We start from the raw sequence: 72,089 nt of genomic DNA, 5'->3' as shown, positions 1-72,089 counted from the left end.
TGATGATATATATATACAAATTGGTGACAGATATTGAGAATGCTGATGGATATACAGAGTGGTGATAGATATACAGAGTGTTGATGGATATTCAGATGGGTGATAGATATACAGAGTGGTGATAGATATACAGAGTGGTGATGGATAAACACCATTGTGATAGATATTCAGAGGGGTGATAGATTTTCAGAGTGGTGATAGATATTCAGAGGGATGATAGATATTCAGAGGGGGTGATAGATATACAGAGTGATGATTTATATACAAAGTGGTGACAGATATTAAGAATGCTGATGGATATACAGAGTGGTGATAGATATACAGAGTGTTGATGGATATTCAGATTGGTGATAGATATACAGAGTGGTGATAGATATTCAGAGGGGTGATAGATATACAGAGTGATGATATATATACAAAGTGGTGACAGATGTAGAGAAAGCTGATGGATATACAGAGTGGTGATGGATATTCAGATGGGTGATATATATATATATATATAGAGTGGTGATAGATGTACAGAGTGGTGATAGATATTCAAATTGGTGATAGATATACAGAGAAATGTTAGATATTCAGCGGGGTGATAGATATTCAGAGGGGTGATAGATATATACAGTGGTGATAGACATACAGAGTGGTGATATATATACAGAGTGGTGATAGATGTACAGAGTGGTGATAGATATTCAGATTGGTGATAGATATACAGAGAAGTGTTAGATATTCAGAGGGGGGATAGATACTCAGAGTGTCGATAGATATACAGAGTCGTGATAGATGTACAGAGAAGTGATAGATATACAGAGTGGTTATATTTATACAGAGTGATGATATATATACAAAGTGGTGATAGATGTAGTGAAAGCTGATGGATATACAGAGTGGTGATAGATATACAGAGTGGTGATGGATATTCAGATGGGTGATATATATACAGAGGGTGGTGATAGATGTACAGAGTGGTGATAGATATTCAGATTGGTGATAGATATACAGAGAAGTGTTAGATATTCAGATGGGTGATAGATATTCAGAGGGGTGATAGATATATACAGTGGTGATATACATACAGAGTGTTGATATATATACAGAGTGGTGATAGAGTTACAGAGTGGTGATAGATATTCAGATTGGTGATAGATATTCAGATTGGTGATAGATATACAGAGAAGTGTTAGATATTCAGAGGGGGGATACATGTAGATACTCAGAGTGTCGATAGATATAAAGAGTCGTGATAGATGTACAGAGAAGTGATAGATATACAGAGTGGTTATATTTTTACAGAGTGATGATATATATACAAAGTGGTGACAGATGTAGAGAAAGCTGATGGATATACAGAGTGGTGATAGATATACAGAGTGGTGATGGATATTCAGATGGGTGATATATATACAGAGGGTGGTGATAGATATACAGAGTGGTGATAGATATTCAGATTGGTGATAGATATACAGAGAAGTGTTAGATATTCAGATGGGTGATAGATATTCAGAGGGGTGATAGATATATACAGTGGTGATATACATACAGAGTGTTGATATATATACAGAGTGGTGATAGAGTTACAGAGTGGTGATAGATATTCAGATTGGTGATAGATATACAGAGAAGTGTTAGATATTCAGAGGGGGGATAGATACTCAGAGTGTCGATAGATATACAGAGCCGTGATAGATGTACAGAGATTCATAAGTATCTGAGTCAGTGACAACTCTAGAACAGATGTATCCATCGGATCGCCATCAATGATGGTGATACATGACTATGTTCATAATGTATATACAATTTTATCATTTAAAGCGCGAGGCTTGCCGAGCCCTTTAAATAATAAAATTTAACTGTCGAGAGTGGAGAAATATCGTAATACACGAGTTATAGTGTCGGAATCTGTTTCTCTAATGCTTTTATCGTTCTTTTTCACAGATTTTCAGAAAATTGTGCTCTTTATGAGCGACGTCATCAGGCAATGTCGCCTTCTTTTATGACGTCACAATTGGAAAACTGAGAAGAAAACAAAACATTTTGACGTCATAATCAAATTTCGACTAATCATTTGCCGAGAACAGATTTTTCACTAGAGAGGAGAAATATTTTTTTCACACCGGTCAGAAAATGTGAAAATAGCACAAAAATTTATCAAGTTTATGATTTAATGAAGTTTTCAGTTATAGATATGTAACTCAGACAATTTCAATATCGTATATTGACAAAAAGTCACAGGACATAAACTTAATTGTAACAAATTTGATAGGACAAAAATCAAAGGACAAAAAGTCACAATTAATTTGTTGACAATTATTTGGATAATTTTTATATAAGAGTAAGATCTAAATATTTTCTTTTCGTTACATATTTTCGTTTCTAGGCTTTGAATATTTGTTCATAATAGATATAGGTAGATGTTGTGTGAGTGCCAATGAGACAACTCTCCATAAGCCTTGATAAATTAAAATTTATTAAATTTTGATCATGCAAATGATATATTCCTTGGTACATAACAATTATTTTATCATTATTTTATTTATCCAATACATTTAAATAACAAAGTTGTTTATATAGAATACTTCAAATAAAACTAAAAAAAAATGTTTTTAAAATTAGTGTTTTTCTTATTCAAAGACTTTTTTTTCTAAAAAAAAAATGTATTTTGACCTTTTGTCTGCGACATTTTGTCCTGTGACTTTCTACATTCGTTTTAAATACATTCAAACAGAGTCTCAGAGGATTATCAACTTCCTTAATTTACTATTGTCATGTCAATTGACTGTGTCTGGAAAAAATAAATAATTAAAACTTAAAGAATGAAATTTAAAAAAAACATGTTATTTATTTACCTTAACACAAAGTGAAAGTGAGATATTTTCATATAAGAATCTTGACTTTTAATCTTGTAACGAGTTCCTAAGTTGTAATAAATTATCTTGTCTTGTCGGTAAACGGACAGAAAGTCACAGGATACAAAGTCACAAATTTGATAGGACAAAAGGCCACAGAACAAAAAGTCACAAATATTTTTTTGACAATTGTTCAAATATATTTTGAAATTTTTCTTTAAGTTTTTATAACATATAATCCTTTTTAAGTTAAGAAAAAAGCTCATAAACCTTGATAATTGAAGATGTATTAAATTTTAATCATGCAAAGGATATTTATATTGGCAAACTGAAGCCATTTAGGTTCCAAGTCACTTTGACATTTTATTTTCATAACAATTACTTGATCGTTATTGATATTTATTGAGAAGATTTTTATTACGAATTTGCTCGAAACATAAATTTTAAGAAAAATGTGAAAAAAATATTTTCAAAATAAATGTGTTCTTGTTCAAACAAAAGTAATCTCAAAACTGAATTGTGACATTTTGTTCTGTGACTTTGTGTCTGTGACTTTTTGTCCTTTGACTTTTTGTCCTTTGACTTTTTGTCATACATTCGCCTTGTCATACCAGTTTGATGAATTAATCTTGTCTTGCCAATTTTATGAATTTATTTATTTTTACTTATAAATCGACGAAATAATTGAATTCGCTCCTCCATTATTCATGCTTAGGACCAGCATATTACAACTTGGTATAGTTATTTTAATTCTGTACAAAATATGCTGAAACATCTGTGTTTGTTACAACACCGAGACAATATCAATATCATCAAGAAGTTTGTGAAATTCAGATGGATTTTTGGTTGAACTGGATGAAGTTCCCTTCTTTCTTTGAACATGGATTGACGAACACATTTTAGATTTCTTTTCTTTCTTTTCTATATGTTCTTCGTCAATTTTGAAGAGGTCTGAATTAATCATTATAGAAGGATATTTCCTGTGAAAAGGATCTAATTCAAGAAAAAAAAAATCATATCACTGGATTGTGATTTTGTGTCTTAATTTGTGTGTTAAAATGAATGTAGGACAGAAAGTCACAGGACAAAAAGTCACAGACAAAAAGTCACGGACAAAAAGTCACAGGACAAAAAGTCACAATTCATTTTTTCTGATTATTTTCTTTGAATAACAAATGCTTATTTTAAAAAAAAACATTTTTGCATTTTTCTTGAAGTATTGTATATTACCCAATTTTGTAAGCAAAATTTATAAAAAAAATATAAAAGATGATCAAATAATTGTTAAGAAAACAAAATGTCAAAGTAGATTGGCACTTAAATGGCTTCATAGTGCCAAGAAATATGTCTTTTGCATGATTAAAATAAAATAAATCTTCATTTTTCAAGTAAAACTGTTTGTGACTTTTTGTCCTGTGACTTTTTGTCCTATCACATTTGTGACTTTATGTCCTGTGACTTTTTGTCCTGTGACTTTCTGTCCGTTTACCGTTAAAATATAGTAGTTTTCGAGTCAGAAGTGATAATTTAATTTAGAATAAACTTTAAAGATAAAAGAAAAATATAAAACAGAAACCTTAAGAATGTTAATCTTTCAAAATATCTTTTTCGTTCATGAGTTTTTTTTGGTTTTGTTTTGAGCAGTCTAAAAGAAACTTTTATTACCTTTTTCCTGTTATGTCAACATTTATTGGGGGAAGTTGTATATTTATTACCCCGGCATATAACAAGCAGAGGTTTGACAATCATGCATGTCACCCGTAATTACATTTACATGTTAAAATTGCCCTTTTTGGATCCAGATTTAAAAACAGAATAAAGAGGGTTTCTCCTGTTTCTTAGCGAGTAAGCAAACATTTAGTATTTCCGACAATGTACATGTATTGTTTATATCCTACAATTTAAATCTGGCTCTTTAAGGTTTAATGTATTTAAACTCTGAATTATGTTTTTAATTATTTTGAAAGCAAAATGAAAAGTATGTCTTATCAATAACCATGATGAAATTTTTTTTTTCCATAATAGAATCGTGCATTATTTGTGTATTGGATTACCCGAATTTCATCTCTATTTTGTTTACTGACACATGACGAAATAGTTAAATTCAAATATTTTACAAAACCGTTGTCATTATCAGAGACATATATTCACATATGTGTCAGTTAGCGTTAAAACAGCTAACAAATGTGTTTATTAAGTATGTTTAAAGTATATGATGTATATTGTATCTAACCAGCCCTTCTGTATTTCACTGTTGGTTTTTTTTAATTTATTCAACAAATTGCGCTTGTCCAGGTGTCATTAACGGTGATGTCCACACCATGATTAGTTTGTTATTTGCGTGCCGTCTGCAGAATGTCGCCCCTCCTCTAAAAAAGGACGGTATAAAAACTATTTTTTCATATAAAATATTGCAAACGATTGTCGTCCAATTATAACACTCGTTACATTGTTCTTTGATATATTTAGAATCCGTAATAAACCTTAATTATCTGGAAAATGAGATAATGAATTATCTGACGGTATTTTTAAAATATAATCTGGCAAACGATTGCCGTCCAATCAGAACACTCGTTACATTGTTCTTTGGTATATTTAAAACTAAATTATCTGGAAAATGAGATAATGAATTATCTGAAATTCAGATAATCAATTATCTGGAGATAAATTAGGATTATCTGAAAATCGTTCAGATAAACCTAGCTTTTCATAATATTTTCAAATAAACCGGGATTTTCTCCAGATAATGAATTTTCTGTATTATCTGAGATAAACTAGGATTTTTTCGAATTTGAATTAAGCTGAGATAATCTAAGTTTATCTGAGATAAACCGGGATTATCTCAGATAAACCTAATTTATCTGAGATAATCTAAGATTAATTAATAAAAGTGGTTCAGGCGTGCCATATATCTGTGTGACTGTCCATCCCCTATTTCAACACCACTTAATTTTCGACGAAAAAAAAAAAAAAAAAATTTATATGAAATTAAGAAGAAAAGTAGCAAATATAAACTTTAGTAATTACGCATTGAGTAAACATAATTTCAATATTGCATGAACAAATCCGTGAGAAAACGAATACATGTATGAATTAAGATGTGTTTAAAAAGACCCATTGGCTTTATTTCACACTAGGACCTAAGATAACTAGAACTAAGCAATGGTTGATCCAGAAATTTTCATAAGTGGGGACTCATTGACTGCCTTAGAGGGGTCACGTCCAGTCATGCTTCCGTGATTCCGTATATAATCTACCATTTGTTTCCCAAGATTTTTTTTTTGGGGGGGAGGCTGGAAAAAAACGAAATCCGCCTCTGCTAATTGGGAAGTCATTTGGACTGATACACACATATATATAAACATACCTCTGTGGAGGATCCATTCATTTTAAAAAGGGGGGTCCCAACCCAGGACAAAAGAAGGAGGGGTGGTTCCAACCATATGTCCCCACTCAAATGCATTGATTGTTAAAAAAAAAAGGGTGGTTCCAACCCCCGAAACCCTCCCCCTAGATCCGCCACTGATACCTAGTATGCATATAATTAAGAACAACTTTAAATATATGCATATAAAATAATGGTACGTCTAAAAACCGTTCAGGATCTCCTGGTTGCACACAGGACATTAAGCAACTTAGGACATGTATACTTGTAAATAATAGTGAGAGTTCATGTCTCTGATTCGATTGATGACTTATTTTATAATTTTGTAATTTTTGTTTTGATAAAATCATAGACATATAATACATGTATTGAGACATATATAATACATGGACATATAATACATGTGTCTTTGAAAAAATCAAACCATCTTTAAAGAAGTTATTTCAGTTTGAATCGACTGTCTTTTGCATTAGGATTCCAAAACGACTTACGTTGATGTTATATTCGGTGATTTTTACTCTAAACGTTTTCGTAATTTGTTTTAAAAATATTAAAAAGTACATGTACATGTCCGCGTCGAGACCGGGAGATACGAGAACCTAAGATTGCTAGAACGAACTTGCTTTTGCTGTCCTGACTCCATTGAAAACGAAGAACATGTACTTTTATTTTGCCCACTGAATGATGATATTAGGGACAGTTGTTTTAATACTTTAAATATTGATGGTTTTGATAATTTTTCTAGTCAAGATAAGCTATCTGTGATTATAGGTGGTGTTAACAATATACGTTTGTGTGTCAAAACCTGCAGAGACATTTTAGATAGAAGACGTAGATTTTTATATACATGTAGATAGTTTTGTATTTGCTTGTTTTTTAATTTTTTATTTTTTTTTAATTTTTTAAAATTTAAAATTTTTTTTTTTTAGTATATATATATATATTTAATGTTTTAAGCGGTGTGAAATTTGTTTGGAATGTGTAAATAATCGTCTCTCATAATTCTATATGAATGGCTTTTACATATGTGTAATTTGTTTTAATCAATGTGTTATGTATTGCTTTGTAAAAGGTTAGAAGTTAATAAAATATTGTATTGTATTGTACATCGTTTTTTCCAGATTTGTATAGTAACTGGTTTAATTAAGTCCCCTTGATGAAATTTAAATTGCGAGACGCTAATTAATAGAACATGTACTTCTACTATCTATCTATCGGCATGCGCCGTTATTTTGGATACGTCACGGATGACCGACGGTCATATTCAATACGATATACCAATCACCATTTGAATTTGGTCAATTGATCTTTAATAATTAGGACTAATTGGTGATTGCAGAGAATATGTCGCTGGTGATGGTTAAAAACGTATAAAAGTAAACTTTGCAAAAAAAAAGGTATCCTTGGAAAAAATTATGAAAATATATGAATATGCTAAATAATTTTTTCTTTCCGAAATAATAATTAAAGACGTTTAGAAATAACAAATTTTCACAGTTGGGAAATTTTCAATTCAAGTTATTTCCTTTTGAAAACGTTGACAAATATAGATCTTATTCGATGTACAATGTGGGCCGCTTGGAGATCAACTTGTGAAACCCTGCTTAATTAGGGTTTGTCTACTTTCGTCTTTTTATATTGCCAAACATTCTATAATCAAGGATTTGTACAAGGCCTTGTTATAATATAATGAATCTTATCGCCAATATCACCATAATTACATAAAGAACAGATACAATATTCTCCTAAAGAGTTTGCCATCTAACAATTCAAAAAGAAATGTTGCGTCGAAACTGAGGTACCAAATCTATAAAAAGAATCACTATTTTAGTCGAAATTAAACTGTATATATTCTTTTTTTCAAAACTCCTGAAATAATTTAACATTATCTATAGAGAGCTTACATATGCAAATCTTTTTTAGAAGTATGTGAGCGTAAATAAAATTTGTTTATTATCCCCCCTTTTTTTCCTTTTATAAATTTTAATTGTAAACGATTTTCTTTCTAAATTTGTGTTTGCTCATTAACTGGGGTTCATGCTGTCAAAAAAAATGTCTCCTTGTGTATAAGTTATTGATAAAACAAAAAATGAAGCCGCAAGAAGAATAACGGTACGCCTAAATACCGCTTGAAGGACCTCCTGATTGCACTCATGACATATAAACGAAGTGCACTCAGGACCCTTTATAGTCATCGCACACAGGATTGATGCATATATTCGTTATACGCTTCTTATTTTAGAGTTAAATTTGGTAGAATTTGAAATCGAACTTATATAGATATGTTAATTCTTATAAAATAATGAGGGCACGTGTCACTGATTACACAACTACTGAGTCATGAATTATCCAATCAACAAAATTGATTTGATTATCTTTATTGTTGTTTACAGATTGTGTTGTTAGTACAGTGTGACCATGCGGGAAGTAATATTGTGACGTTTTAAATGAATATCACGATGTTTTAAGATTTTCGTATTTTATTAAAATTTCGTTCCATAAATTTTTAAGTTTTATTCTTAATTTTATAATCCTGTCCTGGATCATGCAGTAATTAATTCTTTGTACGATTTTGAAAAGGGAAATAAATGTTCATACTTTAAAAGAATTTATATAAATTAAAGTTTTGTATATGGAATCCGTTCTTGACTGTAAAAGCCGTACTTTTCAAACAATCAAACTCATATACATGTAGTTAGATGTTATTTCTCATTTTTATCGAACTTGTCCAGGAATTTTATTTTTGAGTTATACGAATGTTTTAAGAAATCCGCATTTATTAAGGTTTTTTTCTGTAATTAAAGTCGTTTTGTCCAGTTTCACAAGCCTGAAATGAATTTCAATGTGAAAATAAATTCTGAAAATGAATTTGTCTCCGTTTTCGTCTCCGTTTTTTGAAAATTATGATATTTTGGGTATAATTATTTCTAAACAATATGTTAATTAGATTGTAGTAAGATTCTAAACTTAATTTAAAAAAATGATTTTTGTTACAGCAAGAAAGACTTTTTCGAAAACAGTCTATTGACACGAAATCCGTTCAAACCATAACTAAGTCTTCGTGCACAGATTTCCATTAAGGTTAAACTGAATATTGTACATACTTGTCTTCTCTTGTATAATGGTTTGTTGAGAATAAAGATATACAAATTCAATAAAATTAGATATTCAGTCAACATTGTGTTGATTTAGAGAGAGAGAGAGAAAAGAATCTCACTGAAAAAAAAAATCGAACTTGTTACAGAAAAAAACGCAACTATAAAATAATTTTCTTTATTCGTGAACTGCAAAACACAACAAATTAATTTACCCGTCATCATGAAAAATAAACTGAAAAGGTTCATCGAATGAGATATTTTATTTTTTCTATATACAAATTCATGTTAAAGGTAAAACTGAACTTCCCGCACGGTCACACTGTACTAACAACACAATCTGTAAACAACAATAAAGATAATCAAATCAATTTTGTTGATTGGATAATTCATGGTTCAGTAGTTGTGTAATTAGTGAATCGTGCCCTCATTATTTTATAAGAATTAACATCTATCTAAGTTCGATTCAGGCGGGGATCCAGAGGGGGGGGGGGGGGCGGGGGGTTGGAACACCCTTTTTTTTTGCCGATCAATGAATTTGAATGGGGACATGTAGTTGAACCCCCCCCTTTTGTCCTGGGTTAGCCCCCCTTTTTAAAATGGCTGGATCCGCCCCTACGATTTCAAATTCTACCAAAATTTAACTCTTAAACATGAAGCGTATAACGAATATAAACATCCATCATGTGTGCAGATACGATGTAGGTAATGGGTCCTGAGTGCACTTTGTATGTCCTGAGTGCACTCAGGAGGTCATGAGCGGTTGTTAAGACATAACCGAAGAATAAATCATTTCCTGAACTTAAAATACATTTATCTGTAATTAAAGAAAATTCGCCTTAATTCTCACATATATTTAAACAATTGTAAAATAATCAATTCGACGACTTTCTGTCTGTTTACTTATACTTTTCTTGTTCAGTTTTTGTTTATACCCATTATAGATAAACGGAAATAAGTACTTTTTTAGGAAAATTTACAACTAGATGAACGGAATTAAGTACTTTTTTAGGAAAATTTACAACTCAAATTTTCAAAAACAAAATTCTACACTTTTTACCTGGATTTTTTTCTCTGTCTCGAATCCGCAACCGGTGACCCCGTATCAAACATAGCGACCAACACCTCACATGACGTATTCTCGATGTTGAGGTATTGACAATACACAATCACATTTATCGATATACAGCAAGTAAGGCTAGTAATTTGGTGTTGAATGCTAGTAGATCAGAATTTTTCAATTGAACTTTCCCAGTTTAAGGGGCACTAGCTGCCAAATTCATGTTCTTCATCGATTTTAATAAAATTCAAATAACGTGTATATAGTGTTGAATTGTTTATTAAAATGTTACGCACAATCTTGGCTGATATGCATAAAACCATTATATTTCATGACACTGCATGAAAAAGAAATTGACTTGATAATACCAGAACCAGAGACATATATATTGCATCTAATATCTCTGCCAAAACTAAAAAATAAACTACCGTCAGTCCACATAAGAGGGTATGGGTGTGAATTAACAGAATAGAGAACAAAGGACAAAGAAAAAAAAGGAATAAAGAATAGTGAAAGAAAGAGAATAATGGAAAAAAGTGCAAGTTATTAAAAATATAACTAAAAAAAAGAAGACAGAAAAAAAGACACCCCCCTCCGAGACGAGCCTTACATGCACTGTTATTTGACGCTGCCGAGTTATTTTGAGATTAAGACATGTATTAGTAGTCAGCCCGTAAAGCCTCTTGCACCAATTTGAGGATTACCAAAGGTTAATTTTACGGCTTAGAAATAAACATAATTGACAAGTTTCCTTCCCCTGCACTCTCGATCCCACGTGTAAATAGCACGTACGGAATTTCAAATAAGACATTGATACATTACAACACTTGCCGTCAGTATTTAAATATATTGATTAAGAAGGTATAGAAGATTAATGCACGCACACTATTATCCACCACTGGCCTAAATAGTTAGTCCGCAAACAACGAGGGTAATAAAAACCCAGCACTTTGAACACTGCTTCCCACTATCCATTTCTACCATAGAAAACTTTTGCCTTTCATTTATCAAAAATGTAATATGTTGATATTAAGGGTATATAAGAATTATTGGGCAATTCAAACCATTCCTATTGTAAGTGATAAAACTAAATTTATATCAGGGTGATTGAAATGAGGAAAAAAAGGGGGGGGGGGGGGGGTCAGGAGTTCAGGGCCCCCTTTTTGGGAAAAAAATGGTTGATTATATGGAATGACTGAGGCATTGCAGGAGAAGGCCCCTCTTAGGCAGTCGGTGGGCCCCCACTTATGAAAAATTCTGGATCCAACACTGTGGTCTTCAGTTGTATTATCTTTTTAAAAAAAAAATACACCTGTATAGTGTATATATTCTCAAGTGTAAATCAAGGGAAAATAATGTAAACTATATGTGCATTGGGACCTTTTAAAAGGTATTTTGGAGGAAGAAAGAAGGGAGGGTGAGTCCAGGGGAGCTAATCCACACCCCCTTCAATTTGAGAATATGCTATTATCTTGTAAACGGTCCAGATCCCCACCCCTAAACCATATATATTCTTGAATGGGACTATAAAACAAATGAAATGAAATAAAAAGGAGGTCTTTGGGGTTACCCCACCCTGTTCAATTTGAGAATGTGCTATTATCTTGTGAACGATCCAGATCCCCACCCCTAAACCATATATATTCTTGTGGGGGACAATAAAATTAATAAAATAAAATAAAAGGGAAGTCCACCCCCTCTAGTTTAAAAACTTGTAAACGGTCAAGATCCCCACCCCTAAACCATACATATATATTCTTGTATAGAACAATAAAACAAATCAAATGAAATATAGGAAGAGTCAATTGGGGTCACCCCCACCCCCACATGTTTGAGAAACTTTAAAATGGTTGAGATCCCCAGTGGTTAGGTTAAAAAAATTCCAGATCCCTGATCCCCACCCTCAAACCATATATATTCTGGTATGACTATGAGACAATAAAATAAATCAAATCAATATAGGACCATCCCCTTTGTCTTGGGATGGGAACCCCCGCTTTTTAAAATGGCGAGATCCGCCCGGCATACCATCTAGCTAGCTATAAAGGCTTTAAAAATATGAAATCAAACAAGGAAATTAACAGTCATGTTGGGAGTGTAGGCAACTGTTTTGAATTTAAAAAAAAGCCTTTTAATACATATATATCATTATATAACAATGTTAAATTTTTTGTGCATTTATTTTTGCTTACCGTATTTTCAATAATGGACAAAATTGCATGATTAAATATTGTAATTTAAGAAAAATCAGCATACATGTTATAAAATGCGAAGTGGAAACTGGGAATTTGACAAAGAGACAACAACCCAATCAAAGAGCAGACAACAGTTGAAGGTCACCTATGGGTCTTCAATGCAGTGAGAAAATTTCGGCACTGGTCTTCAGCTCATAAATATGTATCAGAAATGAAAATAAGATACAGCTTTCAGTTGTATTAATAAAAACCTCACAATAAGTTCTGAATATCAGAATATACAGTATTGCAAGATTCTCTCAAAATATACACATAGAGCTGAAAAACTGTTAAATTAATCATGCTTATTTAACATTAAAGTCCATGGAGTCCATCTAAATATGCATACTCTCGTACAAAGGAATATAAGTATGCAGTAGACATCAAGATTTCAAAAATAAGAGTATCTATGCCATTAATTTACGACAAGATCTTCAATCAAGTAATAATAAAATTGAGAATGGAAATGGGGAATGTGTCAAAGAGACAACAACCCGACCAAAATAAAAAAACACAACAGCAGAAGGTCACCAACAGGTCTTCAATGTAGCGAGAAATTCCCACACCCGGAGGCGTCCTTCAGCTGGCCCCTAAACAAATATATACTAGTTCAGTGATAATGAACGCCATACTAATTTCCAAATTGTACACAAGAAACTAAAATTTAAATAATACAAGACTAACAAAGGCCAGAGGCTCCTGACTTGGGACAGGCGCAAAAATGCGGCGGGGTTAAACATGTTTGTGAGATCTCAACCCTCCCCCTATACCTCTAACCAGTGTAGAAAAGTAAAAGCATAACAATACGCACATTAAAATTCAGTTCAAGAGAAGTCAGAATATCTGTTTGTTTAAATATTTCGATCGGAGGTTAGTATGACCTCCTTTTTGGTGATGATGTTTTCGTTTTAAAGTTGAGAAAATTGTTTGTACCAACAAAAATAAAAACAAAGTCAATCTAGAATTATGTTTTTATCATTTTTTTATGTTTAGGTTGGCAGCAAGATGAAAAGGACAAGTATGCAGTTCAAAATTCAAAATGCGGATGAGCTGAGGTTCAATGTCTTACCTTTGCAGATTTTCATATTTTGCATGAATGAATTCAAAGGTTATATGATGGACGGCAGAGAAAGAAAAAAACAACTTTTTAATTATCCTGCTCCTGGATAAATGTAAAACATCTTGTTTTTAGGTAAGTTTTATGCTCTGTTTTGATAGTGTTAGTGCATTCATCTGTCCAGTCTTTCCTCTAAATTGTATCCTCTTTAAGATTTTGGTGAGTGTTCGCCATGAATTTCAGTAAGTAACTTGTGGATTTACATGTATATACTAAAAATTTAATACTTATATTAATGAGATTTTAGCATGACATCCTGCCAAATGCTTGCTAATCATGTTTATGTTCCAAAACATACAAGTATTTGGACTGTACGCATACAGTCTGCCCAATTTTAAGAAGTTGGTCAAGTTTATTAGAAACAAATGTACAGTACAGATCAACATAACTGAAATCTTTAATAGATTAATACAAATAGTTTAATTGCAGTTAAAATAAAAACACAGGTTTGGTCGAGCTGGTACCAGACAGTACTAGTATACTTAAATAGTCTGACTGTACACATATGGTGGGACTGTAAGTTCTGGACCGTAAACATAAGATCCAAATACTGATATGGTCTGGAACATTTATACATGTCTTAAAATTAATATCAAACACATTGGTGTTTTTGGTAATAAGTTATTTGATAGAACTATAATGTTTTGGGATATCAAAATCAAAAATATCCCATTTTTACTTTTAATAAAGAAGAAGATTTAATTGATGTATGTATAAATGTATATTAAAATGAGACAGCAAGCCAACGACACAAAAAATAAGGATGAAACATACATAATTTTTTTGTATCAATGCTATAATTTCCAATATGTTCAAAGAGTTCAAGGTATTTTTTCATTGAAATAAAACACAAATTGAAATCTGTCAGAACTTCAAAAGCTTAAAGAAATATTGTTTCTGTTGTCTGCATTTTGTATAATATATTGCAAATTCTTGTGAAAAATGGAATGTTATTATAGTTGTCTAAAGTTTTAACATTGATCTTTATACTGTAAATTCATAAATTATTGCGTGCATTTATTATTGCGATTCTGGCATTTTAGACTTAAATGCGATTTTAAATTTTACGATTTTGAGAAAAATCCTGTTTAATGTATATAAAATATTTCATAATGCGAGTTTAAATTATTGCGTTTTCAACTCCGTTGCATTTTTCGCAATAAAAAAAAAACTCGCATTAACTCTGAATTTACAGTATATATATATCATGTATATTATGTATATAACTTGGGAAAATACCCAAATGTTATAAAGAATCAAAAATTAATTGATTGTTATATGGTATTAGAATAGGAAGATGTGGTATATTGCTAATTTGACAACCCTCAATCAGAGACCAAAGGATTTAGGCCGTTAGCAACTGATGACACTGGACAACCTTTAACAATCAGTAAAATCCATACTGCATAGCTATTTTTATTGAAAATCATATTATTGCTACATGTATGCAAACAATTTTGTATAATACATTTCTTTAGATTTTATTGGTTCTTTTTCAGAAGGATTGAAATTCACCACCTAGAATAAATGGAGAAAACATAGAAACAAGACCAGAATAAATTCAAAGACAAAAGTTGGATCGGTTATTATTTTCATCACTCAGTCAATGATTTGAAGTTCTTTTAAATACAAAAAAATATTGAAACCACAATAATGTCAAAGTTCTGTGCTGAATGGTCAAAAAGTGGACTATACCATCAAACAAAGCTGGATGATAAGAAACTATTAATGTTTTGTGTTGAGGGATATTGTGAAAAAAAAGATTTACTTAAATAGCTACTAGTATGTTAAGCCTAACAATAGAGGTTTTATTGATTTCAAATGGTAAATAATTGTGTTTCAAGAATTAGTATTCTGTAATTCATGAATAAACATATATTGATACTTACATTATCTGCTTTGTTGTTTAATAGTTAAGCTTTGAACAGTTATAGAACAATATGCTAAATTAACATTTCCCAAGAAAAAAAGATATTCAATTAAAAAGATTCATATTATAATAATTTACTACCAAATAGAATACATTGTAACATACACATTACTGTATATTTATATCTATATATTTACAATAAGAATCCCATAGGATTTTAATTTGTCCCATGGGATATTAAAAATCCCATGGGATAATAAAAATCCCATGGGATTTTTTTTGTCCCATGGGACAATAAATATCCCATGGGACTACAATTATCCCATGGGACCAAAAAAAATCCCATGGGATTTACCCAAAATCCCATGGGATAATGGTCAATCCCATGGGATTTTGCCTTGTCCCATGGGATATTGAAAATCCCATGTTTTTATAATTCAAATTGCAAAATAAATATGAAAGAAACAGTTGAAAACCAATGAAATTATTGAATCCCATGTAATTCCGCACATTTTGGTTATATACATGAAATTGTAGCTTTTGTTTGAGGCGGCGGCGGATTTGCAAATGAGTGTTTTGCAAATTAAAAGTGTCCAGTGTTTTTACTAATGAACCGGAAAAGATACTTATTTTATTGATTTTTTTAGATACAATAGTTATCAATAATTATTGGAATTACTGCAACATGTACAAGACAGCTTAACGCTTATATCATGTTTTGTTACTTGGCAAAGCAGCCTTTGATAATTAATGCTCTTTAACATTCACAAGTAAATAACATATTTCACAGCCGGTATTCACCAAGTTGATGTACATGTATCAGAATCGGAACAGTCACCTTTAACGATTGTTCATATCGTTTAAATGTTATATTAGTAATATAAATTTAAGATTAAGTTTCTCCTCCTAGACACGTACGCGTACTTACTCAAAATAAATGAGTTTTGAATAACACAATAGTTGAATTTGATTAACGGTTACCTTTTTACGATAATGTAAATTCCGAAAAATTTGACAAAATGAAGCCAAATTAGAAATCTAAAAAAAAGTGACTCTTCTGGACACCTACATGTACTAACACAAAATAAATGAGTTGTACATGATACAATACTATTGATTAAGTGCAAATGACAGGTTTTAATCGTAATGGTTTATTATTCTCTTCAATAATTGTATTGTCTATAGATAAAGCAATTACAGTTGCGGAAGGAATATAACGTCCAGATGTGCAATTACAGCTACCTGTATCTCTTTTTTTGTTTTGTTACAGCTATTTGAATTGAGTCAGTGTGTAGATCAAGATTGCAGTATTCTTAAACAGTATTTGTTTGATATTCTAGTTTTTTGTTTAGAAGTTGTATATAACTGGTTTTTAATAAATTGCAAAGTACCCGTTGTATACTGCACATAATTCTAATTATAACTCTTGAAACTAGTGCTCTGTATTGCAGCTCGTGGTTTGCCTTCCTTTTGGTATTTTTTAAAGTCAAGTTTTATCTTAAGGATACGATGTAGTTCGAAGCTTTGCCCTTTCTCTATTCTGGTGGCTCTATTTAAAGGTGTTACATCACTGTTCATGTTTTGTTGTTGTATTTGATGTTAATAATCAACCCCTATTTTAATATGAATATTTGTCAGCTGGATTTTAATTCAAATGTATCTACCCTATGGTATATGCTCTTTGCTTTGTCTTGTTTTCAAATTGCACCACTCATATTACAGCATAAAATTAGAGTTGCAATCTATAGAGGTCGACATAATATTTTAGGACATGGAAAGCAGACAAAAAAGTGGTGAATTACAATACAACAGAATAATATATTTATATAATGCGCATTTGGGTATCACGTAATTTTACGAGTCTAGAGAAAGAAAAAGAAAAACACAACAGGACTTCCATTCTTTTAAATTTTGAATTAATTGGACTGAAATTTAATTATAATATAATTGTTCTTTCTCAACAAACTTAGAAAGTATATTCCCTATCCTTTGTTAAAAGTGCAGTAGTGAATGGGAAAAATTAATAATAAATAAATTAAAAGCCTAGACATCACGTTGTCTGTATAGGAACATTAACATTTAGACACGATACAATAAATGCTATATTAATTCCAATGGCATTTGCTGTTCTTCCTTGTTTTTGATTTTATTACTGTTGCATGACGGTGTTAAGACTTTCTATTTCTTTTAAGTGCAAACTCATAACGATAACATTTAATTAAATTATTAAATACTTTTGTGGTTACAAATGTAAAGATTATTTCCACTTTTTTACGGTTTACTATGATCATAGATCCAAGATTTCAAGAGTAACATGATCTGATCAAACACTTTTAATTGAAGTTTGTGTAAATCGATCCATGGAGTCCGTTTTTTTTGTTATGTTACTTTTTACTCAACTTAATTTTTTTTTTAAATGAACACGACTGCTGTACTCAGGCGTAGTATAAGAAGTGCTTGATCTACATGTCATATAACAGTAAGAGGAGTTTGTTGTATTTGGTAGTTAATTTCTCTGTTCTTTTACATCCCGTCATTGCGTTTTTTCTATTAAAATTTTTGTATTCTAATCTTTCATGTTTTCTTACATGTGCTTTGTCTATAATATGCTTTTTTATGATTCTTTGATGCATATGACGTGGCGTTATACGTATTCATTCCGTTATTGTGTTTTATTTCCATTAAATATTTTGTATTCTTGTGTTTCATTTTTGCTGATGTGCTTTTTCTATATGCTTTTTAATGTTTCTTTGATACATACATGTAAAACGTGGCTCTGTACTTGTACATCCCGTCATTGCGTTTTGTTCTATTAAAATTTTTGTATTCTTATCTTTCATGTTTTCTTATATGTGCTTTGCTTATAATATGTTTTTTTATGATTCTTTGATACATATGACGTGGTTCTATACTTATTCATACCGTCATTGTGTTTTTGTTCCATGAAATATTTTGTTTTCTTGTCTTTCATTTTTGCTAATGTGCTTTGTCTATATGCTTTTTGTAATGTTTCCTTCAAGTTGTTACATATGACGTGGCTCTGTACTTGTACATCCGGTCATTGTGTTTTTGTTCTATGAACATTTTTGAATTCTGGTCTTCCTTTTTTGCTAATGTGCTTCGTCTATAATATGCTTTTTTATGATTCTTTGATACATCTGACGTGGCTTTATACTTATTTATACTGTCATTGTGTTTGTGTTCCATGAAATATTTTTGTATCCTGTTCTTTCATTTTTGCTAATGTGCTTTATCTAAAATATGGGTTTCTTTTATGATTCTTTAAAACATATGACGTGGCTCTATACTTATTCATACCGTCATTGTGTTTTTGTTCCATGAAATATTTTGTATCCTGTTCTTTCATTTTTGCTAATGTGCTTTGTCTATGTATGCTTTTTTATGTTTCTTTGATGTATATAATGTAGCTATGTATTGATACATCCCGTTAGTGTGCTATGGTAAATTTTTGTATCTATGTCTTTCATTTTTGTTTCTGTGCTTTGTCTATATGCCTATTTGGACTTCTTTGTAATATATTTGTTTGTTTTTATAGTGATTAAGAATTTAAAACAATGTTGACTGCTGACCCAACTTGTTTTTGTGGATGCAACTTTGAGACTTTACACCATTTCCTTCCCGACTGTTTCTTTATATACATACCAGAGAGAAATTCTAATGAACAATCTAAGATGACTTCCTGATGACTTATACTGAATGTTAACTTACTAACATCTGGTAATCCAAAACTCTCGTATTAACAAAACGTCTATATATATTCGAATTTATCCAAAGGGTCGAGAAATTTCTTGTTATGCAGAAAAAAAGTGTATGTGCGGTACACTCACGTCATCATCATCATCATCATCATTACAAATTTACCATTTACTTTATTACTGTTTCATCTTTTTCAGTTGATATACTCGTAAAGTATTGTATAATTTGAATTATGGCATGCTCAAATTAATATTGTATTGTAATTTATTGTTATTCGGAGCGTACTTCATAAGTATGGTTTACCTGTGTCCAATCCATTTTACTAATATGCTATACCCCTATTTTTGACATCTGTTCGCGAAAATAATACACACTTTTGATAATATAAATATGTTACTATTTTGTATGTCACCGTCAGAGTCATAATCTATTGCCAGCTTATATGACTGATTCGAGGTCCCTGATATGATTTAACAAAGTGGTGGGAATAGTATCATGCATATTAGACTAGTAAGTACACATTACTAAAACAGGTAAATGAAACTATATGCACATCTGGTTTGATTTGTACTACTGCGTTGAAGCCCCAGTTTCGGCCTTGATCTGTTTACTGCTCTTTGGTCGGTTTTCTATATGACACATCCCCAATTAATGTTATATCAAAACAAACGTACTCAGAAACATTTCATATTTTGTCTACTTAGGATATGCATTTGTAAATATCCTCAACCAAACCTTTTCACAGTTTGAGATGTTCGATACACTGTAACCTACTTTGCATGCACACAACTAATCTTAAGGGTGTTTGCTTGTCATGTTTTGAAATGTTTGTCAGATTCTTCGAAATCCTCTGGTTTTATCCATTTGAATGCCTTAAAAAATTTGCCCATGGACCCTCTTTTTTTTGTAAATCGTTTACATGTATATTTATAAGCCATCTGTGAAAGTCTTAAAACATCTTATTAATTTTTTGATAGTTCTTTAGAACTTTAACTGGTCAATGATTAGGCTATGAAATGTTTAAGAGGGAATATTTTCCCGCCAAAATGCAAATGACTCACATCTCGACAAGAAGTACACTGACCCCTTTATTTTGTTTTTGCTTTTTTATTTGCTTTTTTGCTTCCTCAATTGATCCCCTATCATTACTAGTGTTATGGAAATCTATTAATTTTGAAACTGAACAGCCAAATTTCTTAAGTGAAACTCCAAGTTCTATCATTTTCAAATGTCAGCAATAGTTTAAATACAATAGTTTAAGGTCAGTGAAGAAAGATAATGATGAAAACAAACGAACAAACAAACAAATAATAACTTCACAAAAAGTTCACACAAGTATCAAAAGAATAGGCTAGGATGAAATTTGAAAAAAATAGGCAAGACAGGAGTTTTGAGTAAACAAAAAAAGCAGGATGAGACACTTGCAAAAAAAAAGTCAGGATGACAATTTGGGTAAAAAAAGTCAGGTTAAACTAAAAAAAAAAGGCAGAACCGAACAGAGTGAAAAATAAAAAGGCAGGACAGAGATTACAGCTAAAAATAATGCAGGACAAAATTTTTCATCCTAGCCCCCCCCCCCCCCCCCCCCCCCCCCCAGGGCATCATATAATTCCTTTTAATACATATAGGCAAATAATATTTTGGCGGGGTTTTGTGTGTCTCCAATTTCCTGGTCCCGTCTATTTCGATGATACCGTAAGTTTAAAACGGTCAATTGCATTAATAAGAATGAAGCTGTGTCTTTTTAATGGCAATACACATTTACTTTTTATTGACTTTTTATAAATTGTGACTTGGATTGAGAGTTGAATCATTAGCACACATACCACATATTCGTATATCTCCAAGTATGCAATCAATCAATCCATCAAATATTCAAACAGGCAAAGAAGTTATCGTAGAAAAGCATTGAAAATTTACATAATACAGATTGCATAACATTTATTGAATATTACATGTAGGAGTTAAAAGCAAGAGCAAAGTTTAATTAATATTTCAACGTTAACACTTAAGTCTATCTTAGTTACTTTTTATCTGCATCAAAAGTATCATTATTTTATTACTTTATCATCACCTCAGATGAGACGTGATTATTTTCGTATTAATATAATAAAAGATAATTTGAAAGGATTATGACAGCCAATGCCTTGTTAAAGTCATTATTCCAGTGGGTGTATATTATTGACTATTGCCTTCTCTGACTAAACTCCGAAACTAAAAACAGAAAACCAATAGAAATTTAGATGACCCGTGTTTGTAATTAACTAGTAGAAATGTACATCTGTATGTGACACAGACTATCATTTATAAATTGTTGGTATTTTAGAGTTGATGTTTGAATCAGATGTCAACATTGATATGACAAGCCGAACTAGTTTGAATCAGATGTCAACATTGATATGACAAGCCGAACTAGTTTGATTACATAGCAAGGGAACGATTTGATAAATACATCATAACTATTTATTAATTTTTAGAGATGAAACACATTTATTGAATGCAGGTTTAATGCGCATTTGCGCTTCATTGACATTCAAAAGATTTAAAATGTTCTATGAATTTTACGATAGAAATACTCTAAATACCTGATTGATTCTAATTTACAATTAATCTGGATGATACAAGTCTTAATTGCGTTCAGCTCATAATGAAGAGATATAATAGATTGTTTTAGTAAAATACTATAAAAAATTCTAATCTTTTTTCTATTGTAAAAGTAAAGTGGTATTGCAGATGAAAATGGATTTCAATAATTCGTCGATTTTAACTGATAATTTAACAGATGCTCGAAACTTCCAAAGAAATGGAACAACAAGTTCTTTAAGTTATATATTAATTGTGATTTACATTATTATTTTCATTGCTGCAGTCGTAGGAAATCTGTTAGTCATATTTACATTAGTACATAATAAACGGATGAGAACTGTTACAAACGTATTTTTACTAAATCTTGCCGTTAGTGATTTGTTACTAGCAGTTTTTTGTATGCCGTTTACTTTGATTCCAATGTTCTTACAAAATTTCATTTTTGGAGCGACAATGTGTGTGTTGATTCGATACCTCCAAGGTAAGTTTTCTTTTCACTTTTGTAATTAAATGCCAATCGGCAAACAAATCAGGCAGTGGTAAGAACATTACATTTCAAAAACCCACCCAGGTTGACATAAATTTATGTTTAAAATGTAAACTGGTGGACGAATATAACTTTTGTATCCTTTTCCTGTTCAGGTAATTCAAAATTTAAAATGATTGGGAGCTAACTCCATAGTTTGCTATCCTTCTAACCGAAATATATCTTGAGATTTCATAAAGCACCAGACACGCAGAAATAAATACCGAACATTTTTTACTCAGCATGAGGATAACTGCAAACTAAGATGTTTATGTCGGGGTTTTTTTCTGACGTTTTTTTTCTTCAAAATTAGCCGATTCTTACGAATACATCGATATGAAATATCTTTGTTGTAACCAATATTGTATGGTTCTCTTGTTGGGTAGCTGTTTGGATGTTTTTTTAAGGAGACATGTTCTCTTGTAATTTTCATATTGCTTAACATTATTTCTTGTAATATACCAGTGGACTTGATTATAAACAATACATTTTGAAGTATTTTGTGTGCTCTAAAAATAAACTATTATCATTGATGTTTTAATGCGTTAACCTTAATGCATACTAACTCAATTTTAGAGGATAAAAATGATATGAAGTTTAAGGCCTTTGTGATCCTGTTGCAACGCACACTATGAGTGCAAGTGTTTGAGGATATACATCGATTTGATCCGCCACAAGGTCAAACGAATAAAAGTAAATTGGTATTTGTTGCATCTTTTCTATATTAAACTGAGCACGGAATGCTGAAGATCGAATACATGTGGATTCTACCACTGCATCGAGTGTAATACGATATCTATCCACTCTCAAGAGTTAAATTTCAAATTTAAAACGCGAGGCTTGCCCGAGCGTTTTAAATATTTAAAATTTAACTGTCGAGAGTGGATAAATATCTTATAAAACGAGATGTGGTGGTGGAATCTGTTTCTCTAATGATTTTCTAACATTATACAGGCGAACTTATTCCTTCTTTTCGAATGATCTGCAAAAAAATGTGTTCTTTCTTTGTGACGTCATCAGGCATGGTCGCCTTTTTTTGTGCCGTCACAATAGGAATTTCAGAGGAAAGCAAGACAATTCGATGACATAATCAGATTTAAACCAATGAAGTACTGATATCAAACGAACCACACACTGATTAAATATTTTTTTATAAAATGGGTGCAGAAAGGGATAAATCGACGACGAATTAGAGAAAGACCAATTAACTTAGATAACTAAATATTTATCAGGGAAGGTGCACATGTTATTATGCGGACTTTTGTTTATAGCTAGCATGTTACAATTCTGACTCGGTGTGCAAGGGCAAAATATATAGGTAATACTATGTGACGTTAATATGTAATCGTGCTAATGTTCATGCAATGCTTGCTGCTGGAAAATATACAATAACCATTCAGCATAATATAAAATGAAATTTTACTTCTGACATAACTAGACATGTGAACACTCGTAAATTTGAAAAGAACTTAGTGATCGTATTGTTCATTGACTTGTTCTGTATAATCAAGACAGCATCACTTAAATAGCCGAAGGTGTGAGCGAATTTAAAGATGCAAAAAAGTATTAATCAGTACGTTTTAATCGGTCTAAAATAAAGAAGAAAATGCAACAATTTCAACAAGAATAGTGATAAACACCTGCAAGATGCACAAAAATGAAAAGATTTTTTTTTAATAATCGTCATAATAATTATTTTAGAATGCACGTTCGGAATAGCGAAACCATTGATAAGACACCTATTATCAGTTAAATGACAATAGATATGGCAATTACAGTTGCAGTAAAGTTTTAGTAAAATTCATAAGCGTAATATTTGACGTTCTGTAAAACAAATTTTCACACAAGTTAGAAATATTTGTCCTTTGAACTTTGTAATCATTTACGCAAGATAGTTATATGAAAGAATTTGCATCAACACCCATGTAGATATAACGTTGATTAATGTTAGACTTCCCATCGCCTTGCACTTTCTATCTTTGATGTATAACGATATAAATATCTACCAAAACAAATTATGACTAATTAAGTAGTTGACAAAATTCAAGGTTTGAGATAGAAAATATTTGCTTTAAAAAGTAACATCAGGGGTACCCGGTTCAAGTCATACAACTTTGCTCAGTGCTCGGAGCAGAAAAATTAGATCGAAACCTGAAATCCAGCATTTTGACGGGTTGATTTTGGAGAATGAGTAAACAAAACTGATTTGAAACTTTTATGGCTTCAAGGCCAGAACTTGTTTTCTTTAAACATATACATGTAGTTATTGCAAATCACAATTTCTAAATTACGGCACATCTATTTTGAAAAATCTATATTTTTCAAGGTTGAAGAATGAGTAGCTAGTAAAACAAATATTTTCATTTCTGGATAATTTACTGCACAAGTAACAAAACACCAAATTGTTCAACTACATTTTGTACATGTAAGTTTGGGGATAACAGGAATACAAGTCATTTACTTTTCTTTTCTAACAAAAATAATAATAAAAGTAACAGCAATATTTTCGTTATATACTTTTTTTAAATATATATGCACGAGGATAAGATAATGTAAGTATAAGTATTTTTTTTATGAAAGTAGCTATTCACATCATTAAATATCTTCCTAAGATGTCGCACTTAATTTGTCAACAAGTAAATCAATAACCGGAATGGTCAAGCAACAACTATTCAGACAATAACAGCTGACAAATGTTGATTATTATATAAACTTAACTCTATGAAATTAACTTGTAAACCATTATTTACGACCACAAGGAATAAATGTCACTCTGCTACGATAACGAAAAGATGATTGTATAGTTGATTGTTTATTTGACATAATTTTACATTTTTCTTCAACAACTAGATTAATTACCTTATTATATAAGAGGACATTGACCAGGATTGTAGAATTATTAGCCTGTTTTTTCTTTAATCTAACAAGGTTATCAATCTGAACTGTGTGATCTTGATAAGAACAATAAATGACAGCAATCACTTGGCTATACTGTTATCTTTTGCAGCTGAAATTTGATTCATTTTTGTTGAGTTACTACGTTCATATTTTAAAAGTTTTTATTTTTACATATTATGTTGTTGCGGTTTAAAAAAAAAAAGAAGAAAGAAGTATCACTTGATAACTTCTCATGCATTCTAAGCGCTTTATTGGATTATGAAAGCCAGAACATTTTTAAGACGTAGGCTATTTGGAAACTATACTTTAAATGGGGAATTCTATCGAATAGCCAAATATTTTTAAATTTCATGTACAGTTAATGTTAATGATTAAGATGAATTGATTACTGCTTAACAATCCTTTAACAAGTATAAACATATATCTGGTACCATGCAATTCAAATGGATGTTGTCATTTTTCCATATATTTTTTTAGAGCATACATTTTTTAAAGGCCTTTACATCTTTTATAAAAAAAAAACTATTATAACTGTTGTTGTTGGTTGCCCATATATCTAGTTTCATTTGATTTTTAGGGTATACATTTGTAGTTGTCTTATTGAAAATCACATCATATCTCTGTATAGTTGTTATGTAGACAGCACACCCGTTTGTCGTACAAAATTACATGTATAAATCTTATATATTAGATGAGGGTTTTTTTATGAATCCATCGGTCTTTTTTAAGCAAGAGTGTACATCCACTGCAATACAATTACTGATATTTTGGCTCCCCAATCATTGGCTCTTTCAGCTTCACTTTAATAATAGTACAACTTTCCAGCCCCTTTTTTTTTGGCCTTTATTTAAAGCTCTTCAATGTTGTCTTAAAATTTGGCCTTCCAACCCTCTTGATTCAAGCAACACTGAAAAGTCTTGTAAACCTGACACACACACTATATGTAGGTACTCAATTATTAGTCTGGTTTCTTTGATAAATTTTGGTTTAATCTAGATCAGTTTATATTTGTTAGTCTTAATGGTTTTAATTTAACTTGATATCTATTCACTTTGACTATATCAAAATACCTTTAGGTCGAAAATCTAACACTTGTAGACGAAACGCGCGTCTGGCGTACTAAATTATAATCCTGATACCGTTGATAACAATTTACACCACTGGGTCGATGCCTCTGCTGGTGGACTTTTCGTCCCCGAGGGTATCACCAGCCAAGTAGTCAGCACTTCGGTGTTGACATGAATATCAATTATGTGGTTATTTTTATAAATTTCCTATTTTCAAAACATAGAATTTTTCGAAAAACTAAGGATTTTCTTATCCCAGGCACAGATTACCTTAGCCGTATTTGGCACAACTTTTTGGAATTTAGGATCCTCAATGCTCTTCAACTTTATATTTGTTTTGTTTATTACTATTTTGATATGAGCGTCACTGGTGAGTCTTATGTGACGAAACGCGCGTCTGGCGTACTATATTATAATCCTGGTACCTTTGATAACAATTTGATAAAGTGATAAGGATATATTAACATTACTGTATTTTCGTAATACAGCTTCTCATTCCTAAAGCTTAATTACAATATTTAAATTTGTGTTTTAAAACTGCGCCCGAGTTTAATTATGATTCAGCAAAACAGAAACAAAATAAATGAAAACCTCACGCTATAAATTTCATGCGTTTCTTGATTTACCATCACCAAGAACGCTCCAAGCAAATTAGAAAGTCAAAAATATATTCGATACCTTCTAGGACGAAGAGCTATATGACCATACGGGACATAAAAGAAATAGTCGAACTCATTTAAAAAGTTATCTGTGTCTGATGTTATTAGCGTTTTCAGAATCTAAATTAATATGGGTTATCTTATTGTTCGTACACCAAAACGAAAATAACGTTATGTCATTAGTTGAATTAAATTGTTTAGAACGTTTCAACCAATCATAACGTTTTGGTGTACGCTTTTGGAAATATTACCCAAAATGCCTTAGATTCTGAAATGGCGAATTGACACTCTACTTTTTTTAATATTTTCTAAATTTAAAGATGTGCATTTTGAGAATGATTTGTTATAATTAAGGCTAAAATCGGCTGATAAGATTTGACAACCCTCGAGAACCAGAGAGTCCCTAATCAGAAATATCGGATACCAGTCATGTCAAAAGGTTAAAACACCACTTTACTTCTTTACTAGTTTAGTAGGACGTTCATTTTCACCGACATAGTATACATTTTTGTTTAGGGCAAGTTAAAGCACGCGTCCGGGATTTTATGCTGCATTGAAGACTGTCTATTTGACGCATTCCCCATTTCCATTCCTAATTTTAATTTATACATTGCATGCGTCTGAAGCGTTTATCGGGATTATTCATTTTCACTCAAAGCCAAATATTTGAAAGCCAAGGCTGTATAATAACGTCAGACGTCGTTGCACAAAAGTTTGAAATCTTGTATTGCATGTTTCATTGTTAATTGTTTAATTTCCCTGTGGTAAAAAAAATGGTTGGCAACAAAACAGTTTTTTTTTTGTGTATGAATAATCATGCTTAATCTATTGAGTAGAAATAATTTCGATTAAAAAGATTTAACAAACAATGGTAAAATTCATTAGAAATCACGACTAACAGTACTATTGGGACCATTTTACGTTTTTTCTTACCCAATAAACGTCCCACAAGGACGGATAACAAACCAGATAAACAAAAAGGCTTATAAGACACAGCAGTCAACTATAAAACATCAAAATAAAACGACTTCGTTGTTTGAAAACGGGGAAAAAAGACAATAAAAATGAAATGCAACAAATGCCAAACTAGTTAGAACTGGTGTTAACGTTTGAAACGACTTCCTTTCTATGTTCATGTTCTAATCAAATTCTCTTTTTGATCCTTTTTCAAAACATTAAAATACTGATTGTGTACGTCATGTTAAATGAGCTCCATTATGAATTAACAAGCAGACAAATTCAAAAGTTAAAATAACTAAACAAAAAATGACCGCTAATCGTTCATTTGCATGAATACTTTTTATAAAACCAGCTTCTACAAAGATTTGTGTTAACCTAGCTAAAATCTGGAGTAAATTATAAACTTTGTCACAGAAAAATAATAATTATCCAGAAATGCACACATAATTCACTATTTAGAGTCGTGAAACATCAAACATCAAAGACTATTGTTCAAACGATTGATGATATACGATGACAAATAACGTCATTAATGAATTCAAATAATTGCTTCAAGGAAACATAATTTATACTTTTTAGAAAAGACAAGGAGAAAGAAAGAAAATGAAGGATATTTGGTTCCTTCTTTATAATGATATAATATATAAAGGAACTATTAGGAATTACCATGCAATAGGCCCCATCAACCGCACCAGCTACAAACAACGAAAACAAAATTAACCCAGTCATACAGATAAATACGTGCTTTAAAATAAGAGATCACATTCACGATTTTTAATGCCGTCTTTGGCCATTCCCGTTTAATATCTGTCAAAAGTCTGTGAATATTGGATGGAAATTCAAACCTTAATAAATTAATTAAAGATAGTTAAAACATTAATTGAATTACGACAACAATGAAAATGAACAGCGAGCGTCCACATTATGCCGTGTCTAGACGAATTCGTCCCGACTATCCAGTTCTTATTCCGATTCTAATCTTATTGTGTCTTTCGTATGGTATAAAACGATCTTTGCATTTTCGATTATGATACATTACTTTTTTTAAAAGCAAGCATATATACATTTATCCGGAAGAGTTTTGTGTGATAGTATAATTGTTTTGTATCATTAAATTGAATTTTTTATCAAAGTTGTAAACACATTTTTGTCATTACTATGAAAAGCTTCAAAATACATGAAGGAAAAAATACATAAAAAAAATATAAAAACTACAGAAAAACTTCAATGTAAGAAAACAATGTTTATTTACAACAACTACGTTATAAGATAATAACATTAACGGTACCAATTTTTCTTCACCAGATGCGCATTTCGACAATACATGTCTCTTCAGTGATGCTTGTGGCCAAAATATTGAAATCCAAAGCTTATATAAAAGATAAAGAGCTATAATCCAAAACGTCCAAAAAGTATAGCCAAATCCGTGAAAGGAACCAGCAGAGGTTTTCATTTATAACATCATGCCAACATAAATGTGACGTTAAAGATTGTTTAAAAGGATTGTGATGTCTTATTGAGAGTTGTCTAATTGGCAATTAAACCACATCACCTCATTTCTATACATATTTTTGTTTTGTAAGATGTTCATTTAGTTTTAAACCAGGCTAAGATTTCCTATCATGAAGGTCATTTTGCAACACTATCAATATACAAAAGTTCATAAAGAGCAACATAATGACGTCATTTATATTCAATACAATGTAATATATATAACTATTTAAGAAAATGACTTAGTCAAATAGAATTCTGTTCCTGATTAAGGGATTATTCTGTTAAGGATTGACGACAATCGTAATTTCTATATTTACATACCAAAGCTTTAGTAATTACCATTCAAACAATAAAATGTGAATACGTCGCAGAATTTAGAAGATACTGGCCATGGAAGGTCTGTATTGATAGATTTATTTTTTTAATTAACTTGGATGTAATTAACGTTATTAATATACATGTAATACGTTCTTAACGTCAATGCACTGAATGCAGAAAGAACTCTCGGTGTTTGAATTTTATGTGACTTTCATACAGGCGAGAGGTTTGGCTAGCTATAAAAACAGGTTAAATCCACCAATTTCTGCTACAGAAAATGCCTGAGTGTAATAAGTCGGGAATATGAAAGTTGTGTTCCATTCGTTTAATGTGTTTGAGCTTTTGATTTTGCCATTTTATAGGAAACATTCAGATTTAATTTTACTTTGGAGTTAGGTATTTTGTTCGTTTACCTTTTACATTGTATTCGGATAAAAATCGAAATGTACTTCTATCACAGAACCTTTGCAATTGTTCATAGTTTTAATTTTTACTATCAATTTAAAGATCAACTCCACCGTGAACTGGGTCTTCATTATTTTAGATTCACTTAGTATTTCATTTCTGTTGAATGTAAAAACTTTTATTAGCGACGAATTACAATAAAATGTTATTTACTTTTATATCAGACTTTTAGTCTCGTGGGCTTCAACCCTTTAGTCAAAAAGATGCAATGTGATTAACTTTAAAATTTATTAATATTTACTTAAGGATTTAAGTTATATGTGTATCTTCTAACAACGTGTTAATTGTAAAGTATTAAAAAAAAACATATTATTCCTTTTCTTTCTGTCTTTATATGACATTTAACTGTTGCTGATTGTATAATTTCCATCTCATATCATCCTTTAAAACATATACTTTTACCTTAATTACCAATGCAATGACACAAGCAATCAGATAATGCATTTCAATACATAAAAAATAATATATAACGCTCGCCTACTCAGACTCTTCTTTGCTTGAAGTCATTATGTGGCATGTAACAAATGAACCATACACCACTCTGTTCGTGACTAATTAATTTTCAAAACGATTATGAAATGTTACACTCCAGGATTAATTATTGGATCAAGCTTTCCATAGAAATCTGAAGTTCATTATTTTAAAATTTGTTTACTTTTTTCTTACGTCTTGTAGTTTAAGACGTAGATTCAATCATGGCTTTTATTTTTCAATAACTTGATAGACATTGATGAACAATTAACGTTGAGTAAGATAATGAAATCGATATGTTATCGAATCTTTTAAAATCTATACTAATCTCAGAGCGAATGCAGGACCAGAACTGTATTTTCCAGTGATATGACTCAATATTGAAACGCATGATTATTAACCTGCATTTTTTTTTAATGTTTTACAAACTCCAGTTAGAAAAAATATTTTGGTATTTAGATGGATATAATGTGGGAAATAATCATTCTACGCTTTGATCTTGGTTCTTATCGCAATGAAGAGTTAAAGACAGAAAAAATGTAACTTATTATTACCATGATTTCTACTGGAAAATAAGTGTACGCATAATTACTCTAATTTCCATTGATACCCCTCAGTTTATAAAACATTGATTTCATCTGATACTTTAATGCATACATAAACGCTCTGATTTATACAGGTACATCATAGTCCTCATTATTTCTTATGCAGCAAAAATACTGCAATCTGATTGGTTGACTACCCCGGTGTAGATAACACCCCACCCTTGTTCACCCGGGGATAAATAAAATGTTGCCCAGATTTAAAAAAAATAAATAAAAAAATAGCCAAAAATAATAAGAAGAAAATGCTAAAAAAAAAATAAAAAAATATTTTGTTTTTTTGTTTTTCTGTAAACTCGAAAGAACACAAACGTTTTCCAAAAATAAAAGTAAAAAAGTATTTGACAATGTACAGCAACATGAAAATTGAAAACATATTACGCTGGAAATTTTTCATTACCATTTTTACAATTTTACATTCTGGTTTCAAAAAATGAGGAAAGGTATTGTTCATAAGAAATACATTCGTTATCTTGGTGTAATCAGGGGTGTACGGAATTTTACACCGTTGTTGAAAATTCAGTAAACCCCTGATTACAACAAGATAACTAATACTATCATGGTACCCGTTATTACTTTGATTTCGATTAGAACATTGGTTAACGCAAAACACCTTATTTTATTACAGCGTATGCATAAACGCTTACATTTGTACTCGACTGATACATGTATATCAATGTACGCATACATAAAAGCTAAGATATTATAACGCTGTTCGAAAGTCATAACTCGATTGAGATAAAACAATCAGGGTTACAAACTAAAACTGAGGGAAACACACCAAATATGAAAGGAAAACAATAAAACAACCGAGACACTAAAGTGCAATAAACAGATAACAGACGACAATACAACACACACTGAAACGAACTACTTTTAGTATAAGATAACAATTTCTATTTTCCTGACTTGGTACATGACAAAATAGTGGGTTTAAACTGGTTCTGTGGGTAGTCAAACCTCCTACTTTTATGGCATTGTTAAGTTTAACAAATACCTGGAATTCTTCTGTTACATCAATATGTACGCATACACACTTGTTTTCTTAGTTCCAATAGATGACGCATAAACACCTGGATTTGTGTTGGTAAATTGTGATACCCATTTAAACCTAGATTTCTACTAGTATATTTAGTAGCGGTATATGCATAAAAAAAATAACCAAATTTTTTTTTCAAGTAGACGAAATATTACGTTTACCTCTTTCATAGCATATCTATCTACAACCATAACTGGTTCAATTTTTATAGGTATGCCTACGCATTTGGGCCTAACTTCAATTGCTACTTCAGTGATAATTATGCTGAGCTGAATTACAATATGATCGTAAGTTGAAAAATATCTTTCTAGTTTGGCAACAAAGAATCAAACGCAGACTTCTGTTTACATCTGATTATCGTAACATTAAATGTTGCGATCATTAGAGCGAACACTTGAGTTTAATTTGCCAGAAGAAAAAGAATAAACTTTGAACAAAGGTTTTATAATTGTTTACCCGAATCATCTTACTCTGTTAGATAATCTTTTATGTTAAAGGTTATAAAATGCTTGTTTAATTAAAGTGAAGTCCAGTGAGAATACTTGCAATTAAGGAAATAGAAAAATATATTCTTCCGAAGGCAATGTTACACAACTAATCGCTTCTACGTAATATATAAGAACAAATACAAATCTATAACAATTAATAATAAACTTCTTCATTGAAATTTTAAAAACCTTTTGCGAAAAATTATGGCAATCGACTCCCAGCGTAATAAAGCTAAATCAAAGTGTGAAAGTGTAACTTTATTCTATGAAAAAGTTCGCTGACACATAAGGGTGCAATAAACTTGAAAAAAGCTCTAATACTATCTCATGTTACTGTTATTATGACAGTAATGTGATCTAACACATGTTTAGTTATAATGTTGGATCACTGCACTAAATCTTATTATATATTTATTTGAAAAAAAACACAAAAGAACAACAAAACATCCAAATCAATTAATGCAACATCAATCTATAACAAATCTTATAGTATGTCCTTGTCGCTTCATTTGAAAAATCCTAAAACTGAGTAATATATATCCACAATATGTCTTTTAGTTTGGCGTAATGAGACATTTGGCATTTTTAAAGGCGATTCAAAGGAGGATGAGAGATACAATAACACATACACATGATGGTGTTGTGGTGGCAATATGTTTAAATCATTGTATTATCTTAAGGATCAATTCAGACTATTTAATATGTTTTGCAAGATAATCTCAACTATCCCCTTTTGTCTTTCATTCATTTTATGTTTAGGTTGAATAGTTTTTTTGTTTTTTTTGTGTTGTTTTCTATGGAAAGGGTGACCAGTACCATTGAAGTATTTGTCATATGTAACATACATTTATATACATTTTATAGTTGTCCCTTTTGTTTGTTATTTATTACTCGATTTAACACTGACCAATAATACCCCTGAGAATTCCACGTGTTGAAGGAAAAGGGCGGTGTTAATTTCAATCTTTCAATTACAATTTTCAAAATAATACATTTTCTCAGTAAATAAAGAAAAAAAGCGACATATTTTGTTGCAATCATCATTCTTCATGTTCTGTAAAACCTAGTTCAGATATATCAAAATTTAGGGAGCAAATGTCCAAAAAGTGTGTGTTCTCAAATTTCCTATCGAGTTACAGTAAAAAGAAGTAAAAACGTCCTGCGTCCCTTGTTTTATACATATCCTGTAGATATTTAAACGGAAGAACAGAGCATGTGGCAAGACATAAGAAATGTTAAGAAATAAAAATTATATACATATAACAATTGTTCTGTACAACCTAGTTCAGATATATCAAAATTTAGGGAGCAAATGTCCAAATGTATTTGTTCTCAAATGTCCTTTCAAATAACAGTTAAAAAGTTAAAACGTCCTGCGTCCCTTTCTTTATATATATCCTGTAGATATTTAAACGACAGAACAGAGCACATGACAAGTCTTCCCTAATAATAGATTAAATTATTCCTGCTGATGGTCTCCTTAAGTTGTGAATATCAGGTAAGATAGCTAGTCTGTGATCGTTATGAGTGGTTACCATTTTTATAAACATCCTTTGAAGTATTTTGATATTTTTCAAGTGTTAAATGCTTTCTCATCAATGCAATGCTCTGAAGAATAATTTGCCTAAAGAATTGAAGCGCACTATATTCAACATCTTTTGTATTCAAACGTTTAAATCTATTTTTAAAATATCTGCCTTCTGCTTCAATTCATTTTGAAGCACATTGACGTATACATTGTAAACCGTGCTATAATCAAATTTACTATAATTAATTTTTCCCCGATCTTGACATCGACTAATTAGATTTGCATGTATTTTTGAACAAATCGTATATATCTTTAAGTTCTATGAATATTTGTGTTTGTTTTGCGGAATTAATACTAGTCTGAAATTAAAAAAAACAGTGATTTATAAAAAAAAAATGATTGGAAGGTCTTGATGATTAAGTTATAAGTTCACACGATTACTAGCCTTAATGTGTACACTCATAGTCCATTCCATATGTTGTTTTCAATATACATTTTGTTCTACGATAGGTTGCTTTACTTGGAACTGGACGTGTTTGTGATTGATCTGCCTAAATAGTTTTTGTTTAAAATAGTATACTTGTCTTTTTCTGTAAATGCGAAAGGTAGAAGTAAATGACTTTGCTCACAACTTTACATTTTTATGCTTCTTATGAGTAAGATCGGATAAATCCTAACGGAGCAGCGTATAATATGTGCTTTTTAAATCTTAATATCTTTCGTGGTACAAACCTTGAAAACTCTACCAATATGTTCTTGTACATACTATTTATTTCTAATGGTTAAAAAAAACAATTACTAGTCAATTTCAACTAACAGGATAAGCTGGGGTATATATATAAGTTGACCCTAGGACTTATCTCATACACTGTAAAACCGTTTCAAAAAATGACATGTGGGATTTATTTATGTGCGGAGATGTCAATACGACGATTAATTGCTAAATAGCTTAGCACTATCTCCAAAATTGGTCATAATAACTACCTAGGGTATTATAGTCCAAATCGGATATGCATTTTGATTATTTTATTTTCAGTTTTAAATTGAGCAAAATATTCAAAATTGCATTGTTAATTTCAATAAACTCATCATAGATACCAGGACTTAATTTTGTATATACGCCAGACGCGCGTTTCCTGTTCAAAAGACTCATCAATGACGCTCGAATCCAAAAAGTTGAAAAGGCCAAATAAAAGTACGAAGTTGAAGAGCATTGAGGAACTACAATTCCAAAAGTTTTTGCCAAATACAGCTAAGGTAATCTTTGCCTGTGGTAGAAAAGCGTTAGTTTTTTTTCAAAAATTCCAAATTTTGTAAACAGTTAATTTATAAAATTTATATATAACAAAATCAATGATAATTCATGTCAACAAAAAGAGTGCGGACTACTTGGCTGGTGATACCCTCGGGGAAATAAATCTCCGCCAGCAGTGGCATCGATCAATGCAATAGCAGAATTTTTGGTACCAGAAATGTGAAAGTTGCAAGAATGATCACTCTGAATAGGCATATACCAAAGAATCAAACTCATAAATAATACGGTGTTTAGAAAAGTTTCTATCATAACGTTGTTGACTTAAATGTATCATTCGCTTTTTGCAATATTTTCTTTTTAACACCCCAAAAAACTTTTTCTTTCTCAGATAAGATATATCTAATTTGGGGCATTATTATGCCCCACCTACAATAGTAGAGGGGCATTATGTTTTCTGGTCTGTGGCTCCGTTCGTTCGTCCGTCCGTCCGTTCGTCCGTTCGTTCGTTCGTTCGTTCGTCCGTCCGTCCGTCCGTTCGTTCGTCCGCAGGTTAAAGTTTTGATCAAGGTAGTTTTTGATGAAGATGAAGTCCAATCAACTTGAAACTTAGTACACTTGTTGCTTATGATATGATCTTTCTAATTTTAAAGCCAAATTAGACTTTTGACCCAAATTTCACGGTCAACTGAATATATAAAATTAAAGTGGGATTTTCAGGTTAAAGTTTTTTTGTCAAGGTAGTTTTTGATATAGCTGAAGTCCAATGAACTTGAAACTTAATACACTTGATGCTTATAATATGAAATTTCTAATTTTAAAGCCAAATTAGACTTTTGACCCCAATTTCACGGTCCATGGAACATGGAAAATGATAGTGCCAGTGGGGCATCCGTGTACTTTGGACACATTCTTGTTTTATTTGTAATATCATAACAAATTTTGAGATAATCCCCAACCTACCTAATGAAATCATCGTTTCTAATAAAACACCAAGTTTCTATTTACTTATGGATTCCTTATCTGCATAAATTTTAAAACGTATGATGAATCGCAAAGTCCACGCTGAGTCAATTTGTCAAATATGACAATCGTTTTCTTATCTTCGTATAAAACAATATGATGATTCACTTCCAACTGTCACGAGAATATTCACTTTAACTGCTTATTTGTAAAGTACAACATTTTGTAGAATGAAAAAAAAACCAGATTAGAATTTGTTATAATAGTAATTGATTAGTTGTCGATTTCTTTTGAGGAAAACGGATAAGGTACTGCGGTTACAAAAAAGATACATAACATAGTGACCAAGAAGGAGAGAATATTCACTTTTAGCTGCTAAATTTTTAAAAGAACAACTTTTTGTAGAACGAAAAACCAGATTAGAATTTGTAATACTAGTAATTGATTATTTGTCTTAGAACACCAGCTGTAAAATTGATGAAATTTGCAGATTTCTTTTAAGAAAATCGGATAAGGTACTGCCATCAAAAAGAACGATACATGACAAAGTGAGCAAGAAGGAGAACGACGATGATAAAAAATATAAGCTTTCAATATGTCAGATAAACACGGTTCGAAAACAATCTCAGCGGTAAAGATAGGGTAACTCAACTGTATTTCAATTATTTTACCTGTATGTAGCGCCCTGTAACATGTTTAGGGAATATAGTAGCCTAAGTGATAACAATAAGGAAACTTTTTTTTATTTTTACTGAAGATTAAAATTCTGCTTACTGACCATGTCTAATTACATTAATTTAGCACTGTTATGTCCTAGAACCCATTTTGAAATATCTGCTCCAGAAATTATTATGAAAGTTATACTCACCTTATTTGCCAGTTTTAAACGTCATAAAGAAATAAGTACCCGGATTTCTCGTACTCATAAACATAAAAAAGGGATTAGACACTTTATAACTCTTTATTCTCAGTCATGTACCCTGTTGTCTAAAAGTTCCCAGCGGAAATGAATGTGACAGTTACTAACTTGTCTTTCTCTGTTTTAAGTTAAGACATTATGCATTTCTAAAATTAAAACAAGGATAAGGCATAATTATTCGAATGATGATATTTTAAGCGCATCACAAAGAAAATGTATTATTTAGAAAATAAGATTAAACCATGCGTATGAAATTTTAAAACTTTTGATTAAGTTTAAATATTTTTGCAATTCAACTGTTTTTAACAATTATAAATGGTCGCTAAAATGCAATGGTGTTGCATACCTCCATAGCTAGACATGCTGCAATTTCCTTTCATTTGAGTTAATATTTTATGTTTACTTATAAATGCCATGATAGTAAATGTCTAAATGTACTAATTATCCTTTCTTGGCAGGAGTCAATAGGATGGCAATATCTAAGTTAGAGATGTAGAATTGTTAAGAGGTTAATATTGAAGAAGAAAACAATGCTTATTAGCAAGTCGTCCTCTTATGAATTAACCGATCGTTTTTTACTGCTGTTGAGTCAATACAATGTGTCTCATTAAAATTTAACTCATAGTGTTTTTTTTTATTCATATTGTTATGTCGCTAAAGGCGCCATCAGTGTTTTCTAAATAGTAAACACGTTAATGGCATTGCCCTTCTACAAAGTTTTTTCTTACTATTTTATGTTTACTAAAAGATGCTACGATAATAAATGCCTAAATATACTGACTATACTTCCTCGGCAGGAGTCAATATTAGGCAATATCTTATTGAGAGCTTTATAATTGTTAAGGGGTTGAAAATTACAAAGGGACATGTAGCAAGTCTACTTCTAATCAATTAATCATTCGGGTTTTCTCTGCTGTTTGGTAAATGTGTTTCATTAAAATTTACCTCACAGTAGGTTCTGTTTTAATCACATGTTCTTGTCGCTAAATGCACAGTTATAAATTTAAGAAATTTAAAACGTTAATGGCATTGTCCTTATAGAAAAGATTTCTGTCCAAAATGTCTATATGTTTATTTAATTTTTTTATTTTTTATGTTTTGTTCAAAAGCACATTATTATTTTCGTTGACAAAATCAGATTTAGATGAAAGTCATGTTTTTTTTCAAATCGGGTTGCTAATCTTTTTCCGGTCAAATTTGACAGCAAATGCATTGTATTATTATATTGAAAGACAATTTTCGTTCTTGCACAAATTTTAATCTGAAAGTTTACGTTACAGGTTATCTCTTAGAAACAAAAATATGTTTCGTATCTCATTAACAAATCATATAAAGTCATGAAGTATCATGAATGTCATGTAAAAAACCCGCTTCTTCAAGATTAACATTGATTGAGGTAAAAGTAAACTCTTGTTTATAAAGTTAATGTGGAAGACAGTTTTAAATGTATGACGTTTGATACTAATTATTAAATCATACATGATGATTGTATTATCCAATAACCATTGTTACAAGAAACCAGTTGCATAAACTTTACACGAAGGAACTAACACGATGCTTAAATGTGTATCTACATCTGAAACTTGTTCTTCAATCTTCGTGCGGATGTATTTGATGATTTATGTTAACTGATGAAATGCTGTTACTCCTCATAATATATCAAAAGAAGTATTATGCAGGAACGACACTTAATAACCTTCATAGTTAAGAGCTAATATCAATGCAGAACCTTTGCGCTAATTAGGGTTACCAATCATTACTGACACATTGAAATATTTTGCGGGTGAAAACCCATATTTCAACATTTAGGTATACTAAGGTTAACTGAAATCAGGCAATTTACATTTGATTGATAGATAATTTAATTTTCTTAGTAATTGCGCGCCGATGTAGATGCATTAGTTGCCAATAAGATAGACATTAACCTGTTTAATAAACAAATTAATCAATGAAGTAAAGTTAGGTAAGAGACAAGTTGCAATTTCAACATGCTGTTCTATGCAATGAAGATAGATTAGTTTTGATGTCTACGGCTATTGACTTAGAAATGTTTTTTTAACGTCCAATTCGCAATCGAATATGACTCTCGTCGGGAAAACTACATGAATTAAATTACAATTTACGTAAGGTGTTGGCCGTAGTGTCAGCCCTATGCATTTCATATGTTCTATATACTGGTTGGTTTGATGTCTGAACATCAGCATATAATTTAAATGAAAATGCCTCTGAACCTCTAGATATTTTTTTGCTACAAAAGAATGTTCTACTAATTTAACTTAATACAATACGATTACTTTTTTTTACTAAGAATAATTCCAGCACTCCATTCCCGATCCATCCTAATTAATTCTTTTCAAAAGAAAACAGCATTATGTTATGGACTACCATTTATGTCATAAACAAACATCTCGAAAAAAATAAACAATTAAGCCATACATGTTTTCGATGAATCTCAACATCATTCAACAAACTCATCCAGTCGTCCCAATTCAAAATCATAAATGTTCGTAAATAAGAGTTGAAAAAGACAAAAATGTAAGGAGACTCGTAATGAAAATAAGTTTCCTTCCCACAAAAATAATTTCGTTAGCTCGAAGTATATTTCACTCGCTCAAAATGGTTATTTCGTGTGAAACACAAATGATTGTTCGCGTTTATTACTAAATTACGACCTCTTGTATTTCTCAGACACAGGATTTCGTAGCATAGTTTGAGTGTAATCTATATAATTTTGAATAATTCTAAATCTCATACAGTTAATTTGTTTGTTTTCCCTATACATTTAAAAACTTTATGAAATGTTATATATTAAATCTTCTTTCAGGTGTGTCGGTAGGTGTTAGCTGTTTCACTTTGGTTTCCATATCCTTGGAACGCTACTTTGGAATATGCCGCCCATTACGTTCACGTCGATGGCAGACATTATCTCATGCATACAAAGTTATCATCTTCTGCTGGATTTTGGCAGCCGTTGTTATGATACCTATAGCAGTACAAACCAAATACAAACGATTAAGACTTGGAAATCACAGATGTGTTGAAATATGGGAAGACGATTCACTTGTGAAAGCATACACTGTTTTTCTTGATTTGATTTTGCTCTTTTGTCCATTTCTACTAATGGTTGCTGCATATGGTTGTATAATTTCTACATTATGGGAAGGTATCCAAGCACAAGCACACCAGAAAGAGTTGAATGGTAAGTTGTACTTTATTTAGGTTCATACATATATATAATTCCTTTCAGCATAGTAATTAAAATATTGATTTCATACACTATATTTTAAATTAAGCTTAGATTACTGCAGCTTTGGAAAAAAATCTATCTGTACGTTAATTTCATCTGCTGTCTAAACCATCCAAGGAGTGACCCCGCGTGGAATGTATGAGTATACGGTTTAATCCGGTAATTCAAAACACAAGGGCTAAGATAATGCTCTCTGTACGTACCTTGGTCTAATTAATAACAGTTTTGAAAGTTTCATATAGGAACTGTAGTGAAATAATTTCTGTGCCTGTTTTCCAGTGTTACATTGATATGATACTTCTCGTTACCATCTTCTTTCTTTGTCTTGTATATATGAATATTAAGGATATAACTATTTATTCTTGTTATGCCATTTGGACGTTTAGCGACAACCATTCAACATATCATTACTATTTAATAAGTCAATATGGTTGAAACAGTCAGTTGACTCCCTGATGCAGCTACTTCCTTTAGGTAACGATTCTGGCACATTTTTGTTTATCTTTTGTCAATTAGCTTGTCAACTATGATAAATGGATATATACTTTAAAAAGTTAAATAGTCGTCTAGAAAGTTTTTATTTATATGTCAAGTGGTTTCCATATTTTTATTGGGCTCCTTATAGAGAATCTCCCTCAAAATTACAGTTTTCACACCTTGTTTGCTAAAGTATGTAGACAGCAATATTTATAAATATACAATATTTACAAACACGTAACAGTAGCTGTCAGCTGTCATAACACTCATTTTGTTACCTATTGTCCTTATTTAAAAGAATTTTTACCCTTTATTGAATTTTGGAAAAAAATATGACTATAACATATCAACAAAAATATCAGCAAGACAAAATCTATTAAAATAAAAGAGGGACGAAAGATACCAAAGGGACAGTCAAACTCATAAATCAAAAACAAACTGACAACGCCATGGCTACTAATGAAAAACACAAACAGACAAACAACAGTACACATGACACAACAAAGAAAAACTAAAGAATAAACAACACGAACCCCATTAAAAACTAGGGATATCTCAGGTGCTCCGGAATGGTAGGCAGATCCTGCTCCACATGTGGCACCCGTCGTGTTGCTTATGTGATATCAAATCCGGTAAATAGTCTAATTCGGTAGATCACAATCATGAAAGGGAAGGGGGTTGTAGTAACGACGTAAGGAACATATCCGATATCATTTGTGAAACGGTTATTCCATAACGGTCAACCAACTCGTGATGGCGTCCGTACAATTTACGAAGGGATGATTTCAACTTAACCATTTGAAACTCTTGGTTTAATAGCTTCCTTGTGAGCAGCAACCCTCTATCAAGAAATCATGGCACCCGTCGTGTTGCTTATGTGATATCAAATCCGGTAAATAGTCTAATTCGGTAGATCACAATCATGAAAGGGAAGGGGATTGTAGTAACGACATAAGGAACATATCCGATATCATTTGTGAAACGGTTATTCCACAACGGTCAACCAACTCGTGATGGCGTCCGTACAATTTACGAAGGGATGATTTCAACTTAACCATTTGAAACTCTTGGTTTAATAGCTTCCTTGTGAGCAGCAACCCTCTATCAAGAAATCATGGTAGGATATGCAGGCACGGGAATATCGTATCAATTGGGAGTTATATACCCCACATGCAGGTGCTGCTGGAAGGCTGCTGCTTAGAAATAGAAAGTTAACAAATGGAAAGCTGTAAATTTTGAATTATTTAGCGAAAGAACATCATATATATAGCGGAAAGTAGAGTTAAGGATATTGATAACTTCTCATCTTTCTTCCTAAGAAGTTCCTGCATGAAGTCAACACAGTTGAAATTTTTGATTGCGACCTTAACGAAGGTATTGTTCTTCAATGCAAATACAAAAGAATAGAGCGCATTACTTTTTGTGGATGGGGTATTATTGCATGAGACGGGAAAAGTGTAAAAAGGAACACTTGTATGATCAGCCATTGAATATCAAACCAGAATTACATTATTAGAAAATAGTCATAGCTGAACATTAAAATTGATGTAAGTGTGCATTTATTCATGTATTTTATTTCCAAATTCGACACAATTCAAGCTGCCCAATAGTGCAAAACTTAACCTCATTACGATTAATTCTAACACTCCCATTAACCAACCAACGTATATATGGGACATTGTGATAAGGAGATTAAATCTAAGCACTAAATGCAAAATAGCATCTAAGTGCACTCACTGTAATGTTATTGACAAAGTCATCGAATAATTCTAAATATAGTATTAATTTCGTTCAGCAGAATTAAATTTAAATTATACCAATAACACCTGCAATGAATCTCGTTTTATAACACAAATGAGCCAAATGTATTTCTAATATACTGTCAATATCGTTTTATAAAAGACGTATTCAGCTATTGTATGATATTGATAAAATTGTATCGACTGTTTTAATGAAGCATCATCACTGGTTCTAAAGAGTTAGAGATGCTATTTGTTTTGACTTCACAACATTTACTTCGATTGACAGACAGATTCAGAAGCACTGTATACTTTGCATTTGCACCTCGTTTAAAGGAAAATGCATGCATTTAATATGCAATGTTGGTTGCCAATTATCATAACTTTTCAATTCTTTCTTTTGTATTTTACACAGTTATTTAATAAATATGCACACACTTTTTTTCGATTTCATATTAACAATTTAGAGACTATTGCGCCAATCATTTATTCCTGCACTATAATGTATGTGCCTACAATTAACCAGCAGCTGGTAGTCATGTTTTGTCATAAATTGCTGTTTGTCATTATTTTACTTTTAGAATAAATCTTACCTTTATGTTGGTTTCATGTGTTGTCAGTTTTGTGTCTTTTATAGAAAAGAAAAGAACGTTTTAAAAGGATATAACAACTCATAAGTTGAAAACCAACTGGCAATAGAAAAAAACGAAAATACTTAATGTTTACCACAGGCTAAAGTATTTATCATCGGTCTGTTGAGGCATGTTGTCTCATTGACAACTACTTATATCCCTCATCCGTCAGAAATTGTTTTGCCTTTAAAACTGTAATCACGCGAGACATTGCAATACTTAATTTGATAAAACTACATGCAGCAATTTTAAATTCAGACATAAAATAGGGATCAAAATGAAATTTAACATCTTTAAAGTTGTGGTAATCGAAGATATGATTTCCGGCTCAATCATATTGTCTTAAATACTTAAATGCTGAGCTTCAAACAAATAATTAATCTAAAAACCATATAGACATAGTATTTGAATTAGAAAATTGTGCGATATGCGTTCACGAGATAACAAATTAGGTATTTTCAGTCTCATTAAATTCTACCTTACAAGGATAAAAGGTGTTGAATTCTTTTATCTTTTCGTTTACTAGACAGTTTTGCTTTATTTGTCTTGAACTATTCCGTTATATGTAGTTGTATAACTGTTAAAGTGACTCCGTATGCATTCAGTTGTTGGGGTTTGGGTTTTTGGGGTTTCTCGTGCAGGTTTCTAGAGATGCTATTCGGACACATGAGATTTGTACATATATGTTTTATTTGTTCACCCTTGTAGTAATTGTTTACTAAATTTTTACTTTATCTAGAAAGTGTATACTATTACTATTAGTACTTTCATGTTAAAGAAACATTGTATTGTCGTCTTTGTCAAATTTACTATCAACTAGAAAAGGTTGTTTAGTGTGGTCTTATTGTGAGATTTATTTGTCTGTTTAATGATTTTTGTCAGTTTGATGTGTTGTTTTATATGATGTCTGTTTACACAGTTCTGGTCTGATTAGGTTGCGTTCCAAAATTTGTCCATATAATGAAACTTTGAATAAAACTATCCCAAATTATGTATGTATGTGCCTGTCCCCAGTCAGGAGCCTGTAATTCAGTGGTTGTCGTTTGTTTATGTGTGACATATTTGTTTTTCGTTCATTTGTTTTCACATAAATAAATCCGTTAGTTTTCTCGTTTGAATTGTTTTACATTGTTATTTTGCGGCCTTTTATAGCTGACTATGCAGTATGGTCTTTGCTCATTATTGAAGGCTGTGAGGTGACCTCTTGTTCTTTTTCTGTGTAATTTTGGTCTCTTGTGGAGAATTGTCATTGGCAATTATACCACATCTTCTTTTTCATATCATCAAAGTAGGAGGGTTAGCTAGCTTTAAACCTGGTTTAACGCACACTTATGATTGCACAAATAATATACCAGTTATTTTTAATTCAATGCTCTTCAATTTTGTATTTGTTTAGCTTTACAACTTTTTTTATCTGAGTGTCACTGACAAGTCTTAAGCTTATGTAGAGATAATGCGCGTCTTGCGTAACAATTTATAACCCTGGTACCTTTGATAACTATTGATGAAGTCAAACTTTTTCATTTGTCATTTTTTATGGTTTTCACCCTTTTTAATTTACCTTGGAGTTCGGGTTTTTGGTTTTACACTTTACATATATTTAAATTGGATAATAAGAAACTTGCATCTGCGCCTCTTTTATGAAAATTCAGTGGTGTTAACTTTGCACGATAATTAAAAGTTAGACCCGTATCACAGTCGAATACCATAATCATCAATAATCATATAGGAACAACAAAAACGAATTATTGCATTAAAATGACCAAGAAACAGAATGTGCTCGCTACTTTATAAAAAAAGGGACGAATTATACCAGAGTGAGAGTCAAACTCATAGATTCAAAATAAACTGGCAACGCCATGGCTAAAAATAATAAAACAAACAGACAAATAAATATACAGAAGAAAACAATATAAAAATCAAGACTTAACAACACGAACTCCAACTAGTTTAATTCGGTAGGTCACAAATGTGAAAAGGGAAGGATAGTGTAGTTACGCCATACAAAACGTATCCGATGTCAATTGTTTTTCAGAATAAAATTTATAGTTATTTCTAATCCAATATAATTACAATGAAACGATAAAATTGGTGGATCTCACGCACTTTTTTGTAATGAATTTGAGTTCATTAGGAAGCCTCAAATTAAGACATTTGACACTCTGGGCTTGTATAATTATTTGGGTAGCGTTATACGTTATGACCAAAAGGTTCCTTCACAAAATAATTTTAACCACGGGAAGACGATTTTTAAACTTAGTTTCTTAATATTTCAATATAAATTCAAGAAACACGTTTTATATCTGTCAGCCTGAGCTGATTACTTTCTGACATATGTATTACTTATTGTAGATACTGACGTATTAATAGTTGATTTGATAGGCAATTGTACTGGTAATGTGATCGGCATGCTGATTTGGTCAGTCTATGGTCAATAAATATAAGTTTGATCTGCTCAGTTATTTCCTTTGTTATAATAAAGTGTATCAAACTAACTAAAATCAACCAGAATATTGCCATTCATTAATCAAAAGTAATGAATATAAATTGTTACCGTAGTAAAAACATGATTTATTACAGCAAGACTCCCTTCGATGTCCTGAATTTCGTAATGATAAACACATTTGTTAATAAACCCGAATCGTCTTTGCACCGAGTATGACAAAATTATAAATTGACTTTCGTTTTCGATTGTATTGATTATACGATTACTAATATGTTAATGATTTTTATCTACAAACAGTTCACTAATTATTTATTCCTTCTGTAGCGGCCTATATGTAAACAAAAATATCTAACAAAGAATAAAGCACTATTATACTTTTTGCTAACAGCAAAATTGGGTTTTACATTTCATGTCTCTAAGACAAGAACCTAACTTCAGAAATGACCAACAGACATAAAGAAGCCAACACTACAGTTTTAAATACTGGCAACCGTCTTTACAAAATACAAAATTCTAAATCAACAGGAAATAAATTTATCTGAATCAATCACATATCTGTCATTAATACCGGATCTCCAAACATAACGCTCACAATCATGTTTAATCTCGCCACATAGTTTATTTGCCTGTCTCAGATCAAAACCTGTCGTACAATGGATTTCGATGGTTCATGTTTGTCATATTTGTTTTTTTTCCCAAATTGTTTTGTAATAGATAAGGCCGTTAGTTTTGACAATTTAAATGTTTTCCTTTGTCGTGTCGGGTCCTTTTACAATAGTTGATTTTAGGGAATGATTTTTGTCTCATTGTTGAAGATTGTATATTTATCTTTATTTGCTTATATCCTTGTCATTTGGTCCAAATCAGGTAGCTGAGCTTCCTGTCCATAGAAGAATTAGGAATTTACCGGTATTTCAAAGGCAGAAATTCGCATATATAGAAGATGTTTTTGTGTTCGGTTAAATTGTCCCCTTTTAAAATTGTAATACGATGATGACTGATGTACTCATATTTTGACTATTTTATCAATTGTGACTGTTTATTTAACACATCATGTAAATATAACGGAATTTGATGAGACTGTTATTAAAGTGAGAGGGTAAGCGCTATAGAACCAGGTTTAATCCACCATCTTCTACATTTGAAAATGCCTGTACCAAGTCAGCAATATGACAGTTCTTGTCCATTCGTTTTTGATGCGTTTTGTTATTTGATTTTGCCATGTGATTATGGACTTTCCTAATTGATTTTCCTCTGAGTTCAGTATTTTTGTGATTTTACTTTTTTTTTATATAACACTACTTTTGACAATATGCTTTGTTAAAACATGTTTGTTATAATGACACATTGACCATTTCTTCTTTCAGGTGTCGCTAATGGGAAATTTTCTGGATCATTTTCTCAACAAGGAACCGACAGAAATTCCTTAAAATACTCAAATTATGGATCCCAACTAACATCTCCAGATAATGGATACTGTAGTGCTGAATCCACACCACGACGGATGTTAGAATACCGACGTGTGATACGTCATTCTAATCCAGAGCGGAATCGTGCTGCGAAGTTGAAGGTCATACGAATGCTTGTAGCAGTCTGCTTGGAATTTTTTGTATGTTGGACACCGTTATATATTGTGTTAACATGGAAGATATTTCACTACGAAAGTTTAATAGAACACTTTTCCAATGTGACATTTTCAATAATGTTTGTATTGTCCTATGTTTCTACCACGTGTAATCCGATTACGTACTGTTTTATGAACCAGAAATTCAGACAATCTTTTAAAATGGTACTTGGTTGTTGCCATTCTCGACATATTCGAAGATTTTCTAGCCATAGTACTTCTCTCAAGTTGAATGGAACTAAATTGAGTATTATGAGATCGAAGCAGAACGGTAAATCATCACCAAATGACAAAAATGTTTCCCCCGATGATCATTCCATGTTAGTGGTTATTGGCAATTCTAGCGATGGGGTAGCGGTATAATAAAACCAAGGATATAATTTGTCCACTGTGAAATCTAATTATTGTATTTGTTATGACATTTTCTGGTAATAAAATGAAAAACGTAAACACATGAAACAGCAATTTTGTCAAATTAATGTAGCAAACATACATTAGAGACGGAATGATGGTATTACTTTACATTAGTTATAAGCAGATAAGTTTCTCTGAAAGACGCAAAATAAGATCAAAAACACATAATGATACAAAATCAAGTTGTGTCTTTCTCCAATCTAGACTATAACAAGTCATTATTTCTACAAAGTACATACCAGAGTCGTAGTGTGTAAAATACAATTTTATTAGTAAAACAGGTCTACGAGTACGAATGTGCGTTTAAGAAGACAAAGGGAATACGGTACGATTATTAATAATTATGTTTAAAACTCAAAGGTAAAACAAATGAATACATATATGTACATTAAAAGAGTAAAAGGAATACGAAAATAGTGAACAGTTGTAAAATAATATTAAAATGGAAGATATGGTATGATTGCCAATGAGACAACTCTCCACAAGAGACCAAATGAATGAGAAAAAAAAATACAACTTTAGTTCATTGTATGCCTTCAACAATGAACAAAGCCTATATCGCATAGTCAGCTATAACTCCCCGAAATGACAAATGTAAATCAATTCAAACGAGAAAACAATCGAAATAAGTTATGTACAAAAGATGAACAAAAAAAACAAATATGTAACACATCAACAAATCATGGCCACAAACACTGAAGTACAGACTACGGACAGACACATACAGAAATATTGAGGTGAGATTTAAACCGCTATTTGAAGCAGTAAAATTAGTACCGTTAATGTTATTAGAACAAACCCGTCTAAAAAGTAGACGTACCAAGAACAGCAATCAACAACGATCATCAAATTGCATAAACATCTACACTTGATAGAGGCAAATAATGTACATGTTTTTTGGTTTAACAAGTTTAACATGCGGAAAACATCCCATATGAAAATTCGAGATATCACATATAAGAACAATGATAATTAAGCCGGTACAACAATATGACCATTGATTTGCACAATGCAAAAATGACGGGAAATAAGCTAAAGGGGAGGATCAAAGTATGCTCGACACCAAGGTTTTTTTATTAACTTAACATAGGTTCAAAACTACCTCTAAGGAAAACAAAACAAAAATCAGAAAAAAATGGTACCGTAGTGTTTGTGTTGCTTGGTTTTTCTCTCATTTATATAACGTTATATGTATTTACTTATGCCTGATGCATGTATATCCTTTAATTATTGGTAATGGTATTTAAATTTAAATTTCACTTATTTCAAAGCTTCACATCGCGAGTGGTTCCAGTCAAAACAATATTTTACCATTTTCTAAATATAGGTTATATTTAAAGCTTGTTCTAAATGCAGTTCCACAAAAGTCAAATAACGAACAATGTGAACAATCTAGCTGACATGCACATCAATAATATTACATGTGTCAAGGTTAAATGTAGGTGTTTAACACTCATTGGTATGGTTTACATGACCGTGACCAATTTAATTTCTCATTTTGTTTTAATTTAAGCATAATATTTATATCAGTTTTGTTTTGTTTTGTTTTATTTCGTTTTTATTTTTCACTTTCAATATAAAACAAATTAATACATTAAAACAATTGGAAAAACTAGAACATGTGCTATTAAATTGAAATAAAAAAAAATCACAATTAATATTTCTTATTTATAGCAATTCGTTTATTTTCATGTAACATACCGTACAGTTCTACAAAATTTATCTTTCTTTTTTCTTCTTAAAATGTACATATTGGAGTGACTCATGAAACTTTTCTTTTTAATATTTATAACGTTTTTGTTCGTAAAATGATTAGAAAAATTAGTATTGGCTGAGAAAAATGTAAACTGCATACGTAGTTGATATTAACATTCCTTTACATTATAGCTTTTAACACAACCAAGATGTAAACAATAAAAGAAGTACCAGAACAAATAGTTTCCTTTATTTAAAAAATTTGACCACACTAACCATCAACGCCGAGAAAGATAAAAAGAATATGATGATTCTCTTTATTATATCATAGGTGACACAAAAAAATTCTCACACAAAGACCGACAACAAGAAAGAAAACATTGTTCATACTTGGTATTAGCCCAAGATACAATGTATGTTGTGGTCTATATTACCTTATTTCTTTGCCTTGAATAAACTAGTAAGTATCAAAAGTTTTTATATTTTAAGTAGTTTATATGTTTTTTAAAAATGTTTTATATTCTCGAGATAAAACATAATGACCTTTTTCAAAGTTATATTTTGGTGGATTGATCAAAGCTGAATATTTGAAACCCACGGATGTCGTTGTGTATTTGTCCTATGGTAAAGGAGTAGGTCCAGTAAGACTCCTTTTTGGCCCCAAAATATAGCAGTTTTACAAAATTGTTAAAATGTTAACTTTTTATTATTTATTGGATAGTAAAATGCTTCTCTACATAAATATGGGCTGTTTTCAACAATACAATGCACATATATCGGGAACTAGCACCATTAAGTCATGCTAAATTTCTGAAATCTTCACAATTCCAACATTTTAGTTAAATTTCAGACGGTTTCCGTGTAAAACGAAATTGGCCGCATTCGTTTTCATCCTTTATATTGAAATGTAAGTTGTATTTGATGATGATACTAACATATATGAAGGTTGAGGATGAACATGGATGCGGCACCTTTAATTTTTGACAAAAACCTTCTGAAAAGTGACATTTTTCGGCATATTTGGTAGATTTTTCAAATTTGAGCTGGAATCGGATCATTTTTAATGACTAAATTAGTTAAAAATATGACAGTTCTAGTCCATTCGTTTTTGATGCGTTTTATTAAATGATTTTGCCATGATATTATGGACTTTCCGAAAAGATTTTCCTCTAAGTTCATTATTTTTGTGATTTTACTTTTCACATTAACTAATTGAATCAACTGGAATAGACACTTAAGTGTTCAAAAAGTGGTCAAAATCTTTCGTCAGGCGAACCTGAAAGGAGTAGGGTCGGTAAGACCCCCTTTTGGCCCCAAAATATAACAGTTTTACAAAATTGGTAAAATGTAAATTTTTAGTTATTTATTGGACAGTTAAATGCTTCTGCTACATAAATATGGGCTGTTTTTGACAATACAATGCACATTTATCGGGTTGTAGCACCATGAAGTCATGCTAAATTACTGAAATCTTCAAAATTCAATCATTTTAGTCAAATTTTAGACGGTTTCCGTGTAAAACGAAAGTGACCGCATTCGTGTTCATCCTTAATATTAAAATTCAAGTTGTATTTTATGATAATACATAACATATGTAAAGGTTGTGGATGAACACGGATGCGGCCACTTTCATTTTTGACAAAAATCATCTGAAAAGTGACGTTTTTTGGCAGATTTGAGAGATTTTTCATATTTGAGCTTGAATCGGATCGTTTTTAATGACTAAATTAGTTAAAATCTTTCACAAAAACTAATTGAATCAAGTGAAATAGACACTTAAGTGTTTAAAAAGTGGTCAAAATCTTTCGTCAGATGAAACTGAAATTTGAGGCCAAAATGAGTCTTTACCGGACCTACTCCTTTGAGGCCAAAATCGGTCCTTACCGGACCTACTCCTTTAACTTTTTTGTCTTTAATTTTTGCTTTTTTGCTATTTATACCCTTATGTGTTTCTTTGTTGCGTATGTTTTTGTTTTAAAGTGATTAAGAGTACAGATAACATATTTTGACTGTTGCTACCCGATTTTGACATATACCTTTTTATGTCTGTTTGTTATGTTCACTCATTATTGTCAATGTAATAGAATTTTATATGATTGTGATTGAAGTGAAAACCAGCTCTAGCTATAAAACCAGGTTTTATTCAAAAACATTAACATAGAAAAATGCCTGTACTAAGTCATGAATATGACAGTTGTTATCCATTTGTTTGATTTCTTTGATGTTTTGATTTTGCCTATAATTGATAAGGAATTTTCTGTTTTTGTGAATTTTCAAGTAAGATTACATTTTAAAACCGACTCAGTTAAAGAGTTATATGACCAAGAAGGACGTAAAACAATTATAACCGAATTCCTATCAGTTTGAAACCTCAGTTTCTATATAATGTACAAATATAGGTTTATATAAATAAAAGGAGATGTAAGTCTATGAGAGAGTAACCCAACAACAAAATTAACATAGAAATTATATAGGTAGCTATGCCTTATTCACCAGGAAGATATTTATACAATATGTCATCATTAACAATTAAAAATGGTTACAGATAATGTGTCGAAAAGATAAGACTCTGACCAAACACCAAAATACAACCCACATTAATACAATGAGAAAATAATATATCAGAAATCAGGTCCCTTATGCACCTTACCAATAATATTAACTTATACAAGTATTCCGCTAAATGCATGTTTTAACGACATTGACTGGCTATACAGCCCTTGCACGGTCGAAAGATGGACGCAATACTGAACCCTTAAACAAATAAATCCACAAAATTAAAAAAAAACCCACACACACGACTTACAAGTATAATTGTTGATCGAGTTTTTTTTATTCATGAGGAAATACATTATTCATTTATGAATGCCAACGTCCTACAAAAAGCTTTGTTTAAGATTGTCTTTGTAATCTTGATAATATCCAGTCAATTGTAAAGACTATGTTTTATGTATACGATTATCTGTGTTATCGGAACAGTATACAGGCTATTATTAATTTGTGTCGTTATATTGGCAAGCACTTATAACGTGCAATTTTGTTTGTAGTTCGTTAAATATCTTTATATTCATAAATAGTCGTAGATGAAAGAAATAAGACAAACAATTTAATCCCTAGAGTTTATATATCATTTAGAAAATTGTATTTGTGAGGTTAATTAATTTAATTAATCAAATGGGACTTGTGCTGCAATATTGAAAAGTGTCATAATTTTTTAGACAGTTCACATTGCAAACGCAGGGTTTTGAAAACAGACTCAAATAATTTTATATTAGATCAAGTGCTTTAATCGATGATATTAGTGTATGAAAGAATTTTTGAACAATTGTAATTAGCGTACTTTTTAATAAAAACTGCATAATAAAAAAAGATGTGGTATGATTGCCAATGAGACAACTCTCCACAAGAGACCAAATGACTCTGAAATTAACAACTATAGGTAACCGTAAGGACTTCAAAATTGAAATAGTAACAACTTCTATCCATATTTGTGTCGTCTCAAAATTCGAGAAATACTAACATGTCGTATTTAAAAGTACTTACAACATATCTTAAAAATTAGATACGAAGCAAGTGCTTGTCTGTTGTAGGAGGAAATTACGAATTCTTGAAGTACGAGAATAACATGCAAGGTCTTAATATTCGTCCATTTAGTATTTTAGTTTACTTTTCAGCTCTTTGGTTAAAATGCAGATAATCGTCCCCTTAGTCTTTATTTTGTTCAAATGTTGACAAAGAGCTATCAAATAATATTTAGATTGAAAAGCGTTTAAAAATTTAAAAAAAACTTCAAATTTTTTAAATAGATAAGCATTTTACATTATGCATAGGTAATACAGAAAACGGAAACGCGTAATTTGTCGAAGAGACAACAACCTAACCAAAGAGCAGACAACTGCCCAAGACCACCAATGTGTCTTCAACGCAGTGGTTGTTATTCTAGTACATTGATTATAATGTATACGGACTGCACACGTACTCGATAGCGAAAACCTTAGATGAGGATATGATTCTGGACTATAAATAAACTACTAGTAAATCATTCAAACCAGATGTGTTATAGTATCGAAATGCCTCTCATGAAAGCAGAAAAGTCACATTGAAACAAAATGCGCCTCCCTTGTAATATGCGTTCTTAATATTATAAATCGATCTAGGTTATGTTTATATTAAAAAGAGTGAGTATTTATTATTGTACTAAAACACCCAAACCTGTGAACTTTGAAGTTCAGCAATGTCGATGTATTTCACAACAATTTCAAATGTGACAGAATGTAAACTCAGCATTCTGTAAAAAGAAACTAACCGCATAAAATATACATATTCTATATATGTAACCCTGTGAAAAATTGATGTGTTATAAAAAAGAAGACTTAGCACGATTGTCAAAGAAACAACTCTAAAAAAAAAGACCAAATGACACAGACATTAACAACTATAGGTGTAAGTTTGATCAAAACAAGTGGACGCAAAGAAATATTAACTATGTTTTCTTTTTCTGCAGATGTTTGGACCTCTTACGAATATAAAAGTAAGGAGATGTGGTAAGACTGTCAATGAGATAACTAGTTTTATAGACTGAAGAAGACAAAATGTTTGGATACACAAACACTTAAATAGCAGAAAAAGTGCATTAAAACACTGTCAAATGTCCTTCTTACATCAAACGCAAAACGAGGTGATTATTGCGTTCTTATAAGATCATATGAATGATATAACATATTAAGTGTTGATTTGTTGGTCGTGTTGCATGACTTCACGATAGACATTGGAATACAAGCGGTGTGAATTTCATTATAAATTCTGTGATAAGATAAGATATTCTCCTAATGTGGTAAAGTTAGCCTGTCTCATTTCCTTAAATATCTATAAATGAAATAAGCAACCAACGTGTTATCAATTGTTATATGAAAAACTACTGACGTGAGACAAGAAGTCATTATTTTCAAAAGACAAATGTGTCTCTTTAGTAAATGTAGACGACAAACTGTAATACACATCTGCAAAAAAACAAATTTTCAGTGGAAACTGTTCAAAATGACTGAAATGGATGGTTGATTGTAAATACAATATTGAACGGTATACACTTGTAGGATGACAACAATGCACGTGTACTTAACAATACAAATTAATTTCCAAAAAAAAATCTGTTTACAATATTCTTTATAAATACGGATTTCCTGTCCTACTGTATGCTTATGCACAAATAAACTCATCATTTATCCCGGAATCAAAATTTACATATTTACGCCAGACGCGCGTTTCGTTTACAAAAGACATAAGATCACCCCTAGTTTTTGGTGGGGTTCGTGTTGTTTATTCTTTAGTTTTCTATGTTGTGTCATGTGTACTATTGTTTTTCTGTTTGTTTTTTTCATTTTTAGCCATGGCGTTGTCAGTTTGTTGTTTTAGATTTACGAGTTTGACTGTCCCTTTGGTATCTTTCGTCCCTCTTTTATCAGTGACACACGAATCAAAAAATGTTTAAAAGACCAAAATTTCAAAATTATTTATGATTAATGCATCAACAAGTCAGTTACATAACGACACAGGAACCAAAGGGTATAAAGTGGTCGCCCTGCCATTTTCAATCACTACTGTCAGTCTATGTATAATGTGTCACTCTTTAGCCTAAACCCCAGGATTGAAACCTTGCGATTTAAGGTGGTACATAACACTATAGGGAGATAACTCTGTATAATTCAGGTGAAAAACGTTGTACTATTAAGAAATATTTAGCTTCTCAATGATCAACATAAGTATTTGAAGACCTGTTGGTGAGATTCTGCTGTTTTTTCTATAATCGGGTTGTTGTTTCTTTGACACATTCCCCATTTCCATTCTCAATTTTATGTGTACCTGATAAAAAAAATTCAGAGAAATGTGTGGTTTAATTCTTTTGAAATCTTTATATTTTTTTCAAAGAGTCAAAGTAACCATTTTGTCAAAGTATTATAAAAATTAAACGCGTCGAATTAATTGAAGTGAAGCTGTTTGGTGTCACCTTAAAAATCAACGTGCCAAAACAAAGCGGTAAAGAACACAATAGTATTGCAAACTACTTATGAAGTTATATTTTAAACAACCACAGCCTATACAACAGTACAAGTTTTACAACATACGAAAAATAAGATTAATAAACAATGAATTCTTACAAAGACTAATTACAAGTCAATTGTTTGTTCTCAGTTAGCAATCACCAATTTTTGCTATTATTTTCGATATTGTTCTATGCTTTCACTGTTTTATTTGAGCCAGAGATACATGTTTGTACTTAAACACTAAGAGTATGCGTAATTAAAGGTTTGAATATTGTACGGTTCATGTAAGCGAGTGCGACATCACAGCTGAGGAAATAACATTATCTCTTCAGATACGCAGTGCTTTTATATCATCGTTTGATGTTCGAAATCTGGTGTCGTTCTGTTTTATTCTAGGTGCATGTGCAGTTATATTTTTCAATAAATCGTGCAGTAAAATTTTAAGGTAAAAAGAAGTTATTAAATCTTTTTCGAATATATTGTCTTATATAATGGAAAAACATAAACAACTGGACGCGACCCGTTCTTTGAACGATGACTACATAAATAAATAAAAACAGAAAATAGAAATAAAAAACATGTTCACTAGAAAATACAATGTATAAATTTCTTGTCTTCTAAAAGATACATTTTGAACTGAATTTTGTGGTATGTATCAAAGTACATTTGTGTAAATCTACTGACTAAAACCCACATCTGTACACGGAATAACTTTTCAATTAATATTAAGTCCACATGAATTCAATCAAGAAATAGTTAAAAAAATAAAATAAAAAAATAACCACAATTCTGTCCAGAACACGTAAAACATAACATAGTACCCTAAGAATCATTCTTGGGACAATATTATTATAAGGTTAAATTTACAGGTAGTACGGTCTTAAACAATCAAAAATCAATTTTTCATTTTTTTTTTAATTTCAATATATTCGTTGTGTTCTATTTCGACCAATATTCGTATGAAGAAAACCCGTTAGCGATGAGTTGAGCATATTTTTTTTAAACATAACTTTCTTATCATCTGACATAGCAACAGTTACTAAAAGGCCTAATGCAAAGATAACAACTTCTACCACAAGTTGACTTTAGGGAATACAAATATATTTCTAACAAATATATCCCCTCGTACTATTCATAATCACTAAACTAGTCGTCTAGCCTTTAATACTTTTCTTAATTTTAGTTCGGTTTTTTTCTGGGGCGTCGTTACAGCCAGAATTTTTTTTTTTTAAAATCATCACATTAAATGTTCAAACGCATTCCCAGACTAAATTTAATGAAAATGGATTTCGTGGGTGACAACAATGAAGTTAATCCAGACAATGAAAGTGACTTGATAAGATTTTGAGACATAGGATATATGTCGTCTGCTTGTAGAATTTATAATCAGGATATTTGTCTAAACTCTATCGAAAATCATGAAAAAATAGTCTTCGAAATAGGGATAGCTAACGTCTCATTACAACAACCATGACGTTAAGTTTAGCACACAAGTTAAAAGAACAATTTTGTCTCATTAGCAATTATTCCAAATCTTCTTGTTCTTACATGTTTTATATAAATGAATCGGTATACACTGTGTGGTGTCTTTTGCAATTTCAATGAATAATTTAGTTAAACATGTCCTTGAAATCACCGATATGATATAAAACTCAAGATGTGGGTTGATTGCCAAAATATTACAACATTCCACCAGAGACCGAATGACTTAAAAGGGAGAAGATAGGTGACCGTATTTCAAAATTTTCATCAATAAGCAAAACATATCAAATGGCAATTAATCTATAAAAAAACAAACTGATAAGGAAATACGCTTATTTTGTTTTTGTTTTTATAATGTATCGAGCATTGTATTTCCATAAAATAAATAACGGTATGATACATATTGAATTTGCTACATGTTTTGTCTCTGAGTCAAAGAATAACATTTAATTGCATATATATATATATAAAGAAGATGTGGTATCATTGCCAATGATACAACTATCCACAAAAGACCAAAATGACACAAACATTAACAGCTATAGGTAACCATACGGCCTTCAACAATATGTCTACATCATCATCCGATAGGTTCATTGATGATATCAAGACGCATTCTCAAGAACCAAATATGTTTTTAAATAAAATTTCTGCCCTTACATCTGCCATCACAAATAAATATTTGATATAAAACAGAACCAATTTGACAAAGATCAAACCAAGGTTTCCGATACACTATCGTTCACTTACGTCCAACGGCCTTGACCCTTGTGTACCATTTAGCCTTTGAAAATCGATAAGTATTCATATTGAATCAAAAGATGAACGAAAAATCGAATTGTCAGAAAATAGAACAAGTATTGAAAATATTAGATTTTCATGATGAAATCTGACATTCCAAATCAAAGCTGAATTGATATAAACCAGAATCTATTTGACAAAGATCAAACAAAGGTTTCTGACAAACTACCGTTAACAAACTTTCACCAACCTTAACCCTTTTGTTTCGCATACCATTTGAATCTAAATAATTATTCATTTTGAAAATCATTTTTGACAGCAAATAAAACAAATATTGAATATATCAGATTTTCTTGATGAAATCTGACATTTCGAATCAAAGACGTATTCATATAAATCAAAACACATTTGACAAAGATCAAATCAAGGTTTCTGATACGTTACCATTTACAAGCCTTCAGTCTTTTTGTAGGATTTAGCCTTTGAATCTCCATAAGTATTCATTTTGAAACAAAAGATGAACGAAAAATATACTTAATAGCCAACAGAAAAAATATTGAAGATAATTGATATTTACATATCTGATTTGTTTTTATTTGAGTTACAGATAACAGCAATCAGATTATTTTGATTATTAGTCTGTGCTTAAAAAGATCGTATCTAACTTTCTATACTAGGCTAACAAAGATGAAAACATATCGCGAAAACGACAACAAAACAAAAACCATTACATGGAACTCATTCTTTGTCAGTGGCACCTTTGGAATCTTTCTTTCACTTTGGGATTATGCACAACTACACAATCGTTGTTGTTGTACATTTAGATTGTAAAGTACATACAGTATTCTAGTGCCCTGAACTTATAAATCATATACTTGTGTCCGATGAATGCAAAAGGGTAAAGGACAAAATAAAGATATGTATCATTGTTCGAATAGTTTTACGAAATATATATATAATTATTTCCTCATTTTCTGACAAAGCAACAGTTATATGCGAAGATGACAACTTCTACCACAAAATGATTTCAGGGAATACAGATATATGCTAACAAAGATATCCAATTGAACTATTTCTAATCTCTAAACTAGTTGTCTAGCCTATCAGACGTTTCCTAATTTCCGTTTGTTTTTCTTTGGCGTCATTATAGCCAAAAAGCAAAATTATAAATTTTATTAATGTTCAAATGTATCCCAGACAAAATTTAATGAAAATGGATTTCTACATCTTCCTCTAAAAGATTTATTGATGATATCAACACAAAGTTTTAAGAACCAAGTAGTTTTCAAAAAGAAATTTTACTTTGTGAAATCTGCCATCACAGATCAAATACGTATTCATATAAATCAGAACCAATTTGACAAAGATACAACTAATGTTTCCGATACGCTACCGTTCAGTAACTTTCAAAGGCCTTGACCCTTTTTATAACATTTTGCCTCTTAATATCGATAAGTGTTCATTTTGAAACAAAAGATGAACGATAAATAGATTTGACAGTGAACAGAACAAATATTGAAGATAATTACTATTTACATATATGATTTGTTTTTATTTGAATAACAGATAACAGCAATCAGATTCCTTTGATTATTACTTTGCGCTTTAGTATTTCGTATCTAACATTCTACTAGACTTATTTGGATGAAAAGAATATCGCGACAAAGACAACGAAACAATAACCATTTATTTCATATCGCATGTTCACTGACAAGAAGGATCTTCAGCTACCTCGAAAAAGATAAAAAAAAAAAAAAAAAATAGGGTCACACGGCTTGTTTTCTTGCGACACATTGAATAAATAAATGCATAACATATTATATAAAATACCATGTGCGTTATATGAAAACTTTGGATTTCCTATACCAAGAATAGATTACCTTAGTCGTATTTGGCACAACTTTTTTGAATTCAGGATCCCCTATGCTCTTCAACTTTGTGTTTGTTTGGCTTTATAACTATTTTGATATGAGCGTCACTGATGAGTCTTTTGTAGACGAAAGTCGTGTCTGGCGCATTAAATTATAATCCTGGTACTTTAATAACTAGATATCCCCATATATGGCAAAGTCACCAAAAATGAATCAAACAAATCGTGTTAATTATGATAAAACAAATAATTTTATATATTCACATGAAACATTTATCACATGCATTACATCTAGACCAATTGTTACAGTTGTATCTGCTTCTTTAAAAACAATAATGGAGTAAGATACCACAGCACCATTAAAGAATACAATTAAAGACTTATAATTGGTAGTTATTAAAGAATGAAAACTGCAATGAACGCATCACAGAAACTACTCATATAATGCTTAACAAATTAGCTCGTTTTGACTACAAAAGATCCATCAGTGCCGCCGGAATCACGTTTTAAAATGCTAAATATAGTATCAAGTTGAAGAGGTTACGATATTTACTCTACCTCCATCTAAATTAAGGAATTGTTCAATATTTTCCATGAAGACGGAAGTTACAATTATATATATTACCAATGCATCACATTTAGAGACTTATGAATGATATGGAAAATGAATGTCAATTGACTCGGCTAATTAACGAAAGTAATGTTGGTTCAGAAATAGTTTGTTTTTCCTGTACCGATTGTCTGAAGGCATTTAGTCTTTTAGTGTTCCGGAATGGTAACATGTTTATATTCTATCAACATATCGACTTTTACGCTTTATTAGGCGATATATTTTATATGACATCAAAAAATGTGCATAATAAATTCATAATTGAACTATAACATGAAAACTACGATATTAAGAAAAAAACGTTGTCGAATTTTTTTTCATGAGATTGAGAAGTGTAATGGATAGTCATTAAATATGATAACACTTTACAAGTCCAAGTCTAATATCATGATGTATTGCCTTAGAGGAACGTGTTTTGTTGATCATCTCTTTTAAGAATACTTATGCCTGCTGGTGATTCACGTGTTTCGCATGATTAAATTCACAAACCTGCAGATATTTTAAAAACAAACTTTTGAGTAGAAGCATTAAGTCCTGTTTTTTCCCGGAAGAAAATTAAATGTTTTATAACTATTTCAAATGTGCACATATTGTTAAGAAATGCATAGGGTCAAAAAATATAAATAAAAAACATAAAGATTTATATCTGATGACGTCACAACTACGTCATAATATGTACTGTATTTACAAAAACGATGAAAAAAACAGAATTTATGTAGTTTTCTATCTTTTTCCCGAGTGTGAAAACATTGTGCGCAGCTAAGAAAAAACAAAATAATTTAACTAAACTTTGTTATAACTATTGACATAACCTCACTAAATATCAAGTTGTTTCTTGGGTGCTCACATACTTTTTCAATCTAAAATATACATATTTTTTTTATGAAAAACATATAAAATTACGAAATTTTACAAAATATGCAAATTAAATCATGTTTTCGTTGCCATGGTCATTTGTTCAATGTCAAATTTGCTATGTTTTTTCTGAATACCGTGTACCTAAGTCAAGTTTTCAGTTACTTAATAATATATATGATAACTTTTAAATTTGCAGTTATGTTTGAGCCAAATAAGGGCCTCATTGCCCCTACTCTATAATACATGAATTTAATATTGAATGAAGGAAAATGTACAGTTATTGTCTATTAATATTTATCAATCGACGTACTTTCTTCGTGAACCATGATATATTAAATAAAGGCAACAGTAGTATACCGCTGTTCAAAACTCATAAATCCATGGACAAAAAACAAAATCGGGGTAACAAACCAAAACCGAGCGAAACGCATTAAATATAAGAGAACAACGACACAACACCGAAACGCAACACACACAGAAACAGACCAAGCATCAGACAAAACACCACGAGAAAAACAAAGATAACAAAAAAAACAAATACATGAATTTGGGATAGACAAGTACCGTGCCACGTCTTATCTCAATATACTATTAAAACAAAACAAAATATTATTCAGCAATATTTTTTTTAAGATATTAAGTATTATGTGTAAAATAACACAGATCAGTGACATCTTTCATTCATTAGGTAAGGTAGCAAAAAGCCGTTAGGAAAAAAAATTGCCCTCATAAATTTTACCGTTCCTTTTTCGTTGCTTTCTTACAATATTAAACTCACTGTTTGTGTCATATATGTGCATATGTATGTAATCAGAATCTTCCATAGATTATGTATCCAGTTTAAAAAATGGTAAAATATAATTTCTGTTGTGTGTATCTATGGCAACAATATGCATTTATTTGCCATAAAATATTGGAAAAAGTTGGGAAAAGATGTCACATATTTCCCCAAAATTTGGCTTAAAGTAGAATTTCAATACCTTTTCCGAAACTGTTTACTTACTTATATCTTTGAGTAAATCCAATGAAAGTCATGTATTTCATCTCATTTTATTGTAAAATTGTTTTAGAAACTTGTAGAAAAACACGTGTGTAAACATTACATTCATTTCTGGACCGATGGTCGGTCTAACTATGAAAATACGGAGAGTCAAACAGAAAATAGCCCATAAAATATGTAAAAAATAATCTTAATATTCTTTATACCACCTTTAAAGGCTAAATTAGTACTCAGCTGTCTAATAATGAACTTTATTACACAATAACTTTCATATTTGAAAAAACCACTGTGGCCAAAATCACCAAGCTCTGTTATATGCATCAACTTGATTTCAGTAAATTTCAATAAAGAATTGAGTGCCCTTACAATCGGCTGAACCCTGTGACATGTGTTGCATGTAACAACTTAATCTATTTGTATACACCTTCTGGTAATCGTTGTCGTTTGTTTTTGTCTTAATGTCTTTAACTGGGGAGTAGGGTGTTTGTTTTTTTGTTTGGTAAGTTGTATCGTCTGGTGTTTTTAGTTCTACCTGCATTATGAATCAACACAAAAACATCAAGATGAGCGATCCTAGTAGTCTCAATGCTGAATTGCAATGGAAGAAAAATTATATTGAATGTCTTTTCTTTTAAGTACTGGGTCATGGAAGCAAAGCGCAAGCGTTAATAAATTTGTCTATGACGTATCATTTCTATAAATAATAAACCTGTAGCTGTAGTTGCTCCTCAAGTTCGTACCTGCGTTGGCCTTTGGATTTTTTTATTAATACGTTAATTTTGTTTTGACTGCAGAAGAAGCATAGCAACGTATACGTCTAGTATCTATTAGAAGTTTTTTTGTATCAGCTCTTCTTTTATTAGTCACGAGTAGTTTTATTTTCTGAAAAAAATATATAAGCTGTAACTTATTATATTATTCCTTTGGTATCTTCTGCCGCTTTTTTAGATTTATATGTGGGTTTTTAACACTGGCAGGTAATTTCAAATCTGAAACGGTCCATTTGATTTTAAGTTATAAAAAAGCTGAAGATAAAATATAAAGACAATTCGAATTTTCAGTCAATTTTAATACTTTTCTACTTCAGGAAATTTAAACTGATCAGATGAATCTCTGTCAGTAGATTAAAGTATTTTCGGTGCATGTTTAGACAGTTAGTTAGTTCATTTGTAACTGTACAGATCGACAATGAATTGTTAGTTTACTAATGAACAGTATTGAATCCACAGCATGCAAATGGTCCGAACAGCACTAGATAAACCGCTTTCGATGAATATGATAATTAACCGAAGGTCGAAAACCATGTAAAAAGTAAAATAATAACAATACCAAACCATACTCAAATTAACTATGAGTACAGAGAAACTGGTACATCTAGGAAAATTTTAAGGCATGGCAGGAACTAGATATATAAAAGCTATATGAAGTATACGTTTCAGAAAATTAAAAACATACCTGGATTTTGATTTCCAGGTTTTTTTTCACTCTGCAGAAGATAGCAAAATAAACAAACACCCGAGTTGCATTTGATCCAAATGTTGCTAAACACCTATCCGACCTCCATGATAAGTATGTTGTTGTCCCCGCAGACAAAGCCCCAAATAACATCGTTTTTGTCTGTAAAAGTCATTACATTAATTGCTTGATAAACGAATTAGGTATAGACAATTCACTTGGAAACTCAACATATTACTCACGACACTTACCAAAGAGGAAATCCTGGATAACCATAGGTCTGTTCTTTGTTCCTTTGGTATTTCAACCAAAGATGAAGAACTGGATCTTTCATCACTTTATTGGATACCTAAACTACATAAGTGTCCTTACAAACAACGGTATATTGCTGGGTCTTCCAAGTGTTTCACGAAACCCCTTTCTAAATTATTAACATCCATCTTATCAGCAATCAAAGACGGGCTTCAAGGGTATTGTGAAACTGCCTATTCCAGAGGTGGCGTCAATCAGATGTGGATACTTAAAAATTCCAAAGATCTCTTAGAGTACATATAATCTAACTCTCTTTCATCCTGTAACAGTATTAAAACATTTGACTTTTCTACTCTTTACACAAGTATTCCACATTCCAAACTAAAAAGACAAGTTAAAAGAGTTGGTATTACTTTGCTTAATAAAAAGGATGGCCAATGTAGATACAAGTATCTTGTCTTAGGGAGGGACAAATCCTACTTTGTAAAGAATCACTCTGATTCAAACAAAAAATTCTCTGAAACCGATATTATCAAGATTCTTGATTTCTTGATTGACAACATATTTGTTACGTTCGGAGGACGTGTTTTTCAACAGACTGTCGGCATCTCAATGGGAACAAACTGTGCCCCTCTACATTCTGACTTGTTTCTTTATTATTATGAGGCTGACTTCATGCAGGAACTTCTTAGGAAGAAAGATAAAAAGTTAGCAATATCCTTTAACTACACTTTCCGCTATATAGATGACGTTATTTCACTAAACAATTCAAAATTTGGTGACTATGTGGATCGCATCTATCCCATCGAATTGGAGATTAAGGATACTACAGATACATTTAAGTCGGCTTCATATCTTGACTTACATCTAGAAATTGACAATGAGGGTCGGTTGAAGACAAAACTTTACGACAAAAGAGATGATTTCAGCTTTCCAATTGCGAACTTTCCATTTCTAAGTAGCAACATTCCAGTAGCACCTGCATACGGGGTATATATCTCCCAATTGATACGATATTCCCGTGCTTGCGTTTCCTATCATGATTTTCTTGATAGAGGGTTACTGCTCACAAGGAAACTTTTAAACCAAGAGTTCCAAATGGTGAAGTTGAAATCATCCCTTCATAAATTTTACGGACGCCATCACGAGTTGGTTGACCATTATGGAGTAACCCTTTCACAAATGATATCGGATATGTTCCTTACGTCGTAACTACAATCCCCTTCCCTTTCATGAATTTGACCTACCGAATTAGACTATTTACCGGATTTGTAATCACATAAGCAACACGACGGGTGCCGCATGTGGAGCAGTATCTGCTAACCCTTCCGGAGCATCTGAGATCACCCCTAGTTTTTGGTGGGGTTCGTGTTGTTTATTCTTTAGTTTTCTATGTTGTGTCATGTGTACTATTGTTTTTCTGTTTGTCTTTTTCATTTTTAGCCATGGAGTTGTCAGTTTGTATTAGATTTATGAGTTTGGCTGTCCTTTTGGTATCTTTCGTCCCTCTTTTTGATACGGTCCACTCATTTACACAGTTTAAATCACCTGTTGTCTGCAGATGTCTATTGTCCATTTAAATCAATACTACCCACAACACGTATCATATAAGGGGTGATTCTCAAACCTATTCCGACTTAGTTTATTTTGGCACCTTCTGCAGGAACGAAAAAAACTGGAAAGCAAAATCTAGTGTAGTTTATATTTTTCTAAAACATAAAATGCACTTACAATTTATATATCTAGTTCCTGCCATCCCTTAAAACTTTTGCAGATGATTAAGTTTGTCTGTACTCAGAGTAAAATTTGTGGTGTAAATACGGCCAAAAGGTTATGATGAACCTTAAACCTTGGTTTATAGCTACAAATGTAGTTAAACCTCTAACTGGTAAAAAAAAGTTGCATGTTTTATTGAAAATGTCATGTTTTATTAAAAACGCATGATTTTGTTTTTATATCTTACATATCATTTTTCGTATATACTTACTATGTTTGAATATTATTTCTTAAAATGTTTTTGTTCTACAAGATCGATTTCGACTTATAATGAAAAGTTCAAAGTGTTCAATGATTTGAAGTCTGTAAATCGTAACAATTCATGCGCTGATAGTTATCAAAGGTACCAGGATTATTATTTAGTACGCCAGACGCGCGTTTCGTCTACATAAGACTCATCAGTGACGCTCATATCAAAATATTTATAAAACCAAACAAGTACAAAGTTGAAGAGCATTAAGGATCCAAAATTCCAAAAACGTTGTGCCAAAAACGACTAAGGTAATCTATGCCTGGGATAAGAATATCTTATGGAAATACATAGTATATACAAATAATACTGTATTATGTACTTGTAGTGAACTTGGTTTATGTTAAAATCTACAACTTTAAGAATCCACTTTCATTGGTCTTATTTTAACAGAAAAACTAATGTAAACAATAACAATTTAATATCAATAACCTTGAAATAACAATTTTAATTAAAACAAGATGTTCAATAGATTTAGGCGACATATAGTGTCAAAGTCAACATGCAACACATTTTTTGTGTACAATAAAAATAAATGTTTTTGTCAACATGAAAAGTGTGATTATTTCATCACAACTACTTGTTGATGGTAAGGTTGTGTTTAACAGTTACATTGCCATAGAAGATCTGACTCTGAGGTTTTGTCGACTGCATGCATGTGGTTGTTTGTCTGTATTGAATTGGTTTTGGCCGGTTGTCATCAAAGTCTCCTAAAATATCCCCAATGTCAATATCCTGTATTTGTTCCAAAAATGACACACTATCATCACTATTGGATCTTTTGCATGTATGGTTGGAAGCAATAACTGCTATTTGCACAAGATTGTCAGATAGAGTTTTACCCATTTTAATTTTCTCGTCAGTATCAACACGCTGGTACGTTGTGAGTGACTGTACGGACTTGTGCCCAGTGACTGCCATTATTTGTGCAGATCCATACATGTTTTGTGATAAAACTGTGGCTCCAGTTGCTCGTATTGAGTGATTGATATAAACAATAGACAACTTACACTTCTTACTGAGTTCTGACATAAATGTACTTAGTTTTGTTTTCTCCTAGTGGCATATTATAGTATCAGACATCAGTTTCTGTGGAAAAACTATCCAATGGTTTCTGCCATAAACGATCATTTGATGGATGTAATCTACGAATATAGTTCTCGTATGAGGCAACAGGACAATACACATATCCTGAAATAGAGAGTAATCATTTAGATATTTTCAGGTTTAACATCAAGAACGAAGACGTAGATACTATATATAAAAAAAGCAGATGTGGTATGATTGCCAATGCGACAACTGTTCACAAGAGACCAAAATGACACAGACATTAAGAACGTTTTACTATAAGTGACAGTTCACCGTACAGCCTTCAACAATGGGCATATGTTTTTCTTGTATTTACATTGATATATCAAGCATGTAGAAGGTCCCAAAATGACGCATGTAAATTTATTCAATTGAGAAATACATGTATGATATACATTTTACGTACAGCAATAAACGACACAACAATGAATTGCAGGCTCTTGTCTTAGTCTATCATTAGATAATGACATTGCTACCTTTCATAACTATTTATAGTTACTAAAAGAGGGACGAAAGATACCAAAGGGACAGTCAAACTCATAAATACAAAACAAACTGACAACGCCATGGCTAAAAATGAAAAAGACAAACAGAAAAACAATAGAACACATGACACAACATAGAAAACTAAAGAATAAACAACACGAACCCCACCAAAAACTAGGGGTGATCTCAGGTGCTCCGGAAGGCAGATCCCGCTCCACATCGGCACCCGTCGTGTTGCTTATGTGATTACAAATCCGGTAAATAGTCTAATTCGGTAGGTCAAATTCATGAAAGGGAAGGTGATTGTAGTTACGACGTAAGGAACATATCCAATATCATTTGTGAAATGGTTATTCCATAACGGACAACCGACTCGTGATGGCGTCCGTAAAATTTACGAAGGGATGATTTCAACTTCACCATTTGGAACTCTTGATTTAATAGCTTCCTTGTGAGCAGTAACCCTCTATCAAGAAAATCATGATAGGAAATGCAAGCACGGGAATATCGTATCAATTGAGATAAATATACCCCGTATGCAGGTGCTGCTGGAATGTTGCTACTTAGAAATGGAAAGTTCACAATTGGAAAGCTGAAATCATCTCTTTTGTCGTCAAGTTTTGTCTTCAACCGACCCGCATTGTCAATTTCTAGTTGTAAGTCAAGATATGAAGCTAACTTAACTGTATCTGTAGTATCCTTTATCTCCAATTCGATGGGATAGATGCGTTCCACATAGTCACCAAATTTTGAATTGTTAAGTGAAAGAACATGTACTTGTTGTTTTAAGTTTTTATATTTTCAGGAATATCATTGCTTAATTGTTATTCATTTCTGTGTGACAATCGCCAATGTTGTATATTTGATATAAAGTTAGTAAGCGTCATGTATTTTTTATACCCAATTAGTATGGTGTAACCCCCCCCCCCCTCCCCCTTTTTATTGTCATACACTCACCTGGTGATTCTGGCATTATTCCCGAGACAAGCTCCTTATCTGATTGCCGATGATTTTTGGTCAGTTCATCTTTTGACTTTGTAACATATTTCAATCCTGTTTTAATGTCAGTTTTAATTGTGAAGCTACATTTAGTCATACTGTGCATATTTGCAATTCCTCTTCTGCAGAAATAAAGTCTTATGTCAAACTGAACCTTATTTGCCAGGCCAGTTGGTGTATCAGGTGATAGGAGCATAGATGTATACAGTGTTTCACGATCAACTTCATTAATAACGGGGAATTGTTCAACGTCACCTAGTCCAAAACGTTTCGATTCTGTCAAGACGGCTTTAAAGTTTGCGTTACTGTTATTAAATGAAGAATCCTTCACAATATCAAACGTTTTACTATGCGGAGGAGCTTTAAGGTATCTGTTAATGCCATGCCTGATGGACTCTAGTGACGATGCTTTGTATCGTTCACCATCCATTTTCCGTAGGTCGACATAAAAATGACACAGAGTCTCATTCAGTCGGACACAATCACATTTTTCAAAGTCATCATCTTGTTCTTTCTCCTGACGATTGTCCCGGAGTATATTTGCACACTTTCTGTTTGCTTTCAGTGTATTTTCCGCATTTACATTCAATCTTTTTGCATCAATTTCTTCATTTGTTGTGCTTGCAAAATGTTTCCAACCTCTCGTCGACGTCATCTTTACTATACAAAGGGACGTAACTCCACTACTAACCGTGTATGGAATAAGCCCCGCCCCCTACTAACCTAATATTGAATATACACGGTTTGCACGCGGACGCTTTTAACCAATCATATCCTTAGAAATGTAGGAGGTAAGATAAAAGTATATGGTATGCGTCCAATTTTTATGATATATTGTTTCCCCTGATATACATAAAATGCATGCTATGGGGAAGGGCAAATAATCAAGGTTATTTATGGTTTATTTTGTATTTCTTTTAACAATATTTTAAAACAATAACATGAATTAGTAGGACGAAATCTGTCAAAAATTATGAGAAAACATCATAAAAAGAATTTTTTTATAAATCAAAACAAACTGGCAATGCCATGACAAAAAAAGACGACGACACGACTAACAACAACACACAAAATATTATATAGAAAACTAATTACTAAGGACAAACTGGCTTCTCTGTTCTACTTGGTAATGTTCCATCACCATATAACACATTAAAAATCAAATAAAAAACCGAGTAATATAAACCGTGCATATAGTGCATGTGATAACAAGATTGGGATTTACTCATGCGATACTTCGGTAGGCAACATCAAGTATAACATTTTGTTTTAGGCTTTAGGAATATATTTTTGCCGAGCATGTTAACTAGATATATTTGGTTTGCATACTATTACTGAGATATAAGATATAAACTAAGCACTATAATGTGAAGCTAAAGATTATCACATTATTAGAAATTGAAAATAGGTTATTTTATTTTATTGAAATATTTTATATTGTTTCCTACATGTGATGCCTGTACCAGGTCAGGAATAAGACAGTTGTTGTCCATTCGTTTAATGTGTTTTGTCATTTAATTTTGCCATGTGATTAGGGACTTTCCAAATTGAATTTCCTCGGAGTTCAGTATTTTTGTGATTCTACTATTTTTTTTACTAATAAAGTATGAGTACCAGTTGCGTCCCTGTGATAGCAGACTTGTTTTTGTGTTGTTATAAATCACATTGTATGTTCAATGCAAATAACTATCAATTTATTTGTTCATTGAATTGATAAATTCAACAACACTTATCGGTACCGGCTGATATTTGCTCTGAATATACTGACTTAATTAACCAATGAGAACTCCTTAAAAAAGAAAAGCAGTTATAGCAAGAAGTATTCCACTGTCTATTTGATTATTTAGTTCCACATGAGAAACTGTATACCAACATTTAAGACGACAAAATCTACGATTGTTCGCTCCCTTTCGATTATTTTCCTTTCTTGGGTAGTAATTAATGTTCAAATGGCCGATATGTATTGTGCTGTTTAAATATCAAAACTCATTTACCGTGATAATTTACAGCAAAATTTACCCCATTATTGTTTTTCCCTAGATATAAAGATTTTGGTTAGGAATTTTATCCATCATTGTTGCAAATATATTACAAACGGATAACCTCATCCACGCTTCGTCTAATAAGACCTCAAGCGAATATGCACATTTGACTTGAAGGTTCAATTCAAACCTTATCTTATGAACTAACAGGTGCATACGGAATCCTTACGTAGTAAATGTACAACAACTTGTAGATTATCTTACTGACTAGATAGTTAATTCTGTAATGGATGTATTAAGTCTATTTAAGTTTTTATTTGTGCTTTTTTTCTTTTTCCAAGGGACAAAAGCGGAAAAAAGATTACTATTGAATGATCCCTCCGTCATTGCCGATCGTTTAGCCCGCTTAGAAAGTATTGTAGCAAACCTGAACACTACCGTAAAACAACAAGCTGCAACTATAGAGAATCAGAAAATTCAAATCCAGAATCAAGCAAATAATAGTAGGTAGTTTTTTTATATATTTTGATAGCATTAATAAAAAAGAGACTGACAGAAATCAAGGGAACATTCCAAACTCATAAGTCGAAGAGAACTGTCACGCCAAGGCAATTGACATATGAAATGAAATAATAAACCTTTTTAGAATACACATAAAAGCTTCAGTTTAACCACATGACCCTTTCCGCAAGGAAAGTAAAATTAAAAGGCAACACTTGTTCATGAGCTGTGAAAATCTGTTTGAAGAAGTAGTGAAGATCTACATTTATTTAAACATCAAGGGACTGATGATGCTTTCATACCTGGAGACGTGTGTTCATGTATTTACCGTAGTTTTTGTTTGTAAACTTGGTTCATATATATCTTCTTGATCTTTTGATGCAATTTGAACAACCTTATGTTGCCTAGAGAATTTTGTCTTTTCAATTACATAATTTCAAAGCATTTTTGTCAGTGTTAAAGTAAACTTTCTCATCTCTACATGAAAAGACAAAAATGTTCTTTTTTTTAATTTATCTGACTTACTATTAAATTCGATACAAACATATTTCTTGGATCAAAGACTACATGTACACAAGATAAATTTTTGAAATTATGTATGATAGATAAACTTTTAAACACAACATTTACCTGCTTCTTTGTTATAAATATAGATATGCATATACGGTGTGTTGTACGACAAAAACAACCTTAAAATATTCTTTATATTACTGTGATGTTCCTAAGTATATGGATTTCTTTCTTTCAGAACGATAGGTCATTCTTGCGAAGAATCAACCCTGACGATGCAATGCTTCAATGACATATGCTCCTAGGCTTTAAATAATGACCTTTGTGAGGTCATTGTTTTTCCTTGATAAAAATGTA

The 72,089-nt window shown here is 31.5% G+C and overlaps 1 protein-coding gene across 1 annotated transcript; it reads left to right on the top strand.

Annotated features, from left to right (window-relative positions):
* The first annotated feature begins 21,748 nt into the window (after nt 1–21,748).
* Nucleotides 21,749–48,178, top strand: LOC134696094 (cholecystokinin receptor-like). Its single transcript, XM_063557686.1, has 3 exons — nt 21,749–22,388; nt 40,381–40,755; nt 47,465–48,178. The coding sequence occupies exons 1-3, from the start codon at nt 22,055–22,057 to the stop codon at nt 48,082–48,084; spliced, it is 1,329 nt and encodes a 442-aa protein (XP_063413756.1). The 5' UTR covers nt 21,749–22,054; the 3' UTR covers nt 48,085–48,178.
* Nucleotides 48,179–72,089: the final 23,911 nt, after the last annotated feature.

The sequence above is a fragment of the Mytilus trossulus genome, chromosome 14, assembly GCF_036588685.1.
Source record: "Mytilus trossulus isolate FHL-02 chromosome 14, PNRI_Mtr1.1.1.hap1, whole genome shotgun sequence".
Taxonomy (NCBI): domain Eukaryota; kingdom Metazoa; phylum Mollusca; class Bivalvia; order Mytilida; family Mytilidae; genus Mytilus; species Mytilus trossulus.
The sequence above is the reverse complement of the archived record's forward strand: the minus strand, read 5'-3'. Positions and strand labels throughout refer to the sequence as shown.

What these genes read in the sequence shown, in the direction of transcription:
- LOC134696094 (XM_063557686.1), top strand. Translation starts at nt 22,055, where the DNA reads ATGAAAATGGATTTCAATAATTCGTCGATTTTAACTGATAATTTAACA. An exon ending in GTTGATTCGATACCTCCAAG is followed by an intron (nt 22,389 to 40,380) that starts GTAAGTTTTCTT and finishes ATCTTCTTTCAG; the next exon opens with GTGTGTCGGTAGGTGTTAGC. An exon ending in ACACCAGAAAGAGTTGAATG is followed by an intron (nt 40,756 to 47,464) that starts GTAAGTTGTACT and finishes TTCTTCTTTCAG; the next exon opens with GTGTCGCTAATGGGAAATTT.